This window comes from Lampetra fluviatilis, chromosome 18, assembly GCF_964198595.1.
Source record: "Lampetra fluviatilis chromosome 18, kcLamFluv1.1, whole genome shotgun sequence".
Taxonomy (NCBI): domain Eukaryota; kingdom Metazoa; phylum Chordata; class Hyperoartia; order Petromyzontiformes; family Petromyzontidae; genus Lampetra; species Lampetra fluviatilis.
Window position 1 is genome coordinate 4,043,079 of NC_136292.1, and position 72,089 is coordinate 4,115,167.

At 46.9% G+C, this 72,089-nt stretch overlaps 1 protein-coding gene across 1 annotated transcript; it reads right to left on the reverse strand.

The window, feature by feature from the left end:
• Nucleotides 1-3,951: 3,951 nt before the first annotated feature.
• On the reverse strand, nt 3,952-21,744 carry LOC144937104 (potassium channel, subfamily K, member 13-like). The gene is made up of 3 exons (XM_078864372.1): nt 21,384-21,744; nt 19,112-20,256; nt 3,952-8,283 (listed from the first exon to the last, which is right to left on the reverse strand). The coding sequence occupies exons 2-3, from the start codon at nt 19,533-19,535 to the stop codon at nt 7,298-7,300; spliced, it is 1,410 nt and encodes a 469-aa protein (XP_078720498.1). The 5' UTR covers nt 19,536-20,256; nt 21,384-21,744; the 3' UTR covers nt 3,952-7,297.
• Nucleotides 21,745-72,089: the final 50,345 nt, after the last annotated feature.

Genomic DNA, 72,089 nt, shown 5'->3' on the forward strand with positions numbered 1-72,089 from the left:
GCAATTTCATCTCGATTTTGTGCCATCGTTAAAAGTTGCCGTTTGGCCGAAGATGTCGGGGCGGGAGGTTGCGGGGGTTAGGGGGGGAGTTGGTGGCAGCTGCCCGCCGCAGTGGCACACTTCACTAATGTTGGTTAACGCATCCGCCGTCCAAACACAAGCAGCGGGTGTCCCGGACTTAATGGTCGCGGTAAAGTGGCCATCCTCAAATTGGCCAATCATGGTAAATCACGTTCAGTGTCGTCGCATTTCCCACACGGAGAGATTTAATTGCGGTCTGCCCGCCCGCCGCCCTTGCCGACAGGGGAATAGCAGAACTCTTCTTGACATCTCGGGGGGACGAAGAACTCGCGGATCATTCTCCAGCTCCCAAATAATTTCCACCGCCTCTTTTCTTACGTTGCGAATGCAATGGAGGGGTGGGGGGGGGAGCGTGGTAGGTTGAAATATTGCAATGTGAAACAGGAAGGAAGCGGCAAGGTACATTGAGGGTAAGTGAACGGATAACTAGCATACATTTAACTAATAAACTACAGTCATACCTCGGTATACGACCGCTTTGGAATACGTCGAATTTGGTATACGTCGTGTTTTGACGAGAAAAAAATGTCTTGGGATACGACGTCTTGCTTGGGATACGACGTGCTTGCTAGAACTTGTATGGGGCGGGATGAGTCACCGCGTACCCGCGTTTACCCCGTTCACGACTCCTCCCCTTTCTCACCACCATCCTCGTAGGCTATCAACTCCTCTCAGCAAGGTAAAGTGATGTTACATTTTACTTTTATTTCAATTTATTTTAATTTATTTTTGCATTTATTTTAATTTATGTATGCATTTTAGTAATAAGTAGTGTCTAAATTATTTTATACAACCCCATTAATGTATAATATGTCATATAAAATATCATTTATTATACTCTGGAACGGATTATTTCCTTTCCCTTTATTTCTTATGGGAAAAATTTGTTTGGTATACGTCATTTTCGGTTTAAGTCCTACCTTCTGGAACGAATTAACGGCGTATACCGAGGTGCCACTGTATTTTTTATTTAAAGGTAAGGTCCACTGAACTATATAGCTCTTTTTCATAAGCGAACTAGCCACAAATGATAGCCCAACGAAGTACGTTATCACGTGGAAATGCATTGCAGCCAAATACTCTAAACGCATGACGTTGATTCTAAATGTGGAGGGAAAAACCGGAGGACCCGGAGAAAAGTCCACGCGACCACGGGGAGAACACGCAAACTCCAAATGTACAGGCGTCAGGGTCGTGATCGAGCCCACGACCTCCTGTGTACCAGGCGAGGGAGTTAACATCTTGCCACCGTGGCGCCCTGTGTTGGTTTACATTGCCGAATTGGTTTTAAAACGGTTGGGAGGGTAAAAAAAAACTCGCTTTCACGCTGCTTGAGGCTCGACAACTTGTGACAGTAAGCAGGGCTGACGTTTTGAAGTGCCAGAGACAAAAACTCGTCTCGTGTTTTTGCATGGGGCCTCTCAAGCTGTTACGTTAACGAGAATGGGTGGGGGGGTATTAGCTGAAGTGATAAAACTAAAGAAGGGAGTCCTCCGTGTTTCCTTGCAGTGCGTGAAGCACTTTGTACCCTTCATGTGTCCATGCTTTATGCGCCACCGGTAGCGGTGGGGGTGGTGGTGTTACGGATTGGATGATGATTCTCTCTCATGTGGGCAATTATGTGACGATGACAAAAAATATATATTCTTTTGCCTATAGTCTGCGGGAATTTATTATGAATGTAATAACAAAGAACTATTATTTACACAATTTTTCCAGTTTTTTTTTACGCATTTGTGCTGTCGAGTTTGGAACTAAATTTGTTGCCAAGACAGACGTTCTTAATCCCGAGTCAAGCTGATTATGGGCGATGCATAGAGAACGCATTGGCCATATATTTGATGACCACGTGTCACTTTGCAGAGATGTCTCATTGCATCGCACAGGAAAATAATAAGAATAATTTCCTCCTGGATAGTCTTGGAGCTTGTGCCTGAAACGGAACTTTGAATGGGCAGTTTCATCACGGTCCGTTTTTCTATCTCAGTTCGAATAACCTTTTTTTTCTGAACACAAGGTACCCTTTTCGGTGGCATAGTAGTGTGGTTAGCATAGGCCCTGGCACAAGGCCTGAAATGGGGGCCCTTCTCTCCAATGTCCCCCACCTGGACCCTGGCCCCCTGGTCCAGTTGCACTGCCTGCACACCGCGTCACGCGCTTTCAGGTGCACTTCTGCGGCCGTCTGGAACGCTCTTGCTTCCGATATTGGGAAGCCACTGGCGCTATACACTTTGAAAACGTCTAGATTGACAAACGAATTTCTTTAGAACTGCTTTTTGTGTTTAGTTTGTTGTCCTTCTCCGGCACCTCCGATTTGCATGGTTGGCTACGTACGGTGCGAAAGAAGTTCAACGTACATACATGCAAACACTGACCCTGGTGCATAGCGAAAGTTCTAAGTTTGGGAAAATCAATGAAGAGGTGAGGAACCAGAGTGAGGCGAATCTGGGGGAGTGGCAGCAAATGCACGACTCACGAGGGCTTCTCTCCACAGGCACATGGAACCTTCCCCGCTCAGTATAATGGGCCATGGGGATGTAGCAGTGCATACATTATTCTTAGGCTTTTTCGGTAAAGTCACGTAGGTAAAATATAGAATTTTTATTTTTTATTTTACTTTTATTAATTTTAATTTTTTACCTACGTGACTTTACCGAAAAAACCTAAGAATATGAATCCTTGCAGTCACGAAAGCTTCAAATCTAGAAAGTGCATACATTCATCGATTAAAATCGATTCTTACGCGCACACACAATACGTGCATAAAATCATGACGGTAAGAATGTATTTCTCTTTCCGGTGTGTTTCCGAGTCGCGCTGCGTGCTGTTGTTTGGCGTGATGCGCGACGTCTTACTCCACGTCCTGGGAGCTTCGGCGGGAACTGGATGAATGGTTCCCGATGAAGCTCCCAGCACGTGGAGCGAAACGTCGGACATCGTGCCGAACACCGCGCGGTGCGACCCCCAAAATACAACGGAGAGTTGTAAAGCCGAACCGCAAAAAAACATCTGCAGTTGTAAGAATGTGTTATTTTATTTTCATTCATGATCCTTGCACGTTAGGTTTATCATAAAATAATTCTAATTTTCAGTTATTTTGTCAGCCGACTACATGGATGTCGGCCTCCCTTTCTAGTCAGTCATGGAGGTTGCTTGACCACACCGCACCATGCTGGCCACCGTGGGTTCACAAAGGGGCAAGAGAGAGGGCCCATGACCAGACAAACGTTGCACTAATGTTAGTCGTAGCAGGAAATCATCATCGATCTCAGGTCTCCGGGTTCACAGCGCAGCATGCTAACCACTGCGCCACCACTCGAGAGGATCGTGTTTTTGTCCGTTATCCATCCGATAGATTTTACGTGCACTACAAGGGCATGAAATAATCAACTTGAATTGTCCGTCATAGATGGGCCAATCGTAACAAGGCTAATAGGTCGGCGGATGACGATATGTTTTTTTGAAGATCAACGTTATCAAAAGACTCGCGCGTGTTGTTGGTGAATTGGCTGCCACTCTTGCGGTGGCTTCAGATAATCTGATCTTTGTGATGGCGTGAAACTCGCCAATACTTCACCAGTACCCTTTCATTCATTCGAATTGCAGGAACACATCCCCTCTGTACAATTGAAATGCTGCTATGGCTTCTTGTAACCCCAACGTAACATTCGTAGTACAAACATACCTTGCATACCATGCTGAGAGAAAAACACATCCTTATAATGGTCTATGCATTGTGGATATCGCTTATTTCAAGTAAAATATAGCTTTGTGAAGTGGTAGATTCCATTTCAACTAAAAAGGGATTAATTATAATAGTTATTATTTTTACATGCCAGTGGTGTTTTAGTATAAACATTCTGAGTATCGGGTTTAAAGACCTGAGTTTTCTGGGCAGGAAATTATCAGTGTAAATTTTAAATGGTATCCTCATTACCATGTTAATAAAGCAATATTAATTCATGCTATTTGAAGTCTTTTCGTTAAAAAAACCCCATCATTCAGCAAATATATGTATTATTAACAATTGGCACCATTGTATCAACACTTCTTACTAATTATGTGCAGCATATCAAAATAGATGAAACAGTTTGTATTTTGTAAGCTATATCATTATTTAGCAGAACTGTCCTTGCTGGTATATATTACTTTTATGGTGAAACAGTTAATTCATAGAATTTAAGAATTGACATACCACATTTTTTTTTAAAGAATGCTGTATCATAATGTTTTTGACTGCTTTTTTTATACTAAAAAAATATTCCAGACGTCATTGTCCCATGTTGAGGGACGGGATCGTCACATCATCAGACTAAGCCATATCTAAACGTCTGCGTATAATCGTACCAATTCTACCAAACACCCCAATAATGACTTAAAGCTGCCCAAAATAAGTGGAAAAAATATTCATGGCTATCTTTGGGAAGGAGGGGGAGGGAAGTGGAGGTGGGGGGGGTTGTAGGAGGTGGGGTTGGGAATAGCAAATAGCATGCAAGTCGCCACTTAATGTTGTGCAGATTGTGAAACAAATTTGCATCCTTTTGTATTTTCAAAAAAAAACCCCATCATCTTTATGGCCTCGTTTCCGTCTCTGCGAGAAAACAAATTGCACGCTTCGTAAAGTGTCAGCCAAAATGATTTTTTTTGTGCTCCCCATGGCTTCAATCCCCTTGTATTTGTCATGATCAGCGGGAGCTGACGTACAAATCCAGCAATGCGTCGTTCTGTGGACACGTCGAGCCTGTCAACTGCCACGGTCTAAATCGTCGGGCGTGCACTAAACAAAAGAAACATCCGAAGTAAAAAGCGTTCACGCAAGTGATTACAGATTAACATTAAGCGCCAATGGCGGGCGAATGGGTGAAAAAGAACGTGAGACAACATTTACGCTTTTTGCAATAACAGTCGAGTTGTATTGCCCGCCGCTCGTTAAAAAAAAAGAAACAAGGGACATGCTGGTGTCGCGATTGTACCGTGTACAACACGTGCCCACATCTTTTACCCCCTTCCTGCGGTCACGTTGTACCGCATCTACGTTTGTAACCACATTTCTGATAAAATGAGAAATTCCGCCCCCCCCCTCACCTCCGCTGTGCGTGTGCAGTTCGTCTCTTTGTGAGTTACATCCAAGAGAGAAATGTTGTTTGAAACCAATGGCGGAGCCAGGATTTTCAGGTAGGGGGGGCAACTCCTCCAGCAATGAAACATGATAGAGGAGTTGTTAGTAAGTAAGGACTTGTCCCTTGCTTTTTATTCGACGCGTGTGCGGCGATGGCGCGGCTATCGATCGAGGGTCGAATTCGAACCGCGTTGTGTGATCGGCATCGCGCTCGCTGAAGGTGAATGCCCACTAGGGAAGTCGTGTGCTGTATACACAACTGCGCACAATTCTGAGTCACTTATAACTGCTTTACCGTTACAAATTGCCAATTATGGACTCAGACTATTGTCCTATCATCTCATAGAGTCCCTGGCACGTAATAATATGCTACACAGTGGCAGTGGGGGTCGCAAAATGCCGATTTATTACTAATAAACCCCAATGATCCGATCGAAATTAGGGATTTCGATCGGATCATTGGGGGGGCACGTGCCACCCCCCCCACTGTCTCCGCCAGTGTTGGAAACGAACGTCTCTCGCTGTGTCTAACCAACGCTTAGGTTACACTTTCGTCATGCTCATCTTTCTTTGTCGCACACAATCTTACAGACCACACACACGCCGTAAGCTACCCACCAAAGAATGACAGGAGAGCCTTGACGGTACGAGAACGTTCGCATCAGACGCTGGCTGATTCATCCGGTAAAGAGAAAAAAATCTGGGTTTTGTCTTTTCAATAGCAAGCCACGGTGATGTTTCCACATGTAGATTGGTTCTAAAAATAGCATTGGCATACATTAATCTCGCTCGCTCTGAGTCATATGGCAAACGCAATGATAATTGTTTTTTGCATTAACAATATAGGCTTAAGTGCAGTTTTGCTGTGGTTATTTCGACAATATAAACCTATTTTATAAGCCAGTATTGACACGAGTGTATTGCAGACAAGACTACGCTTCTCCATTTCTTAGTTTTTCCCCAACCTTTGATAACTATTTACTTATTCAATGTTGATGTACAGCGCCTTTTGAGTACCCTTTTAGAAAAGCGCTTGATCAATGAAATGTAAGATTAGGATTTATATATATATATAAAAATGCAACTCCCTGAATCACATCCCGATCTATGTCTGATTCCGAGCACTAATAAATAAAGCCCACACTTTTAGCTTCCACCTATCCATAGACAATGGCAGCCCGGCTGTCAAAACACAGATAATAACCCGAGCTCAAAAAAGATTCTCCATGAGGCAAGCGTTAATGCAAAGCCTGTTTGTTTTTTGTGATATACGATTCTTGTGGAAATTTTATTAAATAAAACAACTTTGGTGGCGGTGATGGGGGGGGGGAGTCGGTAACATTCACAGCCAGTGGCACTTCGTTTCCCCGAATTGCCTCGGCGATGAGGTCCAACTCGGGACTTTCTGGTGTCGGCTGACAGCACGCACCAGGGAGGAGACATTGACAAGTGGCGACGTGAATGCAACGTGCGGGTGAATAACGCGACCGGTGCCGGACACCCACCAGGACGGCTCTTCTGGGGAAGCGCTTCCGATCATGAAGCCACACGACCTCCAGCGCGTTCCGCTTTCTCGACGGATCCCAGCTGCACGAGTGGCGAGAATGTTGACTACCTCGCCTGGTGTGCAGGAGGAGGGAGGCGGCTTCGATTCCGACCCTGGCGCCTGTTGTATATTTGGAGTTCGCGTCTTCTCCCCGTTTTGTCGCGGTGGATTTTTCTCTGGGGGTTCCCCCCTCAGTATTTATAATGAAGATGCGTTTAAGAGTAATTTGGCTGCTATGAATTTCCACTCCATAAGCCACTTCGTTGAGTTATCATTTCGTGGACAAGTCGCTTCTGAAGAAAACAAAAAAGCGCTAAATCGCCCAGTGGGCCTTACCTGGCACAAAATAAAATAAAAACTCGAGTAATAGTTTATCAGCAACAGGCCAGAAACAACTCGAGCCCGGGGTGGGGGGAGGTGAGGTGCCATTGCCTCTGCAAATCTCCCCACCCCGGGGCGCACAAAGCCGTCGCTCGCCCGCAAAACCAGTGGCCAACCGAGACGCCGCCGCCACCACCACCACCCCTGTCCGCCACTCGCCTCGCGGCGTCTCACCTATCCTCGCTGGTCTCCGCCAGCCGGTTGTTCATGATGGCCAGCGCCCCGACGCCCGCTGCGAATCCGTTCTCCCGCCCGAGCGAGTGCGAGTGCACGGGCGAGCAGCGGTGCGCTACGCGGTGGTGGTGCCCGTTCGCCGCCTCCGACAGCTGCTTCTGCATGAGCGCCAGCGACACCTTGTTGGACGCCAGGAAGTCCTTCATGGAGATGAGCTCGCCCGAGAGACGACGCCCGTCCGTGTCGCTGTCGTTGCCCGCGCCGCCGCCGTCGTACCGACGGGAGCCCGGCGCGGCCACGGTCTCTACGCCGCCGGCGCCACCGGCCCCGCCGGCGTTGTTGTTGCGGCGTCCCCGCGGCACGCCGGGCATGACCGCGTTGCGCCGCTGGTTGCACGCGCGTAGCCTCGGCCGGCGTCGGCACAGGCGCCTGCAGTCGGCCTTGTGCAGCATCCACGTGAGCGTCTGCTTGATGACGATGGAGAGGACGTTGAAGAGCGAGTAAATGCAGCAGACGCCGGCGAGGATGAAGACGATGTTGCCCACGCGGTACCACGTCTGGTGGTCGTAGAGGTCGCGCTGGCCGGTCACGAGGTCGCCGAAGCCGATGGTGCTGAACGCCACGAAGCAGAAGTAGAGCGAGTCGACGTAGCTCCAGCCCTCGACGGCGGCGAACATCGCCGAGGCGGAGCACGCGATGACCACGGCGGCGATGCCCAGGATCATCATGACGTGGTAGACGGACGGCTTCCAGCCGGCCAGGCACTCGATGGTGTCCGACTGATCGGACGCCTTGCGCCCCGGCTGGATGACGAGCCGATTGATTTGGCGCCGGTGGCAGGAGCGCATGACGCACGCCAGCAGCGTGATGAGCCGCTCGAGGAAGAGGTTGAAGAAGAGGATGCCAGCGGCGCAGCCGAAGAGTCCGTAGAAAATGAGGAAGATCTTGCCGCTCACCGTCGTGGGCGTCGTCATGCCGAAGCCTGTGCCGGGTGGTGGTGGTGGTGGCGGGTGGGGGGTTACAGAACGCGACGTCCGTGGGTTAACGGGGATGGTGGTGATGGTGGCGGCGGTGGTGCACCGCACCAATGCTTTGACAATCCCAACAGCAATAACAACCGCCATTCACCACTAAGTGGCGGTGACGTCGCCAAGGCGCTTGTGCCAGGCTAGGTGCACTTTAAGGTCAACGCCACAGCAGTTGCCACCCCGCAATCTGCCACAAGCCGAGCAGTTAATACTTGGATGCTTGCGTAAAAGCAAGGTTGGTTACATATCGTGCGAAAGAAGTTTAACGTTAAGCAGGCTGCTTTCTCTCGTGTAGGCCAATCAGTTTCAACGACAATGCATACATTGTCAGAGCATGTTTGTTTGCATGTGTGGCCACAAGTATGTGTGGTGACTGTAGACTTGATGCCTTGCAAAAGGTAACTATTTGGTGTTTTTCACACCTGTATTATTGCCATAATTTTGATACTGGCAAAAAAGGTCCCATAGATGCAACAATCCATATCGTAACTCCTGCACACGATTTGAATAATCCTAGTTACATGCTCATGGTGAGCTCTCCTTTTGGCAAAGCAATAATCATAATGGGCAATCAATCGTCGCAAATAACTCCGTGCAGGACTCACACGGCGTATATGTTAACTCATGCAACCCTCCCACCAACCCCTCAGGATATTTTTAAGCCCATTGCTATGCCCCCCCCCCCCCGCCTATAAAAGATGCCCCCCTTAAAAAAAAAAGGTCCAGGACAATTTATTGCGTGGCCACCCATTAGTACCCCCCCCCCACCCCCATCAAGCACTTAAGTAAATCCTACACAGGAATTAATCACAGCCTGTTGTTAAACTTCTCGGGGAGCAGCAGCATGGCGATTGGCGCACTGCACTGTGGATGCGGTGACGTGACTTCGAATCCAAACCTTGGGTATCTTTGGTGGCGAGAGATATCTGAAATGGTCATGGCGGACGAGGGGGGGGGGGCATCTTGACCAGCGTGGTGCAGTTTGGTGAAACAATTCCCGTGATCCAGCAGGGGTCTGACCAAGGACTGTAAATTATTTATTTATCAGTAACTGGCCAGATGGCACAGCCATACATTAGATGCCTTGGAAATGGAATGGTGTGAGTCCAAAAACAACTCTGTGCCTCAATCATCTGGGGTGTGGGCAATTCAGAAGCGATTTTTTTCTTTGAAAAAACTCGACCCTTCCATAGGAATGTGGAAATAAACCCACACTCACTTAAATGAGAATAAAAACACGTCTACTTTCTCACCTTTGATCATGTAGTCTCTGAATAACACGGAACAAAATCATGCATTGGTCTCATGCCACCACTGACAATATCATGACTACATGCCCTCTCCATCGTCATCAGTATTTGTTTTTCAGCTGCCACCAGCTGAGTATTTGAAATATTAAAAAAAAGTTGATTTGACTGTGTTAACGGTGACAGGCTGAGCTGAAAGCTTATGGTACTGATTGCATTTTGCTGGTTATATTTATGAATAAAATATGCTATAGAGATTCATAATGGACATGTCACGTTCACAAAGGCACCATAATGAAAAATGTAATCTTGCGTTCATAATGGCAGCGTCACAGAAACACCGAGTTAACACATTGGAGGCCGCCTTGGGTTTGAGCCCTGGATCTTGGGTGTCCGACCTTTTCAGTGTGTTTCAATGTTGTCACGTTGGATTTATAATAGCGATATCAGAACTGCTCTGCCCACACCATACTCTGTTACAGATCAATTTTAATATTTTTTCAAATTTTCCACAATCTTATCCTGATGTGCTATCGGCGTTCTGTCACCAGATGAAGCATCCGTTCGGATCTGTCATGGTGCAGTTGAACCGCTCCATGGCTACAGAAGCATACTCTACCGAGCTACATCTGAGATCCTTCAAAGTGACCTCTGACCCACCGTGCCGCCGAGAGTGATGTTCGTCAAACAACAGTAAAACTCATATTTTCAATTCTAGGAGTTGGAATTTTACCGCCAATGCTGAACCAAAATATAATGTGATGGTTTTTTTTTTGTGTGCAATCATTTGTGACCTTGCTTAGGTCATCACTCACACTTGTGAAAACCCGATCCTCTGAGCCACTCGGCTCACCTCTATTTGGGTATTTTTATTATTATTACTAAGAAAAGCATGACCAACATTTCGATTTAAAGCTTTCGTGACTGCAGGGATTCATCTTCTTGGTTCTTTCGGTAAAGTCACGTGACTTTACCGAAAGAACCAAGAAGACCATGACCAATAGTTATAACAATAACTGATGGGACCGCCTTTATAAAATGTGAAACTTAACGTGAATAAACTGGTATTTTGCTGAAGGTCAGCCCTGGGGTGAATCTCCAGGTGAACTAAATGACGCTGTTTAATATGCACAGCAGTCAAGGAATTTAAAGTTCCCAGCCCCCATGGAGCCGAGCCATATCATTACTTATTAAGAGGTATCTGCACTAATTAACATTAACATTTTTAAACAGCCCCCAATTGACTTAACATTTGTTTTGGCATCGTATGTTTTAGTCTCTGCTACCCGATTAGCACCTCCAATAAGCACGATTGGCTACGAACGGCGCAAAAGAAGTTCCACGTACGTGCATTACATACCCTTGCAATCATAATCTCTTTTTCTGCACTTGCCTTCCTGAGGCATCCTCCCAAGTCCTATCATTTTATATCGAGATCCAGTCGTATTTAGCCACAGCTTGAACACAACTGTATAATATTCTTAGGTTTTCGGTAAAGTCACGTAGGTAAAAAAATTAAATTATAATTAATAAAAGTAAAATACAAATAAAATAAAAATCATGACGTTTCGGAGGCAACACAAGCTTCCGTCTTCAGGTGGAACCGTCACAGCACGATAGCTGTACCTAAGAATTTGAATCCTTGCAGTCACGAAAGCTTCAAATTTAGAACAACTGTATTATTGTCGTCAACGTTGACTATGATCAATCCACTCCTGAATGAAAGACCCCCCCCTCCCCACCTACTCAACTCAACTGAACCCCTCCCCCCCCTACCGTCATGCCGTGATCATGCGTGGTTTCAATCGGTAGGAATTGAATTGGCATGGTGACCAAGGGCTGCTGATGAAATAGCAGCCAGAGGATGCAGCGTGCTCGAGAAAGTGTCACGGCCATGTGGAGGTCGGAGCTACGAGGTCAGTGCGTGCGCAGGATGCGAATTTTGGCATCAAGGGCCCAATGGCGGATGGAGACGGTACATGAGGGCTTCATCCATCAGTGGGTAGATCATGGCTGACGATGACGATGGTGGCGTCGAATTGCACAGAATCCTCACGGTTACGATAATGTGCCCATTTGTCTGGTGTAAAGCCGTCAAGAATTACAGCAGTTGTACTTTACAAAGAGTTCGCTAATTCTGAAAGGCACTGGATAACACATTATAGGTACCGTATTCAAGATGCGTCAGTGTTGATAACTCATGAGTAATTGAATTGTGCGTTTAATGTGTCTCTTAGGAAAGCTCGTTTAGACTCTAAGAAACTATGATAATAAAATACATTCTACCGTCTGATAGGGAATAAAGAAACTTAAAGTAATGAAACTTGATCTGAATGAAAAGTAATTAATCTTAGAAAACACAACGCCATTAAACGATGTCCGTTCGACCACAAAATCTGTCAATATTTTTTCGTCATGGTAATTTCTTTTTATTTGTGGGGCGCCGTTGTGGCGAGATGTTGATTCCCTTGCCTGTTATGCAGGAGGTCGTGGGTTTAATCCCAACCCTGACGCCCGCATATTAGGAGTTTGCATGTTCTCCCTGTGGTCGCGTGGATTTTTATCTGGGTCCTCCGATTTTTCCCTCCACATGTATAAACATGCGTTTAGAATATTTGGCTGCTATACATTTCCACTCGATAAGCCGCTTTGTTGAGCGATCATTTGTTGGCCAGATCCAATGGCGGAGCCAGGATTTTCAAGTAAGGGAGGCAACCTCTCCAGCAATGAAAATGATAGGAGTTGTTAGTAAGTAAGGACTTGTCCCTTGCTTCTTATTCGACTCGTGTGCGGTGATGGCGCAGCCATCGATCGAGGGTCGAATTCGAACCGTGTGTGATCGGCATCGCGCTCGCTGAAGATGAATGCCTCAAGGGAAGTCGTGTGCTGTATACGCAACTGCGCACTATTCTGTGAGTCACTTATAACTGCTTTGTCGTTACTTATTGCCAATTATGGACTCAGACTATTGTCCTATCATCTCATAGAGTCACTGGCACATCATAATATGCTACACAGTGGCAGTGGGGGGTCGCAAAATGCCGATTTATTACAAATAAACCCCAATGATCCGATCGAAATCCCGAATTTAGATCGGGTCATTGGGGGGGCACGTGCCACCCCACCTCCCCACTGGCTCTGCCAGTGGCCAAGTCGCTTCCTAAAAGGAGCTTAATAGCTCAATGGGTTTTACCTGGTAAAAGTAGCACAGTGGTATAGTACAGGAGGTTTGCGATTGGAAAGATCAGAGTTCAAATTCCGGTGAGGGGTTGACTCAGTTTCTTCATTTCTATCGGACTGATAAAACATTTGTAGCACTGTGGGAACATCACTCATCATGGTTTCCCTATAGAAAATAAAACTTGCTCCCACCATAAAAATGTGGAATTTCCACCGCTGCCTTTGGGATGTATATTCAGACAACGAGTCCAGCCCATTGCTGAATTGAGTGGGAAACCACTTTTGACCTTTCAACAAGATTATATTTGTATTATTATTATTAGCATAGAGAACCAAACGGTAGAAGAGAGTGAGTCAATCCAGTGTCCTGTAAGTGAGTATGGAGGGACGTGTGTAGTGCCATCTGCAAGGCATCCCGAGGCCATCGCTGATTCAGGTCCCCATGTAAGTGGAAGGCCACTCTGCTGATGACGCAGCGCGTGGCGAGAGAGGAGCGCGCGGCAGAGGTCGCAAACGGGTTTTGATTCCTTACCCGTACCCGGCCGCACCAGGGTCGCAAACGGGTACCCGTACCCATACCCGGCCGCACCAGGGTCGCAAACCCGTACCCGTACCCGGCCGCACCAGGGTCGCAAACGGGTACCCGTACCCATACCCGGCCGCACCAGGGTCGCAAATGGGTACCCGTACCCGTACCCGGCCGCACCAGGGTCGCAAACGGGTACCCGTACCCATACCCGGCCGCACCAGGGTCGCAAACCCGTACCCGTACCCGGCCGTACCTGTACCCTACCCGTACCCGGCCGGGTACGAGTAGGGTACGGGTATCGGGTACCTGATTGCGACCTCTGGGATGAAGCCATGTTGCAGGCGCGGGAGGGTTGATTCTAGGAACTTGAATTGTGAGAAGAGACAAGACGTTGGGAAATGAGTAACAAACGGTTACTCACCAGTGACTCACGGTCTACCCGTACCCGTACCCGGCCGCACCAAGGTCGCAAACGAGGAGCCGGGTATCGGGTAGGATACGGGAATCGGGTACCCGGTTGCGACCTCTGGCGCGCGGTGTCTCCATGAGGCCAGAGAGAGAGAGAGAAAGAGAGAGCGTCCTACCAACAAAGATGCAATTGTACCCCATCTCCTGAGAGCAGTCGGTTCACATCTTCCGCACAATCCTATCTCACGCGCGCAGACGACGGTCGCCGAGTGACTGACTTAAATTCTAATCGTGTCCTACGAGCGATAGACAGATTAAACGTGGCACGTTTATTGTAAAAATTATAACGAAGATCACGTTTTTTTTTTTTACAAAAATGGGGCCTGAAATGTGTCAGCCTGTAGATGTAATGGTTTTACTCAGAAGGCAGAGTTAGTCTGAAGTTTGAACGTTTCTTTAAGTCTTGTTTTGACAACTTTAAACATATTCACCATCATTCGTGATGAAAGTAAATCACCATCTCTATGGGCTGCGATAATGCAAACGCATTAAATGTGTACAGTACATTGATGCCAGGTTGCCATCTATGGAAACCTGGCGTGCATGATGCCCCCCTCCCTCCAATCCGATCGCCTTCCTGCCAACTTAGCCCCACAGCCTACACGCGCTGTTAGGCATGGTGTGGTCGCCCATCAAAGCAAACCACCACTATCCAGGCTCGACCCTGGTGGAGCTACTGAGACTCTCACGAGATCGGGTACGATCCGGGTGATTCGTTCGTCGGCAAAAGTCGAAGTGAATTTTCTGCTCCTGTTTCTTATGGCGAGGATTGGAGTCTACCCGTAGAACATCACCACTGTTGACTCCTCCCACAAAGTGGTACTCTTTCGATTTAAAGCTTTCGTGACTGCAGGGATTCATCGTCTTGGTTCTTTCGATAAAGTCACGTAAGATGGAAATAATAAAATAATAAAAATAAAACATAATACAATCATTCTTATTATGTTTCATTTTTATTATTTTATTATTTCCATTCTACGTGACTTTACCGAAAGAACCAAGAAGATGAAAGTGGTACTCATTTATCGACCCCAGAGGGATGATGGCCTGAGTCAACCCCCAACCAAGAGTTGACCTCTCACCCTTCTGATTGCGAGCCTGCTCACTCTACCGCTGAGCCCGCCGCCTGACCGATGATGTGTTGACTTATTTAAACACCTCAACATATGTATTATTGAGAGACAAAGCAAAATAAAACTGCTTTAAAAAAGGCACGCGTTAGAAGCATCTCCTGTCATCTAACAGGCGCTTAAATAAGGGATGCTGAGGTCTGACCCTTGCCTTTTTCCGTTGGTCCATAAATTATTCCCCCCACCCCCCACTGACCCTTTGACCTCGCAGCTCGTCATCCCTGAGATTTCGCTCAGAGCCGACGTTCATTTACACTGCACAGGCATGCGAAATGTTAACTACCTCGCGTGGTATACAATAGTTCGTGCCTGCGCCAAGCCACACGCGGCTCCTTTGAGAGAGACGAGAGTCGTGAGACCTCTCTGCCAGGCCTCCAGCAAAGCAGCCAGCCTTGGCACGCCGAGACGTCACATGTTCAAGCTGCAGGGCAGCTGTTTGCTCCCACCTTGGCGAATTCGCGGTAGCGAGACGTTATCTGACTCGCCTCGTATACAGGAAGTCGTGGGTTCGATCCCGACCCTTATGCCTGTTGTATATTCGGAGTTTTGCGCGTCTCCATCTCCGTGGTCGCTTGGACTTTTCTCCGGGTCTTCTTGGATTTTCCTTCCATATTTAGAAACATGCGTTTTCGATGACAGGGCTGCTATAAATGTCCACGTGATGATGAGCCACTTTGTTGTTGTTGATCAATCATTTGCGGCCGGGGTCGCCTCTGAGAAAGAACTGCGTATGGCTCAGTGGGCTTTACCTGGTTAAAATAAAAATAGTTCGAGTGAATAGTGAATAGTAATTGAAAGCGCTCGCTGGAGCCACATGTCAGCCAGTGGACATTGTTGACTGAGCCCCCGTCGCCAGGGCTAACGGCGCACTGCCCCTGCGCTCGTCGCTCGCGGCGCAACCATTCACTCGCCCACCCCTATACCCTGAACTCCCACCCGGCAATTTGACGAATTGCCAAATTGCTATGTCCACAGAATACTGTACTATATCAATGTCTTTATAAAAAATAATTGTGATGAATGCAACGGCCACTCGTGGCTGCAGGGATCACGTGAACCCATTATTACAACATTTATCCATTTGTAGGCTTTTTGTCAATCTACTCCTCGCGCAGGTCACGAAGGTCATTTGGCCAGACTGCAGTGCACGTTTGGTGAAGGTGGAACGCATTGAAGCGAGACCATAGGAGGTACAGTACAGCAAATGAATGTTTCTGCACTGCCCTCTGTTGTCCACCACGTAGCAACGAAGTCTATAACACCTTAAATTTCGATTTAAAGCTTTCGTGACTGCAGGGATTCATCTTCTTGGTTCTTTCGGTAAAGTCACGTAGAAGGGAAATAATAAAATAATTAAAATAAAACATAATAAAATAATTCTCACGACGTTTCGGCCACAATGCAAGCAGCCGTCCTCAAGTGAAGAACAGGTCTGCCATTCAGACGCTGTCTTTTCGACAGACCTGTTCTTCACCTGAGGACGGCTGCTTGCGTTGTGGCCGAAACGTCGTGAGAATTATTTTATTATGTTTTATTTTTATTATTTTATTATTTCCCTTCTACGTGACTTTACCGAAAGAACCAAGAAGAGCAATCCATACTCTTTGGTTCTTTCGGTAAAGTCACGTAGGTAGAAATAAAACAAAATAAATCAGGACGTTTCGGACGCAACACAAGCGCCCGTCATCAGGTGAAAATCGCGATATCCGCGATGCCTGCTGCCAAGCTTAAAAGCAAGATATGATGCAATCGTTAATTTGCTCCGCATGATTCCCCCGATGGTGTTGTCTGAATTGGGCACTCTGCTTAAAAAAAGCAGTTCGGCTGCTACTGAATTACAGCACAGAGAAATTTTAACACAATTATGCTCATTGTGCAGGCTAAGGTCGACTTGTTCTTTAGAATGTGGGTTTTGATTATGGATGTACTTATGTATATATAAAGACCTCGATAACCAAACTGCCCGGAATGTGAACAAACTCGCCAGAGCCCATATGACAACCGAATTTGATTGTCTCTGTCGGTTCTTCGTGGGTTATGGTAAACATATGGCACTATACCTGGGCTATCTAACCCAAATTAAACGAATTATGCATTGTCAGAGCAGGGTTGAGCCTGGGTAGTGCTGAGACAGGCACCTGTACATAAAACAGGTGTAATAGGCTCTGTGGCTACGTTGTGGGCAACAGATGGCAGTACTGTACAGTACTCTCGCACTCCCACGTCTATGCCCCTCCCCACCTTCACGCCCCCCCCCCAACTCTCACCAATCCACACTGATCGGCGTGATAAAGATGGGCCAAAAAGGAAATTGTCAAATGATTCGCATGGTGTGAAAAGGCCCTCATCCACTCGCGGATTGATGAAGGGCTGCTCATGTCCATGAAAAACACCAACAACATCGCACAACCGATGCAGAACAAATTGCATTGGAGATTAAAAAAGTGTTGCGCTGCCCATACTGGGAGACAACGGATGACATTCTCATTCAAGGTTTGTCCTGCCAGGAAGCCAGACGTTCATATTCGCACCCCATAGGTTTCAGTGTCGCTGTCGTTTCAACTCACAGCCGCCGTAAACGTCAACACCAATAGATCCTCATTGTGCAGTCGTCCCTCCGTCGGTTCGCAGAGAGAGCTCTGTCGGGCCAAATGCTGGTGGTGCGTTCGGTAAAGCACAGATGATGTGATAGTTAAAGTGTGATAATGTAAACTGCAAATGGCAAAGAAACGGTTTGGTTTTGTTTCGATTGTCCGGAATCTTATCTTGGCAAATGTTAATTTCCGTCATGTTTGTGTGTGCGTGAAAATGCACTGATTGCCTCCACTGCCATTAATGGAGGAGAATCACCAAAACAATATGTTTTGGCTGTTTCACAAATTGGTAAGTAATCTAGTTGTTATGACTGGCTGTGAAATGCCAGCGATTTCCATTTTCTTAACGAGAAAAAAAACATTCAATGGCTATAATTTTACCCAATTCCATGAATGACAATTTGTTTTATTCTTGTGGGAGGAAACCAGAATACAGAAATAAATAAAATAAAACACTCAAGAGATAACACTCAGCAGTGCCATCTCCTGGCCCACCCAGGCAGGCCCAAACAACCCTGCTGCTGTAGCTCCCCGAGCGCTGATGGCGAGACGAGGTGCACCATCGATTTGCGGTTTGCTTATAATTCGGCAGCTCTTTTCCTCAGGGGTTAAAACTCATTGCTGCACCCTGGGAACAGACATCAAGGTGCTCTCCCAGAAGGAAAACAAACACCTGTTGGCCTGTCTAATGCACAAGCAATTGTTTGGCCAAAGCAAAAATCTGCACAATGCTGAGGGCACCCTACAGTTTAAATTGCGTGGATGTATGTGTTCTTTTTTAAAGCTACAACGCCAGAAAAATTTGGCTCTGTTCCTTGTGAGGGGCACGTAGATTTTAATAGGTATACGTATCTGGTGTGAACTAACTTTGATTTTCATTGGCCTGAAATAAAATATGAACCTACTGCTGTGTGTAGTCACTGACAATGCGGTGACACAGCGTGTCTCACAACAAGCTACAAGAACACCGTCTCTTACAAGCTTGTACCCTGTTGCTCTGATGATGACGAAGCTGTGACATGTTATTATAGACCTTGATTTAGCTTATGCTGTGATGCTACTGCTGATGATGCTGCTGCTATTGATCAGAGCTGTCTCAAAACTAGGTATGGCTTTACACACATGCTCGGCGGAAGAGGACTTCTCTTGAAAAAGACAGGCATGGAGGGAATACACTGGAGGGACAGAGAGACTAAAATAGAGACGTACGCATAGAGAGACATGGGAGGGACGTAGAATAGAGAAAATAGTCGGAATGTTGGGCTTCATATAGAAACAGGGCCCCTGCGTATGCACCCATATCGCCCTTGTGTAGAGATGACACTCTTACTGCTGCTGCTGTCGCTGCCGCTAATGTTGTTGCCAGTGATGATACAGCTGCTGATGATGATGATGGTGATGCTACTGTTGCGGTAACTGATAATAATTATTAACCATCTGCGGCTGATGACGATTACGACGAAGTATCCTGCTGCCGCTTCTGATCCTGTTCCTGCCACAGACTATCGCAATGCCGCAGCAGCGGCGGCAGCAGCATGCCGCTCATCACGCCACTGCCACTGCTTCTGCCCGCGAGCTGTCGGTTCTCATCAACGATGCCACTGACACCGCTGTTAGCCGTGCGCCGAACTCACCGATCGTTGAGACCACGGTGCCCACGAAGTAAAAAGCCCCCGTGAAGTCCCAGCGGGGGCGCAGCGGTGCCGCCCGCACCCCGGCCGTGGCGCCCAGCTCAAAGTCCCGCAGAAGCGCGTCGACATCGGCGCGCGGCACTCCGAAGTGACGAGTGAAGTTCTCCAGGCGGTGCAGCCAGCGCTCCTGCGCCACCAGCTCGGAGGGTCGCTCCAGGGCGGAGAAGACCGCCGCTCCGCACAGCAGATAGCAGAGGATGAGCGCGGCGAGCAGCGCGAAGCGCGCGGTGTCTTCGCCTCCCAGGGACACTCGAGCCATGGTCGTGGGGCTCCTGCTGCTGTTGTTGTTGCTGCTGCAGCTGTCAACGTTGTAAATGTTGCTGCTGCTGTTGACGAATCTTCCGCGGGGATGCGGGCTCTGGCACATTGAGCGAGCCGCCCCGCGGCCTGCGCTCCCTCACAGAGGTGCAGCCCCGTGCCACAGTGAGCACTCGCCGCGTCGCGACGACGGCGCAGGTTTGACTCGGGGGGGTGGGGGGGGTAGGCAGGTGTGGGTGCTAGTGGAGAAGGGGATTGGGGAGTGATTTCTGCGACGTCTTTGTTAACGCACCAAGCCCCCACGGACGACGCATGCTACTGTAACGTTCGCCCACATGGGCTATTAGAATACCATTTTTTCGAACCGCAATACGCAGAGATAACTATTTCTACACGCATGGAGTTGTCAACAATGTGTTCGCTAGTTTTTCATGTCTTCCTCGGTCAAGACTTCTATCCGATTATAATTTCTAGACCAGGATTGTAATGTCGCCACCATAACACTGCTGATATGTTGAACCAGCCTGCTGTTGTGCCGTATTATCATCCTATAGCATGCTCCAAATACGAAACCCGTATTGTAGATAGTGCTCAGCGCATCAATGTCCCTGGTGCAGCAGTTCACGTCCCTCTTCCTTGGCGCTGAAGTCCATGTGGCTGTCTTTCGTGGTGAAGTCTGTGTCGCTATCCTTGGTGCTGAAGTCCGTGTCGCTGGCCTTGGTACTGAAATCCGTGTCGTTTTCCTTGGCGCTGAAGGAGGCGACTTCTCAGTGAGCGCCGTTGTGCAGTGGGCGTCCATGTGCGATCACATTCCTCATAATCACTGTGCCCTGTGTGAGCGCACAGCACAGCCGGTTGAGGAATGTGTGCATGTATGTATGTATGTGTGATAAGTGTGTGTTGTTTTGTAACCTCTCTAACGAGCATCCTTCACCACCCTCCTACTTTCCTCATAGACCCAAACTCATCATTCTATCTGTTGTGTGCATATAGATAGGCTTGTTATAGCATGCTTCATTTTTTCTACAAATTTTTTTGACTTTTTATTTCTAAACATTGCTTTTGCATGTTGTTATAGGACGAATTCCGTGTTGTTTTTTCGGCGTACATTTACAGCCGTTGTTTATTGCCGTATTTACGCTACTCACACCACTGATATGATTTTTATTGCTTCCCACGTTTCAATTGTAAAATACACAGCTGCTCTCTCAATTGGTTAATTGCCGAATTGAATTTGTTTAAAAGCACATCTGAATATATACTGTATACGTTACTCCATATACAGTCTATTTGATTTCAGATTGACATTATTGTACTTTTAAACCAATTGCTTGGCTGCATTATTATTATTATTATCATACACTAGCCTAAACCCTGCTTCTTGTGAAAGGCAATGCTATATAATCCATATAGGTTATGATTTAATCATGGTATATGATTAGTTAATATATTTATTACTAAAACAGACAAGAGCTCATTGAAGCTGAATGTATTTCCCCCCTTCTGAGGCTTGGCTACAAACGACCAAACCTATATCGGTTTACTTCAATAGAGACATCCATACAGCTTTGGTGGATGCGTTTTTAAGACATCGTTCACAACGGGCTGCTACGCACACCAACTCTCCCAGGCTCCATCCACGCTGCTGTGTGTAGTTGAGCTCCGTAATGCTCCGCTAAGGCTGGCGGTGGGCGGATACGTCGTGTAAAAAAGCACCTACCAATGTTACAGCACCACGCCAATAAATCTAGAATACATATTTACAATAGTAAATACTATATATATATCCCGCAGCTCCGATTAGTACGGGTAGCTACGTACGTTGCAAAATAAGTTTAACATACACGTGATATCCCGTACACATATGTGCACACGGCATATCGTAAATAAGGGAGTGCATAATGACCATAACCTTAATGAATGTGAATCACGAATTGAATGCGGCAGTCTTACTCACCTCCACGATCAGAACACGCGTGATCACCGTGCACGCTTCACGCGTTGTGCCGCTTGCCTTCTCGATCCCTCCTCTTTCTCTCTCTTTCCCACCTATCGCTCCTCTCCCCCTTTTGTGTGAAGTTTTTTTTTTTGTGGGGGGGGGGGGGGGACAAAGCCGAACCAATAACGAGATCCACCGTCGCCCCAGATCCCGACATGAAGCTCCTTCGTGGTCAGTCAAGCTCCAGTCTGGCGCGCCACCGAACGCGTTTCAGCAAAGGCGCACGCTGACCAAAGCCACATCATCATTATCCTCATTCTCCTACACACCGCCGCATATGGTAGCGCTCCCCAACCCCGCACGGTGATCAACAGCCGCACGCCGCCCTCTCTACCCCTGCTGCTTGCTACCCCTTTCCATCTCCCCGCCCCTCTTCCCCACAGCCCGAGGGAATCCCCCCACCCCACCCCCACCCCACCCCCATCTCGCTCCCCCCACTCCCCATGCCCTAGCCCCAGCCTCCACCTTAAATGAAAGACGTCTCCGACAAATGACACCCGCATTAAAATAAAACACGGATCGGTTGCACATATTAACGCCTTGAATTAATCGAATCCTGTCGGAGCACTGGGCCCGCGCTGGTAAAACACTGGGTTCGAATCCGGGATGTGCGGTCGGCTTATAATGAGTAAATAGGGTTCTGTGGTGCAGCGACTTCACAGTATCTGTTGAATCACCAACCGCCCCTCCACCACCCCGTTGTGTTTATTTATTAATGTATTATCTTCATGCCGAATATCCTATCTCACGATTGCCATGCAGCGAACACCTCTTATGGGCCGGGAAATGCGAGGTGCGCCGTCTATTGTGGATAAGAAGCGAGGGAGAAAACGCGACTCGCGAATATTTATTTAGATGACGATATCCTCCCCACAGATCGTGTTCGCACCCCGTAGCACGGAGTGAGATCGTCCTTGCCCTTCTAACATCTGGCAATTTACTCGCGTTGGCTCGAGCTAAGCTAAAGGCTGCTGATGAGATCCTGCGTGTCGAAACCAGTGGACAGTTTTTTTTTGCTTGTCTTGAATGCATGCTGCTAAAAAAATATTCGCTTACAGACGGCCGCGCCGCTGATGAGATGTGCAATAAATACTTGTGTTTATTGCTGCTGCTGCTGCTGCTGCTGTTGTTTTCTCGTGCAGAGACGGATTTGTGCAGGAGGCGTGTTGTCTGCGTACGTTTTGTGTTATAACAGGAGGTGGTGGGGTGCTCGCTGAGAGGATTCCAAGCGGCGCACGGCTTCGTGTCATGCGTGATGTGATGCCGGCGGGTAGCACGGTGGGGCAGGAGAAAATAAATAGATCAACAAACACAATAACCTCCCCCCACCCCCCCAGCGTTGAATCTGTCCGATGTGTTTGTTGTTCGGCGTGATGCCCCCGACGTTTCGCTTCGCGTTCTGCTGGGGGGGCTTCTTTAGAAGTGGAGCGAAACGTCGGACAAGATATTCCGTACGACACACCGGCAACTAACATCGCAGGAGCTGTACAGCGCAATTGCGAGAACCTACGCAGAAGGACGACCATTGTTATCAACTGTAACAATACCCGTGGTGCTACCTATTGTGTTATTTCGTCTCCCCCACACACACACGAAACAATGTCACCCCCGTGCGTCTCTAACACTTGGCGATGAGAGGGACAGACGAAGCCCGGGCGCTGTTTGTAAAACAGCTCGAAATTATATGGCAGTGCAATCAATGGGGACAAGGCGCACTCATTAACATATATTATTCAAAAGCGTCCCCGTGGCTCGGTCAAAGGTGCCTTCGGGATGAATGCATTACGGGCCGCGTCATAGGAGCGAAGTGTGTGTGTGTCTAAGGTAGCGGTGTGTCTGTGTCTAAGGTAGCGGTGTGTGTGTGTGTGTCGAAGAGAGTGGTGTGTGTTTGTGTCTAAGGGGGCGGTGTGTGTGTGTGTCTAAGGGAGTGGTGTGTGTGTTTAAGGTAGCGGTGTGTGTGTGTGTCTAAGGGGGAGGTGTATGTGTGTGTGTCTCAGGGAGCGGTGTGTGTTTGTGTGTCTAAGGTAGCGGTGTGTGTGTGTGTCTAAGGGGGCGGAGTGTGTGTGTCTAAGAGAGTGGTGTGTGTGTGTCTAAGTGAGCGGTGTGTGTGTGTGTCTAAGGTAGCGGTGTGTGTGTGTGTCTAAGGTAGCGGTGTGTGGGTGTCTAAGTGAGCGGTGTGTGTGTGTCCCAGGGAGCGGTGTGTGTGTTTGTCTACGGGAGCGGTGTGTGTGTGTGTCTGTCTAAGGCAGCGGTGTGTGTGTGTGTCTAAGGTAGTGGAGTGTGTGTGTCTAAGGGAGCGGTGTGTGTGTGTCTAAGGGGGCGGGGTGTGTGTTTCTAAGGGAGCGGAGTGTGTGTGTGTGTCTAAGGGAGTGGAGTGTGTGTGTGTGTCTAAGGTAGTGGAGTGTGTGTGTCTAAGGGAGCGGTGTGTGTGTGTGTGTGTCTAAGGGAGTGGTGTGTGTGTGTGTCTAAGGGAGCGGGGTGTGTGTGTGTAAGTGAACGGTGTGTGTGTGTGTCTAAGAGAGCGGTGTGTGTGTGTGTTAGGGAGCGGTCTGTGTGTGGGGTGTTTAAGGCAGTTGTTTAGCTGTCGGCGCGTTTAAGTTAATCGTGTATTTTTTACCGCGTTGATCTCTAGAGCAGGGTAAGTGTCCACCTTTGGCTCAGCGTGGCTCTCTACCCACATTGACACGTGTCGCATTGGCATCTAAAGCGTCCATACAGATAGGAAACCGCGGTGGCTAGCAGATGTTAACTACCTCGCCTGGTATACAGGAGGTCCTGATTTCGATCCCGATCCTGACGTCTTCTGTATATTTGAAATTTGCGTGTCTATCATCATCACGGTGGCTAGAAAATGTTAACTATCTCGCCTGGTATACAGGAGGTCGTGGGTTCGATCCCTACCCCGACACCTGCTGTGTATTTATAGTTTGAGGGTCTCTCTCATCATTATCACGGTGGCTAGGAGATGTTAACTACCTCGCCTGGTATACAAGAGGTCCTAGTTTCGACCCCGATCCTGACGTCTGTTGTATATTTGGAGTTTGAATGGTTTTTCTCCCCGTGGTCGCGTAGTTTTTTTCGCCGGATCTTCCGGGTTTTCCCTTCACATTTATAACCAAACATTAATTTAAGAGTATTTGACTTCTATGCATGTTCACATGATAATCCACTTATTTGCGATATAATTTGTGGCCAAGTTTTTGTTTAGTCGCAACATCATATACAAAGACAAAGATACCCCATGTTGCCTTAAGACTGTTGGGGCAAGTGTTGGTAGTGAGCACCTTTAAAGGCTGGCGCGGCACACGAGGGGGTGAGTGGCCAACACCACGTCCGGCCGCCTTTGTCTCCCCAGTGGCGATGTCTACACACCGCACCAGGTACTCATTTAAGGCTGAGTCGACCTAAGGGGAGGCCCAGGACCGGTTCAGATAATCGTCACTGATGTATTGGCGCTAACCGTTACACGACCGCTCCCTGCACACTCACACGTGTACGTCCGTTCGTCTGTTCGTGAAACACAATTAAACCAAGGCATTATCGCACGGACAATGGCACCACATCTTGCCATGGCTTACTTTCTCTCTGCTAAATCCAGCAGCTGTTTAAACAAAACACAAAAACCTGACACCTGGCTCCCCCTAGGTCAGCTCTTACAGTGTCGGGCCCTCTGGCTTTGTTTATGCAATTGACACATCCATCAAGGACCCCTCTGACAGTCTCATTACCAGCATCCGGCTTCAGATCTTCATTATGGTGCCGACATCTGAGTTACTCCTCCAATGCAGGTCCACAAACCTTGTCGATGCTTACCCTATTTTACACAAGCCCTTGCGGTTCATGCCACCGAATCATCGCTCATGCGGAATAAGTCGCTTCATCCAAGTAGTTTGCGAAACAAGCTGAATTGTGCTTAGCGCCTGAGGTCTGATGTTATATCGTGCAGGCGCTAATGCGGCGTGTAGGCGCGTTTGTTTTGGCTGTCCCTTATGTTCCGTGTTGTCGCCTTCTGTTAGCATAGTGAGCGAGGGAGGGCAGTGCTGGTTTGGCGGGGGCTGTGATGGAGGCGAGAGGGAGGGAGGAGGGTTGAAAGGACGCGAAGTTTCTGGTTGACGGTGCTCTATCGTTTCACTCACGAGGTCTTGGTATTTATTAAAACCATAACTCAGTTTACGGTGACATTGTGGATGAATAGTTATTTTGAAGAGCCTTTAGATTTATGCATTATTTGACTCATTTTATAATGATAACATACAGACGTTTGGCAGTCAAGTTCCGAATAAAAGCCTTCCAAAAAAAACAGTATCAGAATCTTTATCTTTTTTAATCAGAATCTTTATTTATCCTGGATAAATCCCACGTGCTATGAAGCTATTTCTCACAGATGTCCGGTCAAAGAGGCTGTTTAACCTTACTTCACCATGCTGGACAGTGTGACTTGTTGAAGGGGGGGAGGGTGCAGGATGAGTTCCGACATCACCCACCACTGATGGGGCATCGAACTCAGGTAGCCGGGAATTGAACTCCGGGGTTCAGAGTGCAGTGGTGACCTTAACCACTACCCAATGTTCCATCAAGCCACTCGCGAATAAAACCCACGTCTAATCGCAAACAACCTCACAGAACCGTCCGCACGTGTTCACTCACCCGCAGACAACGGAGTGCAATATGACCCAGCCACCACTCTCCCCTCCTTCAGAAATTAGTGTACGTGGAGCGTCGTACACGAACAAAACATTTGGATGCGGTCGATCGATATTGATTCTGAGCCTAATCAGCTGAGAACCCGCGCGGTAAACCTTCAAGGCATCAACGTTTACTCCGTGAAATGTATTGGCGCGTGGTCGTGAATGATGACTCCAACGGGGGTGGTCGTCTCGACCAGTACTGTTGACGCCACGGAATCATCGCTTCCTTTGTATCTAAAACCACCCCTCCCCCCCCCGAGTATATCCTACCTTGAGCGTCACACCAAGGGCAACAATAATTCTATTCTCGCGTGCTGTGGTCAGCATTCCCCCCGTCATGCCATCCAAGTGCGATGCAGTCGTGTAATGAGCCTTTAAACCACGCTGGGTGCTACACGCTGAGTCTGGTGCAGTAATATGGTGATTCAAAATCATGTGAACACTTACATGGGACTATCGTTTTCAGTGGAAAAAGAACGGATAATGCACTGTAACATGATAACAAATGTATGTTCGTAGCTTCATAAACTCAAGGAGTCTCCACTTGTTCGCCATCACTGTCAACGCGTGCCTGGAATCTTCTCCAGGTGGTCTCCAGAACATGGGAGGTACATTTCTTGTGGTTTTGTTGCAAATTCTCGGAAGTGTTAACATTTTTTTGAAGCACCCTGTGTAAGTACGACGCTTCCATCGGCCGCTTCTCATCCGCTCCCTTTCGTATTCCCCCCCCCGACCCTGTCCGCTTAAGGGTTTAAGTATGTGAACATTTCGGTTTATGAGTGTCCGTTTATGCTCGCTTATGATTGCATTCGTCAATCTGCATGTGGCTTCGGTTCATCGCTGAATCGTGTTGCCATTCACGTCTTACGGGTTCACGCGGGAGGTGAATGGCACATACTTCACCGCGCCGGTCAAGGCAGGGAGCCTCGACGAGGGAGCATACAGGGTACAGCACAACAATACAATGCTCTGCACTTGCCCCTCCACGGTCACAACGTAGCTCTGCAGCAGCCTATGGTATCTATTATGCATGATGGCGGTCACCCACCCAAGCACTATATTTAGGCTCAATACGCCAGGGATTCCGAGATCTGACAAGATATTGGGTGCCTTCCATGAGATGTTATCAAAGGCCAACAATAAAACGTTGCTCGAACAGATACCAGATATCTGCTCCATTACCCCCGGCGCGCACTGAATTGCCCCGAGATTTCCAAACGGGCGCTCCATTGCACGACACTACGCCAAGAACGCAATTGGCATAAATTGAGAAAATAAAATAAGACAATATAAAAAAAGAGCTTTTACCCGGTCATATAAATGCAATTTACTCGGCAACGTGTATTCCCCAATCTATGGGCAACGTAACAGTTCACACTCATCAGATTCCTTGGGACGCCAGGACGGAACGCTATCGCGATTCTTTAGACCAGAGGTGGGGGACGGAGTGAGTGGGAGGGAAAGGCTGCGATGACTTCCCTGTTGCTGTCACGACATTCGTCGTTTGTCAAAATAAGTGGGCCCCGGTGCTCCCCTGCCTACAGCTGTCCGTGGCGAGCGCTCCCCACTCGGCTTCCCCGGTCCGACGAGATCATCAAAGCGACGCTCGCTCATTCTAGATTTGAAGCTTTCGTGACTGCAAGGATTCATATTCGTAGGTTTTTTCGGTAAAGTCACGTAGGTAAAAAATTAAAATTAATAAAAGTAAAATAAAATAAAAATCACGACGTTTCGAAGGCAACACAAGCTTCCGTCTTCAGGTGGAACCGTCACAGCACGCTTTCTGTATCAAGATGAATTGATACAGCAAGCGTGCTGTGACGGTTCTACCTGAAGACGGAAGCTTGTGTTGCCTCCGAAACGTAATGATTTTCATTTTATTTTACTTTTATTAATTTTAATTTTTTTACCTACGTGACTTTACCGAAAAAACCTACGAAAGCGACGCTCGCTCCTCGAGAAGCCAACGACAGCCCCCAGCAGCTCCCAGCGAGTCACGAAGCCCCGTGTCCCGCCGTGTCTTCTTCTGGGGCCGCAAGATTGGCAGGGATATCTATCGCTGCCTCGCCTTGCCCACTTATCTGCTGACCTATATTAAATCCCACCCCCCCGCCCGCCTTCACAGCAGCCGCCGTGTACGCCATCAATGTTCACCGTGTCATTAAGTAAATGTTCTACACGAGCCGTTTGCGCGTCCAAGGATGGGTGTGTTGCAGTGAATCTGAAACTTGCAGACGACGACGTGATATTCTTTACATTAATGCGTGTGCAATTTGTAAGGGCGCGGTGACACAGACCTATTTCATTTAAAAGGTTATAATCCCTTGTTCATCACGACGTCCTTTTTTACTTTGATGTCTCAACAGCGCTACGGAGATCGCGTGACGTGAGGGTTCTGCCTGTGTAGTGAGGGTTGTGAGTTGACGCCGAGGAGGGGGGAGGAGGCGCCTCGCCCCCCCCCATGTGGAGTGACGTCACCCGCTAATTATTATGAATGGGGGGGGAGGGTGCTCCATGTTGAAGTGACGTCACCTGTTCATGATTATTAATGAGGGGGGCTGTTCGATGTGGAGTGACGTCACCTGCTCATAATTATTCATGAGGGGGGAGGGTGCTCCATGTGAAGTGACGTCACCTGCTCATGATTATTAATGAGGGGGGCTGGTCGACGTGGAGTGACGTCACGAGCGTTGCACACAGACATTCTTGGCTCATTATAGTAGGTAATAATAATGGGGAGGGGGGTCCATTTGGAGGACGTCACCTGCTCATGATTATTAATGAGGGGGGGTTGGTCGATGTTGAGTGACGTCACGAGCGTTAAGGACGTTCCTGGGTGATTATAGCAGGCATCGTGTCGCCGTCATCACATTTTGTTGGACCCCCAAATCCTTTCCTAACCAGCCCCCATCACACACCACCCTCCCTCGGCTATCAACCCCTGAACTCATCTCGACGCCCCCCACCACCCCCCTCCCTCCCTCCACCCCCTACCCCACGAAAAAATGGAAACGAGAAGCGTCATTATCTTCACTGCACGTCGTGCTATTCATCATTTCGGGTCAAATCAATAGCTGCTTTGTCTTCCGAAGGCGTAGAAGGTTAATCGTTTGTAATGTTGCTTTAAGCCATCGTCGACGGTGTCCCTCGAGAATATTCTCGCTGTTTCCTACAAAATGTACCCGGTTTTACATACGTGCATACATACACATCCACGTGCGCGTGTGTGGTCGTGGGTATGGGGTGAGGGAGCGGTGGCGCAGCGGTTAGCGCTACGCTGCAGCCACGAACCTGGCGACCCGGGTCCGATTCGCGCTCACGGCCAACACCCAGTGACGATCATCTGAACCGGTCCTGGGCCTCCGCTAGGTCGACTCGGCCTCAAATTAATACCCGGTGCGGTGTTGTAAACATCGCTACAGGGGAGACAAAGACGGCCGAGCGTGGAGCTGGCCACCCACCCCCTCGTGTGCCGTGCCGGCCTTCATAGGTGCTCGCTAACAGCACTTGCCCCAGCAGTCTGTCAAGGTTATAGAGTACAGGGGATCTTTGTCTTTGTTGTGTGTGTTGGGGGGGGGGGGTCAGTGACACAGTGATTAGCCTGATGCAGATTGAATCCAGCGACCCGAGTTTGATTCCCAGCTATGGTCGACATCAGCGGTGAATGATATCTGGTTGGCAGCACTTGTCACACTAGTTAGTCTGAATGGCTACAATGGGCCGCTTTGCCGTTGTGCGTGTTCTTGTGTGCGTCAATGTGTAGTGGAACACAGTCCTTGGGAAGATATTGCCTCCTGTATAAGGGAATTGAGGGGCTGTATGGTAGAGGAAGCCACCGAAGCTATGCACTTTAACATCTAGATTTAAAACTCGTTTCCTTAGAACTGCTTTTTGTCTTTAGTTTGCTGTCCTTTCCCCGTACCTCCCGATTAGCACGGTTGGCTACGTACGGTGCGAGAGAAGTTCAACATACATGCATACAGAGGATTACAACGGTGAACTTCAGGGATGAGACTTCCCACTCACGGTGCTGAATGTGAATACCAACAGCACCACTGACAGGACAGAGCCACTCGGCCCTGCAGCTCGTGGTTGTGACGTGGTGAGAGTGATCGGATAAACGCCACGAGGTTGTCAGTTGAGGTAGTTAAACTGCAGTTCAGGGAGTTGAAAAGGAGATCCAATGGGTGGAATGGCAGTTAAGAGTCAGTTAAGCCCGGAGAAGTAGAAATAGCGGCTCGACTGTGAAAGCTCTACATAAAGTTGTATTATAATATAAGCGTCGGAGTGATAGTAGACATGGCACAGATTGTTCCAAGTGTGGAACAGTGTGTTTTATTGATTTTTTTTCAAGTCGTTTTACCCATTTGGGTTCAAAAGTGCAATATTATTTGAGTCTTCTCTAACTTTTTATAAATGGTAAAAAAAACTAAATAGGCGACATTACACGCGCACGTTAATCTTAACGGGCGCAAGTTTGTCCTACTTATCCGTCACGCGTGTTGTTCGGCCATACTTCACCGAACCAGTCAGTGCAGCTCAGCGAAGAGATTGGGTGCCCAGAACCGGTCCGGATATCACTCGCCGCTCGTCACGAATCAGGCTCTGGTCACTGAGTTCACAGCACAGTGCGCTCACCACTGTTCCACGCGCTCGTCGCTTATCTTAATAGGCGCTCTCTCGTAGCGCATACTCCAACATTTGCAACGGTTCAATGGACACCTTTGACTCGATATGTCTACAAGAACCACTTGAATGCGTGCAATTCCAAACACCTGCTGTCTCTTCACACTCAGCAAAATCACGACACGCATGTCACGCGGGCCACACTGAGAGGTCCTGACCAGAACTCACTAGACAATCCACGCACAAAAAAATCTCGAAAAACAATCCATTTCCAAAATTACGTTTTTCTTTTCAGAGGCCGTACGATGACCTGGAAAGGAGGCAAAAGCCAACAACCCAACAAAGGATGTGTCCGATATGCGTTTGGTATAAGGCAGAGTGAGAGAGAGAGAGGGAGAGTAAGGATTTCAATCCATTCATCAATCCATCCATTGGGGCAAATGGAGAACAACTGCAGACGACGCAGCCGCGATAGCGAGACGCCACCAAAAGTGCTGCCCAAAGCTGTCAACGCAAAGGATGCAGGTACGAGGACTCCAGCGGGCGTGCTGCCGATCAGCACCACAAGGCGAGTCGGTTCCATCCGACCCCTCCGCGCCTTGCAGTTGAAACAATGGAGCAAGTTTTTGTTGTTCAAAGTGTGAGCGAGCGCACCGCAGTTGGTCAGTCGGCAGATCGTGCGAGGCGGACACGACTCCCGAAGACGTTTCCGTATGTGTGTAGGGATGCACGTACGTAGCCAGTCGTGCTAATCGGAGGTGCGGGCGAAGGACAAGAGATTACGCACGAAAGAAAGCGGCTGTATAGAAATTCGTTTTCAATGGAGCTTCGAAGAGGAGGCCAATTATTCCCACGGGAGGGGTTCTACAGAGCTCCTTCTAGTGGAGGCTCCCCACTAGCAGCAGCAGCGGCCTGAGCGAGACATCACAGGGCTACACCGTGACATCTTAAAAAAAAAGTGTGCGTGTTATAATTACATTTATTTATTTATTGTAACCGCGGCTCAAGGTCGAACTTTACGCACGACCCTGAGCTGCGGAGGGTGCAGCGAGATCGCGGTCGACCCGCTCTCTCTCTCTCGAGCGCACGCGGCACGAGTCACGAGTCACCCGGCAGCTTCATCGTCGCCGTGATGCCCCCCCGCCCCCCGCCCCCCCCCCCCCAGAAACCGGCGTCGCCACAACGGCGGTGGCGAGTCACGGCCGAGCGGACCGCTCCTCCTGGTGTTTGACAACAACAACAACGACGACGTCGCGACGACGACGACGCTCAAGTGAGTCCCGCGTAATTGGCGAGGGCCACGATGCGCCGAGGCCGCCGAGGCCGCCGCGATGGATGGAGGCGATTTAAAAATAAATAAATATATACAACCGGCTATGGTGATACTTTTTTATATTTTATTTCGGTGTTTTGTATTTGCCTTGGCAATCGATGAATGGACCCCGAGTAGGCTTAGCAAACGCTGTGTAAATTTGCACGCGCGTGGCCTTTCGCTACTGGTGACGGCTTGTAATTTATCTCCACTCCATTGTCCCCGAATTGTCCGGTCCAAAGAGGGGGGGCTAAGTCGGACGATTGGCCGATACGGGGATTGCAAGATGTTGGGAACCTAGAGCCTCCCACCCCAACACTCTCACTCCCCCCCTTCACGGGGTCTGGAAGTCGCTCACCGACTGACCCTGGCAGTTTTTTGTTCTTTCTAAAGCGGCTCCAGATAATGTGGCACAAAACTTTCTTCCGGGCGAATCAAATAAATGTCAATAGGGGGGGACGGGGTGGGGGGCTTGCTAATTAACGGATTTTTTTTATCAGTGGCAGGACAAAAAGAGATAATCAAAAGGCACGTTTAATCCATCTGATATTGTTTAACGGTGCTATTTAAACAACGTTAAATGATCGTCACGTGGTATCGCGCAGTATTCTTGTTGGTATCTCTGTAACCGTTTGTTGATTTGTAGCGGGCAGCTTAGCAGAGAGTCTGTATCGACAGGGCAGCCTGTTGAATGCAGACCGAGATGACATCGAAGAAAGAGGTGAGTGGGAGCAGGATGGAAATCTTAAAAAAAAAAACACGCCACTGAATTTGATAACGACAAGCAACTCACCAATTTGCTGATAGAAGACAGATTTAAGTGAATGCATATAACCCGTCGGGAGGTGTATTGGAGACTTTGAACTCTGAACGTGACAACGGAACAAAGGCTAAACACGTACAAAATGAAGCGTGACGAAGAAATCGCACTGACGGACAGAACCAGCAATGCGTTCATCGCAGCAGAAATGTATATTTAGAGACATCGCATTGATCGTTAAGGAAAGCAAAGTGGCCTTTCGCAGAAACACATCGGTCAAAGGGGCGGTGGCGAGTGGATGAGAATGGTGATGGAGTGACGCATGTACGTGTAGTTTAAGTACAATTTCATGTAAACCTGGATTCAGCATTAAGCAGAAATGCTCTTTCCATGTCAGCATGTACCAAATGTACTCCTGACTTATTTTATGATGCAATAACTGTGTCATGTTCAAGAGCAATAACGTCAGTTTAAATGCGATTAAAAAAAGTTTAACCCGACAAAGGGACGCGACACATCTGTGTGCTTCAAAGGGGAAGAAAAAAAAACATCATCGGCGACATTACGGGAAATGGCCCCTCGTGTTGTTCAGATGCGTGTTGGACTTCTTTCACGCCGTACGCAGCCAACCGCGCTAATCGGAGGTGACAGCCGGAGGAAGTGAACGCCCACCGTGGAGTTGGAGTGATGAGATCGGCAGATGTGCAGAAGCGATATGGATTGTGGTGTGTAGCAGGGCCACGAAGCATGTAATCCCCGTGGGGTAGTCCTTCATCCAGTAGTGGATAGATCATGGTTGCTAATGATTCATCATCATCATCAGCAGCAGCAGCAGCTAATATCTTACACACACAGGCCTCAATAAAACATATATTTTGAGATAAAGACCATAAAAACGCAAGGCCAGATTATAAATGCATGAAGGGAAATGAGACAAGGTGACATCCCTTTCCAAAAGTTAACTATAGTTACGTTAATTAATTGAACGTTTTTGTTCTAAGCATTTATGGGCAGAGAATGAAGGCAACTGGGTGGGAGGGGTAGCCACATTTAATCCCACCACGAGGATGTGTCTCTGCAGCAGCAGCAGCTGCAGCAGCTGCAGCAGCAGCAGCAGCCGTTACAGAGGCAGTCACGAATTCGTAATTTTGCTTGTGTTTCACAACCCTTTGTGGTTTCCATTTTGCTTCGTGTATCGGTGCGAAATAAGTTCAAGGTACACACATACAACCTCGACCAACTGCTGATTAACAAGAAAAAATCTAGTGCTGTTGGTGATAAACATTGGGCCCACCATTGTACAGTAGAACATTTATAAACCGAAATTGGCGATTACACGATGTTCACAAATACGAGCCTATAATTGTGTAACTGCAATTATATTGACGGAATAAACCGGCCAAAAACCACAAATCTCTCATCGTGGAGCCACACACCTGGGCCGTGTGCGGCAGGACTGTCCAACACGAACTCGAGGCCACACTAATGAGACGACGTTGAAGTTATGGTGAAGCTAACCATTATTGTACTCCAGTTGTGTCCTTTTTTATTCCCAATGTTATGCAGATTAGTTGCTCTCGTTTTCAAGAGATGAAGAATCCATTGGGATGTTTCACGGATCGATGCTATGGTCCACGGAAGTAGATATTACAGAGCTACCTTTGAGATCCCTTCAAGTGATCTCTAGTCCACTCAGCACTTTCCCACCCATCTTGCTACAGAGCGTAAGGTTTGTGACGTGACAGTAACCCCGATTTTTCTTTTTTAATTCTCAGAGCTATAATTAATTCAGCCAAATTAATGCAAGAACAATATTCAATGTGACGTGGCTCCTCCTCCTCTTCTTCTTGCGAGTAGTCATTCTTGACTAAGCTGAGACCGTGAACTCTCTTCCACAAGAGGACTTGAATTAATCACAAGCGGCTTCTTGAATTCGAACCCAGGATCTCAGCGTTGCTGGCCCAAGTTCAAGTTCAAGTTCATTTATTAGGTATAGCCCTGTGAGCCATTCGGCTCCTGAATCGGGTGCAACCGCAACACACAAAAAAAAAAACATGAACAAAAAACATCTTAAAGTGAATATGTGACTGAGCGCAAACAGAAAATCCAAGAAAAGACAGTAAAATATTGCAGAAAAAGCACCGTACACAAAAATGTGCAAAAAAATCCCTGTGGGATGCAAGTCAAACAACAACAACAACCACAAGACAACTTAGATTAAGGCCATCAGTCTAACTCTGTACTACAATAAACGAACATGGGCAAACCAAAAATCTGATCGAAAATCACCAAAATAAAGCCATAAAAGCAATGAAACAGTGGTCATAGGAACTGTGGCCGAATTTTCACAATAAACGCCGTGAACAACATGTACTACCACCAAACCCTGCAGCCATAGCTGGCTCAGCACTCTGATCTCTGAGCCTCCCGGCTGGATCCGTGCCATGCAGTTGAATGCATCATCAATCCAGTTATGTCACGAGGGCACATTGACGGGCACACCTTACTGACTTCAAAGATTGATTTTCGCCTTGACCAAAGCTTAAAGCTCATCTAAAGCAGCTTGGAACACAGTCTAATTGCATGTCTATAAGAAAAGAGCTGTTCGTATCGAGTTGCGTCTGCATTTAATATATCACCTTGCAGTATCTATATTGATTAACAACAACAGATTGTGTGTCTCTTACAATCGTAACGATAATATCGCCTTGAATTTTTGTGAGCATTGTAGGCGCAGATGACCCGTTACAGTAATTTTGCTTCAATATGTGTACTTTAAACAAGAGGAGAACATTGGTGTGATGTAGCGAGCACACTACGATGCACCCGACTACCTGAGTTCGATTCCTGCCTAGATCCGGCAATGGATTAGTAAAAAGGGCTGCGAATTATTTTTACTGTTATAATATTATTCGTTATTGTTATTATTTTTGCATTGATCAAACTTTCAGCACGTGCCTTGGAGGCATCGCTGCACGCCGCGTCTTGCAACAAACGCACTCCGAATTTTTCCGGTATGTCTCCGATTGCTCCCGCTGTTCCGGACAGCCCAGTGGCTCAAGTCAGAAACGTTTCCTTGACAACATTGATGGAGACAAACGCATTTGATGCACTTGAATAAATCTCTTTTTTGAGACGTATATATATATATTTTTTTTTTTAAAGAACAACGGATGTGCTTTCCTGAGACATCTGCACCCGAGAGAAAAGCTTACGCGTGGCGACCTTATCATTTAGCGCCCAGCCTCAGCCAATCCCACACACGCCGAGATTGATGGAGTCGCAAAGGTCTACGCAAGGGATGGATTCATACACTAAGGGAAGCCAGTGGGGGGAGGGGGGGTGGCACGTGCCCACCCCAACGATCCGATCGAAATCCCTAATTTCGATCGGATCGTCCGATCGAAATCCCTAATTTCGATCGGATCATTAGGGTTTATTAGTAATAAATCGGCATTTTGCGACCCCCACTGCCACTGTGTAGCATATTATGATGTGCCAGGGACTCTATGAGATGATAGGACAATAGTCTGAGTCCATAATTGGCAATTTATGTAACGGCAAAGCGGTTATTAGTGACTCACAGAATTGTGTGCAGTTGCGTATACAGTACACGACTTCCCTGAAGGCATTCACCTTCAGCGAGCGCGATGCCGATCACACAACGCGGTTCGAATTCGGCCCTCGATCGATGGCTGCGCCATCGCCGCACACGCGTCGAATAAAAATCAAGGGACAAGTCCTTACTTACTAACAACTCCTATCATTTTTCATTGCTGGAGGGGTTGCCCCCCCTACCTGAAAATCCTGGCTCTGCCAGTGAATTCATCAATGATAAAAAAAATGACTATTGGGAGTTATGCCAATTTTTTTCTCTTGTGAGCACTAAACTTAAAACTAAACAATTTAAATTTTACCAGGTGAGGCCCACTGAGCTATATAGCTCTTTTTTTAGCAGCCACCTGGCCATCAATGATAGTTCAACGAAGTGGCTTATCACGTGGACATTTATCGCAGCCAAATACTCTAAACGCGTGACGTTGATTCTAAATGTGGAGTCAAAAACCGGAGTCGCCTGTAAAATAAAAATCCACGCGACCACGGGGAGAGAGACACACCACAAACTCCAAATATACAGGCGTCAGCCAGGGTCGGGATCGAACCCACGAACCTCCTTGCATACCAGGCGAGCGAGTTCGAGCGAGTTATCATTGTGACTCATGCAGCCAGCGAAGGCTGCAGAGTTTGGTAGTACATGTTGTTTACGTCGTTTATTGTGAAAATTCGGTCACAGTTCCTATGATCACTGTTTCATTGCTTTTATGGCTTTATTTTGGTGATTTTTTAAAAGTTTTTCGGTTTGGCCATGTTTGTTTGTTGTAGTACAGCGTTAGACTGATGACCTTAATCTAAGTTGTCTTGTGGTTGTTGTTGTTTGACTTGCATCCCACTGGGATTTTTGCACACAGTTTTGGTGTACGGTACTTTTTCTGAAATATTTTGCTGTATTTTCTTGGATTTTCTGTTTGCACATAGTCACTTTAAGATGTTTTCTTGTTCATGTTTTTGTTTTTTTTGTTTGTTGCGGTTGCACCCGATTCAATAGCCGAATGGCTCACAGGGCTATACCTAATAAATGAAACTTGAAACTTGAATCTCGCCACCGCGGGGCAAGACCCACATCAGACGACGGTGGTTAAACTGTGAACTGAAGGCCTCGGTTGCCTCGTGTTGACCACGCAACGTCCGCGGGATTTCACGAAAGCGAAGGAATGAAGGTGAATTAGCATCGACAGCATTGGCCATGGCGCGCGCCCCTTTCCCACCTCGCTCGTAATCAATACAGGTACAGTGATGCCTGTTATGGATGAGCTGTCAAAAGGCATTCCCATCGAGCAAATCTCCATCGCAGCGTGTGCCACCGGTGGTCACGTGGGCGGGGTCGGGGGTAGGAGGGGATGGGGGGGGGGCTTCTGTAATTCGCGCTCCTGTTATCTCGTTGCGCAACACTTTCACGCCCGTTGTTCAGATAAGAGAAGTTACTTTCATGAATTAACACGGACAATGTGATCCGCTAAGCACACCCCCCAGTATGCTGCATAGTCGATGAGATGTTGCTTTACAGCTCTGCATCTGCGAGTCGAGATGTGCCCAACCCACGAGCCAAATCCATGGACGCTTCGCGCTGCTTATCGCAGGACGCCGCCGACGCCTTGGCTGATGTTGCAGGTAGATCGGAGCACACGGCGGAGACGTTTCTCTTGGAAAATTCCATTTAGCCTCTCCACCTACACATATTTGTTTTTTTTTAATCCAAATTGGTGCAAAAACGGCGTTGCGCGGCGTCGTGTGCGCCTTGCGGTGCGTTCGGAAGCTCCAGTGGAGCGGCTCACCGGCCTCCCGCTAGAAAACGGTCCGCGGAAGGAGATAGCGCAGCACCGCGTCTGAAATGTCTCCAAGTGACCTCTTACGTCCGCGTTAGGGGGGGGAGGGGAGGGGGGCAGAACTGTCCTGGCTGTTCTCCTACGGAGAGTAATGTTTGTCATACGACTGTCAACGTTTATACTGTATATATAGATAAAAATCGCTTCCCAAGCGCCGTTGAAATGTCAAGTACGACGTACAAGAGCGTGTATATATACACTCTTGTGTGTGCGTGTGTACATGTACGCACACAGCGCAATATATACACGTTTGACATCCCACGTCCCACCGTGATGGACGCGCGATGATATTCCCACGGTCTTCGTAGCGATGAAAGCAGCAGTACGGCGGCTCTGCGGGGTTGACACACGCCAGTCAGCCAGTCAGCCAGCCAGTCAGTCAGGCAGGCAGCAAGGGCGCTTTTTTGTCATCTGTGGTTTTGTCCAATTTGACGGCGCGCTCCTACCTCGACAGTCGCGTCCCCGCGTGGCCTCAACGCTGATGGACACTGAGCTCGGTCTCAAATCACAGAGGTATAATAATAAATAAATAAATCGAGGGTGAAGGCGCAGCTCTGCAAGTGCTTGTCTACGCCATCGTTGGCAGACGGGCCTCTGCTTTGAGGGATCTTTGGAGAGTCCTCCAAGAGCGTATTGGGTTTGCCTACTCTTCCGCGCCCGACAGATTATATATTGCCACGTGTGGCAGTACCCACTGTTTACCCTGGCACGTGTAACCTGCCGATTGACTCACGGTGGTGCGCCTCATTTGCACTCCTGGGTGGACAGAGACGGTGGTTGGGCGAGGGGATTACAGCTGCCGCGCTGAGAGGTCGAACTGGTGTTTTGTGGATTGCGCTAACCATTACACCAGGGTGGCGTGCCCGTTTCGAATCATGCAATGTAAATACCGGTTAGGCTGTGGCTTCGATCGGTTGACTGAGACTAATTGAGACCACATGCGTTGTCTCTGCCTCTGACCACACATCAGCCGGAGTGCGCCTGGCCTTGTCAGATGTTGCAAGCTAAGCAGGGATTATCCTGGACAGCGCTCTGATGTTAGACCATCGCGCATACAACGGGCGTGGCAGGCTCCTGCGGGGTTACCCTGTGGACACAATCCATTGTTGTACCGTGCTATGCTCCGTGGCCGTTCATGCTCCCCGTTTTACCAACCCCCGCAATGACCGCAGTGGTGAAGTGTGGTCGATAAGCAACAGACGCATTGCGTGGCGCGGCTCTCGTCCGGCAGTCAATCGGCAAGAGGGTCCGTACGCGAGTATTCTCGCACGCGCCATCACTGCAATCGGGGGTGGTGGTGGCACAGCCATAGACAGGGTTGACGGATCTCATGAAAACTTCCCAGCCTTCTGGGCTTCCCAGGCGGGCCGAGTAGACGTGAAGAGAGTTCGGCAAGTAGGTTACGTTGTCCCCTTCTTGGTTCTTTCGGTAAAGTCACGTAGAATGGAAATAATAAAATAATAAAAATAAAACATAATACAATAATTCTCACGACGTTTCGGCCACAACGCAAGCAGCCGTCCTCAGGTGAAGAACAGGTCTGTCAGAAAGACAGCGTCTGAATGAACACCACCAGGCTTGGCAGCGTATATTTAAGCTGGGTTGGAGGGGGAAGAGCGCCTTGACAAAGGAATTTGCATATCAAGAGGAATTTAGCATATTTATGGGAAATGCAGGTATGTGATTAGTACTACTTATGCCCGTGCATTATGCAGGATTAGCAGCATCAAAGGGAGGGGATATGGGAAATGCAGGTATGTGATTAGTACTACTTATGCCCGTGCATTATGCAGGATTAGCAGCATCAAAGGGAGGGGATATGGGAAATGCAGGTATGTGATTAGTACTACTTATGCCCGTGCATTATGCAAGATTAGCAGCATCAAAGGGAGGGGATATGGGAAATGCAGGTATGTGATTAGTACTACTTATGCCCATGCATTATGCAGGATTAGCGTTGTCCCCCTTATGCGCGTGGATATTCCCCTGGAACGGGGTGGGGGGGAGGGGGTACCATTGGATCTCACGGTGGACGGTGACCCCAATGCAGGGTCAAGCAATGAGATGCGTTGAGAAAATGTTGTCAGGAATTCACGTGTGGAAGGCCTCCTTGATGAGTCAATACGTTCTGGAAAAAGAAGAAAGGAAATTAATTTTAAAAGGTCACCGTCAATTCACCTGGGGCTACTTTATGTCGGCAGGGACCCCCTCCCCCCGGCGGCGTGATGTTGCCCAGAGAGGCACGGCCTCCCGTGGATTTGACAGCAGTCCTGATCACGCTACCTAACGAGGGTTTGAATAAATCAGGCAGGGGTGGGGGGGGGAGGGTGTGGGAAACGTAACAATACGCGTCCCATGGCTCAAATATCTACTGCTCTGTAACCAGATAAAAACAACAAGCAATTTCGGCCGCCGCGTCCACGAAATGAAAACATTGAGAAGGGCGTGCATTTCAACATTATCCGTTCATCCTTGATAATGCTTGCAATTGGTTTTCTAACCTGCTGAAATATCACTTCCTGAAAGCAATATTTGCTGGAAATAAATCCCCCTCCTGCCTCCCCCACCCAACAAACCCCATTATTAAATTCATAAACAACGAAACCGAAAAATTCTGGATCTGATTGCGCGGCCCGTATTTACAATTATCGCATCATACAACTCAATTAGTGTGGGAAAACGTTGTATAATTAATTTAGCGACGTGTTTCAATGAATTACATTATTTAGTAATGACGGGTCTTTATCTGCGTACGTGGCAGAATTTTTAAATCTTGGCAGGTTTGTGTGTGTTGCGAACAAGTAAACAATAGGGGGATGCGATTGCGTGCTGATAAATGGGTGGGGGGGGGGCATTTTCAGTGGGTGGTGGGAAATTTCCACTAAAAATCCTTAAGAGCTCTCGAAAGAAAGAAAAAATGCACGAATAAAATAAAAACAGTTGATACATTTTTATGAGAACATTATAAACGATGCTAACTTGATACATTGCTACGTTTATAGGGTCGCTTTCATTTGGAGTATCACGCTTTTCTATGTACGGCGCGAAAGAAGTTCAACAGACATACCTACATTTCACCCCCCCCACCCCCTCACCTTTCTGCGCGTGACATAAGTGAACCCTCCGGTATTTGCATTGGATGGAATGCGTTCAGGCAGCGAGAGTTGGAGGAGGGAGTAATTGGAGGGGATGGGTCTATTCTGCTGTTGGCGTCCCAGGGATAAAGATGCTTAAATCCGCCCTTGCTGATGCAGTGTCGCGCACAGCCGGGCGCCTTCTGACCCGCTGTGCGGTGCGGCACCGAGTAAACCACGGCGACACTTCTCCGCAGAAATACCCTCTCGTCCGCATCTCCCCTTTGCTGAGCCACGCGCGAACGCGCTGGGTTTCTCAATGTCATTCTCCCGTTGTCCTGTTTCCAGCAACGACAGCTGGATGGCTCAGCAGTCAGCTCGCTTTCCGCTCAGATGCTGTGTGTGTGTGTGTGCGGTCACGGCGGGAACCAATCTCTCTGCCCCCCCCCCCACACACTCCACAATAACGGTGGTACTTGGCAAAGAAAAGTCTGTTGTGAAGTGAATATTGAGGAGCTTGCAGCATCATTCGCAGGACTTGTCACTCCGGGTGAGCGTCATGCCGAGAATTTTAAGTTATTCGCAAGAGAAGTGCCTAGCGTGTGCATGTTGGGTGTATTTCACGGCATAGCACACTGTATTTCGCGATATTAAACTTTGCGTAAATTACGTTGTGATTTAAAAGGTTACATTTTCTCTGAATATTTGTTTTAAATCAATGGTGCAATCACATTGTTATTTTTAAAGGTATACAATCAATATTTTTACAAAGACGGCAAACACATTTACACATACACGTACACACACAAATGGTAACATGCTTATATCATTGTATCTATGTTCAGATATGAATGGTGACAAGTACATATATACATACGGAGGACTGACAGTGATAGATTGCTGCTCAAGGTGAATGAGTGGTGTTAATTAGAGGTTTGGATTTCTATTAAAGATAACATCAGGGTCGAGGTGACCAGGTCGCTCGGAGGTCAGAGCACTGAGCTACATCCTGAGTTCAAATCCAGTTGCTGTCCGTGGTGCTGACGTTAAGAAAAACCCGCCACTTTTTTCAAATTTTCTTGCTGTGGGTTTCACACCTGATGGTGATTGCTTGTGTTGCAATCGAAACGTCGTGAGAATTTTATTGTTGAATTTTTATTATTTTATTATTTCCCTTCTACATAACTTTACCGAGAGAACCAAGAATATAAAAATGTAAGTCCCAGTTTTTAAGAATAAAAAAACATATATTGCTCCAAATGTCATGCGTGGCAGGGTAGAAGGGGAGCTGTTACCTCTTAGTTATGTGGATCAGAGATGGCTTCAATAGAGTTAAGAATGATTTCTGAAGTAGTTCTATGATATCCGCTTTGTTCTTTAGACAAGAGGCTTGCGGTGCCCTGTGAGAGTTTAGATCAGATGTTTCATCTCGTGGCATTGGCACCGATAGCAAACATTTGAATAAAATTGTGAAAATTACCAAAAAATGGCAATAAAGTATCATGGTTCAATAGGTGATATGAAGGCATTTACTTTTAGAATTTTCAATTACTGTATGCAATTTCAGGAAAATGTGTTTCTTCACAGTTGTGTTTTGTAAGGATCCAGAGGATTATAGAGCAGCTATAATAGCCACTTAGCAACGGGGAAACCTTAGTTTTTTAAATAAGTAACATTGAGATCCACATTTACCTGCAGAAACTCTTACTCGTGACCCGAGTAGCTTAGAATATCATTATATCCCGCGATGCCAGTAGACTTGATGCAAACTACAGCGTCTGAATATATTCCAACGAACACAGCTTATATAACCTTTATGACATTCAAACCCAACACGCATGCATTTCATGTACAATAAAGTCCCCCAAATACTTTTTTTAAAATGTGAGTTATGGAATTTAAATGAGGCAGGAATGAAATAAATAAATATTTTTTATTTTATTTTAGCTGGTGTGCGAGAGAGAGGGGGGTGGAAAACGAGGAGACGTAAAATATTACGACGCAGCAATTCTCCATCAATCTTTATCACTTAGGGCTTTCCGTGGGCAGCATGTCAGACTCTCGTGTTCCAGGGTGACCTAAGTGATTGACTCTGCGAGCCTGAGCGCCACACGCAGAGCATCAATCAACCCGCGGCTGATTGTCAAGGAAGCCGTCCTGTCAGCTGCCCTCCACGAGTGATTGATTCGGCGGGAAAAAAAGAAAAGAGAAAGCCACTTGGCCGGCAGCGTATCCGAAAGGCACCATGAGCCTCCTCCTCCTGCTACGCAGTCGTTTACGCCTGCCTCTCTCCCAGATCGAGATCGATAAAGGGCACAGGTGCAGCCCTGAAATCGCTTGCTCAAGGCACTGCTGGCAGAAGGGCTTCTACTACGCAGAGCTCGAGGGACCCCTCTCCCACCCCCGCTCCACCCCTCCCACCCCGCCACTGGAGGATATCTTGGTCGACTCTTCCACGATTGACGAGAGAGACATGGAAGAGGCATGAGCACCCACACTTTATACCAACACACCAGACGTGACCTACCATTAATGCTGCTGGGTGTACTGCGGGAGGCGTCAGGTGGGGGGGGGGGGGTTGAGAAATTTTAGATCGCTTCAACTTCCTCGCCAGGAGATGGAATCGGACCGTCGGCGTCCAGTGTGCCAACCGTCACGCCAGGGCAGCGCTTTCGATTCTCGATTGAACAGATAATTTCTTCAGAACTGCTTTTTGTGTTTAGTTTGTTGTCCTTTACGCGCACCTACGATTATGTACGGTTGGCTACGTATGGTACGAAATATTTTAAACATACATGTACAGACATACATCGCATAACAACAATTAACCGTGTGTGTGTATATATATACGATATTCCCTCCTTTTTCGTGAACTTGTTATCCGTGATTTTGGCTATCCACGAATCGAATCTGGAATTCTACACGACTGCATCGAGAGAGAGAGAGAACGCGATGAGCTACACGTGATGAGAGATAATGTGATGAGATAAAAAAAGCTGTCATTTTGGTAATTGTATGTATTTAATATTTACGTTTATATTTAAAGTAATTCATAAAAAAATATAGGTTTTCTTTTACAGGCTATTATAATCTTCCGCGAAATTTGCCGTTCACGAGCATTTCCAGAACGTTTCCCTCTCAAATAACGAGAGAAATACTATGCACGTATCAGGAGTATTATCAGGCAAGCCTTACAGCGAAAAATATGTTTCACTCAGATAATCATTCTGCACGTAACGATGAGATCCATCGTGTTGACAGCTCAGCCCACGAAACCACCGTTGTCAGTGACGTTACTATTCTGCCTTTTACAATGAACATGTCAAGATATACTTAACCCCACGGAGGGTGACGCAGAGAGTCTGTGTCATCGCCGTGCATATGTAAACCATTTACACTTGACTCGCCTGATTTCATAATTATCAGCAATTACGGGGCAATTTAATTTGTTTCTTTGCCAAATGTGGCTCGTGATCACGGTGGCAGCGGTGTAAAGTTAAGCGCGCCTCGCCGGCGCGTCTACGGCTCTCATTTGCGACCCGTCTCTGCTCGCGCTCGCGCTGGCGATGTGGGAATTCTCGCAGAATTCTCATGGCAGCCATCAACCCTGAACTCTGGAGCAACTCGAGCCGGCTGCTCATTTCTTTCCTGCGAGACTCTGCGGCTCTGCGCAGCCATCGCGTGAACTGCGGACCGTTGAGCGTCGCGGCGTTTTCCGGCGCGAGGGATTCCTAAACGATCCACGTGGATTCGTTCTGCTCCATGATGTGGCATTTAAATTACACTTATCATTTAACTATATATATAGATCTCGATTTAAAGCTTTCGTGACTGCAGGGATTCATCTTCTTGGTTCTTTCGGTAAAGTCACGTAGAAGGGAAATAATACAATAATAAAAATAAAACATAATAAAATAATTCTCACGACGTTTCGGCCACAACGCAAGCAGCTGTCCTCCGGTGGAGAACAGGTCTGTCGAGAAGACAGAGTCTGAATGACAAGCCCCAGGCTTGGAGCGACTATTTAAGCTTGTAGTAGCTAAGTTCAAGGCAGCTTAAATAGTCGCTCCAAGCCTGGGGCTTGTCATTCAGACTCTGTCTTTCCGACAGCTCTGTTTTTCACCTGAGGACGGCTGCTTGCGTTGTGGCCGAAACGTCGTGAGAATTATTTTATTATGTTTTATTTTTATTTTATTTTTTCCATTCTACGTGACTTTACCGAAAGAACCAAGAAGATATATATAGATCTATCTATTTTTTCCAGGTAAGGCCCGCTGAGCTCTCTCGCTTTTTTTCAGAAGCGACCCGGCCTCACATCATAGTCCCAACGAAGTGACTTATCAACGTGGAAATTTAAAGCGGCCAAATGCTCGACACGCAAGTTGATTCTCAACGTGGAGGGAAACAAACGGAGGACCCGGAGAAAAAAAAAAAACACGCGACCACGTGGAGAACATGCCAACTCCAAATATACAGCAGCAGGCGTCAGGGTTGGGGTGGAACCCGCGACCTCCTGTATACCAGGCGAGGCAGTTAACATCCCGCCACCGTGGCGCCCCATTGAACCCTCCACGAGTAAGATGCCAGATGTACGCTGCGTCACTTCTGGTTTGCGAACGTGGTTCCTTCCGCCCAATCTCGGGTCAGTGCGGCCCCCGCTCCTCTGCAGAGCCTCCCACCACACAAAGACAAATTTCCCCGTCTTGCTGTACAGATGGTTAGTTTGGGAATGATGATGTTTGCGAGCGCCTGTTAAGGCTGTCGACATGGTGCACGATGGGATGGTGTTATGTGCCCTCCCTCCCGCCCCCAAGTGCTGATGTCATACAGTGCACGCAGTACTCATTTCAGGCTCAATTGACCCAGGGTAAGTTCAAGGCAGGCTTTGATGACCACGTGTCACTTGCCAAATTTCCAGAGGATATATTTCCCACAGAATATTTGTTTCCGCAAGAAATGAATGTTTTTCAGGAATATTGGTTCCCATTCTAAATATTTGTACGTTCATATTTTTTTTGGGGGGGAATGACATAACAACCTCTTACCCTTAACTCTAACTGGAACAAATGTTCTCTGATGGGATCAAATATCCATTTCCCCTGTGGGCCCACATGCTCACTGAATATATATAATTGGCAAACACGTTGTGTCCGGCGTTTGCTTCTCATGGTGTGCCTCGCATATTGGAAGGTTTGCGAGTTCAAATCCTGTTTGGGGGGTTCAACCGGCCCATCAGCCCCTCAGGGGTCGATAAAATAACTACTACAATGGTAATGTGTACTACAATGGTGGTTGTCCTATGGATAGACTCGCCCCTGTAGGAATGCAGAATTCCCACGACTGGCTCAGGGATATCAATAAGACACGAGCGCAGCCTCAATGCTCAACTGAATAGGAAAGCACGATAATAGAACATGGCCAATTCATCACTGGTACAGCACTAGTGTGTAGTGTATAGTGGTGTGTATAGTAGTGTAGTGTATAATGCAAGTAATCATCGAACTATGAAGTTCCACAAAACGAGAGAGAGAGAGAGCGAGAGCTGTCCGTCACCGACCGCCCGCGAGATGGCATTTACACTGACGCACAACCAAACAAGAACGCCGTCGCCACTTGTAGCAACGTGCACATGCATCGCTCGCCGGAGCGCCAATGTCTCTTTCGACTTAACAACTTAAGAGTGAGCTGCCCGTAGCTCGTACGAGTTGAACCGATCAGTATTTGTGTTGTTGTTTTTGTTGTTGTTGTTGTTGTTGCGCTTAACCTAAAACAATTCAAACGAGGACGTGTTCCGCTTGTTGGCATCGCGAATAACGACAATTGATTGTGCTCATTCGTGTCCGCCGCTAAGGCCACGTGGGTTATGTAACAGCGAGGAAAACGTGTTTTTTCATAATAAAAGTTTTTTTATTGGGGGGGGGGGGGGGGTTAGATCACGTAAGGATAAATGTGTCGTTAAACCCGCCACCACCCGACACAGCCATTTCGTCAAGTTTGTCACGTAAACAAGACGTGTCAATTCGTTACGAGTTCAGCACGCCGGTGTGTTAGAGAGCAAGCCCACAACATTTACAATGTTTGTACTTTAACACGTAGGCTTTCGTGACCATCATTATCCATAATAGGCATGTTTTGGCTTCGATCAATGTTTCTTCTTCTTCTAAAAACTGTGACCGTGGGCGGGAAGTGGATGCAGCGATGACTGCTTGTTTATTCTTGTCTGTTGCGTTGAGTTTATTTTGTTGTCAGTGAAAGGGTAACACGCTGGAGATCGCGTGTGAAATGGGGTGTTTAACGTACGTAGCCCTGCGCGAGGCGTGGGTTCGTGTGATGTCGGGATAAGCGACATAGAACCCTGGATAGCTGCTGTCCCCCCCCCCCCCATTCTCCGCACCTCCGATTAGCGCGGTTGGATACATACGGTGCGATGAAAGTTCAACATACATACATCTCTACGTTTAATCGTGAACGCTTCACTGAGCCTCAACACACTTTGTTTTTCCAGGAAAAAATCAGGGATTTCTCCGTGAGCATCAATGGAGCAAACATTATCAAAACAACATAATTTTGGTCATTTTGTCAAGATGGAAATCCGGCTTTGTTGCCGCCTGGCTGTGCAATGCCAATCATTGTCAATTGTCTACGAAGGAATGTCTCGATACATACATTTCAGAAGCGTCCTGACATTGTAACGTATGGCCAAAATCCATTGATGAGTGTTTGGCTTTGTGAAAAGGCATCAGAGGACCCAGAAAAAACCCCCCATGAAAGTGAGGGGACACCGCTGAAAGCTCTGTAGAGATTCTAGATTTGAAGCTTTCGTGACTGCAAGGATTCATATTTTTAGGTTTTTTCGGTAAAGTCACGTAGGTAAAATTTTTTAATTAATAAAAGTAAAATAAAATAAAAATCACGACGTTTCGGAGGCAACACAAGCTTCCGTCTTCAGGTGGAACCGTCACAGCCACGACAGCTGTATCAAGTAAATGAGAGATTACAAGAGCTACCACTCCGTATATATAATGGTTGAAGAGGGGAAGGGCCAAGTACGGCACACTTTGATGGCCTCAAGTCGCAACTGTGCTTTGGGATCCTAGAATGGAATGCACATTATGGCCAAAACACCAACATCCAACCAATAATTTTTGCCACTGTTCATACCTTTTTTTGATTACGAGGATGGCTTTCCCCATTGTAAGAAATTGAATGTGATTCTGTTTTTGGCAGCTCGGTCAAAAATTCTAAAACGCATGCCCCTTATGTCCCCGCAGCCTGACCCCTGACCCAGCCTACGACCCCGCAATCCTCCCACTCCTCATCTCCTGTCTCCCTCCCGCTCCCACCAAGGTCGACACTTTGACTCTTCTCTCGCTTATCACCGGCGGCGGCCACACCACTTAGCCACCTCCGTAATATCATTGTACCGCGCCTGTGCATGTCGGACTTAACGATGCATTTGGGCGCCTTGTGAGATCATCACTGTGCACTGATTGGCATCTCCTCGCATGGGGGGTCGCCAACCTGCGACTCCAGGGCCACGTGTGGCTCTTCGACGGGCTGCTTCGTCACGTGATGTACGTATTCACGTTGCATTGCGGCTCTTGAAATATTGAGTTTTGCGCCAAATTCGAAGACAACAAAAATGGCCCTTCTTGTTATTTTGGTTGCAGACCCCTGGCCCTGTACGAGGCGTGGGTTCGTGTTGTGTCGTGACTTGGGCTGGTGGTTCGCGTGCTTTCATGATGCATTCGAAACGGATGCGGAATAAGATAATTTGGAAATTTGTGATATTAAATCTGTGACCAGCCTCAACCACGGCTCCAGAGAGCCCCCTTCCCACCCCAACCTAGAGGGAATGTTGGCCTACTCTTCCATGCTGGACAGATGTCTTGTAAGAGGTGGCAGTACTGTACCTACAATAAACCCCCTATCACACGCCGCCACCTGCCTATCGACTAATTGAGGTGTATCCATTTACACTGCTGCGTGGCCAGCAGGCAATGAAGCTGAAGAAACTGTGCACCACTGTTTTCACTGCCGCTTCAGGAGATCGAATCTAACCGGCGACCACCCGATTGCAATTCCAGTGTGCCTATCCACGACACCACGTCAGCCTCCACACACACAGACACACACGCGCGCGCACGCACCCTTCCACAGAGCGCATAGACGAGGCCAATACAATGTGCACGATAATGCAGTTCACTCACCCTGCTGATGCTTCGTGTTCAAGGCAGTCCATGCTTCTATTCATTGTGTATTTAATTGTTGTGTGTGTGTGTGCGCGCGCGCGTGGGGGAGAGGTAGTGCAGCGGTTAGCGCGCTCCCCTACGAACCTGGCGACCTGAGTTAAATTCTCGCTCGCGGCCAACATCGATGACGCTTATCTGAACCGGTCCTGCGCTTCCCCTAGGTCGACTCAGCCTCAAATGAGTACCTGGTACGGTGTGTAAAAACATCGCCACTCGGGAGACAAAGGCGGCCGGGCGTATTGCTGGCCACCCACCCACCCCCTCGTGTGCCGTGCCGGCCTTTATAAGTGCTCGCTAACAGCACTTGTCCCAACAGTCGGTTGAGGCTACACGGGGGACCTTTGTCTGTCTGTATGTGGGTGCGTGTGTTGACCACGGACTCGCGTGCGGGGTGATTTATGAAACGAGGAGGCACCGAGGACCTCACTCGGGAGGTTGTCGCCGAGGGTGGACGTGCAACAGATGGTGTTTGCTGCTGGACAGCTTGGCAGCCGGCAGTCAAGTCGGGGTCATTCACCTCATCCTCGTGTGTGTGTGTCTGTGCTTGCGGTGCTCGATTTTTTGCATGTTTATTTAACTGATTCCCCCCCCCCCCATTCTCATTACCCCCTCCCCCCCCAGCCTCCAGCCACTTTACCGGGCGACGGTTGACGAATGTGGTCGATGACGTGTTGCTGTTCTAGGGGGGGGGGCCGTCTATAAATGACGTCACGCGATTTTGGACGATTTTTGACCCCCCCCCACTTCCCTTCGTCACACGGCGTCACAAAAAGTCAGACCCCCCCCTCAAATATGACGTCACAAAGCTCTGCCCCCCCCACCCCAAACAAATTCTTCAAATCGCTTTCAACTATTGTCATTGTAGTGCGTATTTAATGTAGCGCTGCACTCTGATGTTGTAGGAGAAAACATTTATAAAAAAGTCTATTTAATTGAGTAGAACGTGTTGTCTATATTTATTCAAAGTTGCGCATTTTGTTGTGACGTCACATTTCTCAAACCCCCCCCCCCGCCCTCGTCACACATCGTCACAAATGTCTGACCCCCCCCCCCCCGCCCAGGTGCGTGACGTCATTTATGGGCGGCCCCTAGATTGCTCCAGGCAGACTGGAACTTACGGAGGGGGGGGGGGTGACGACTCGTCGATGTTTGCGTTGCGCGAGGATAGGTAGGATTCAGAAGCTCGCGCGATTCGTGGCACGTGAATCGATGTGTATCTGTTTGTGTGCGTCGTGTAAATGGGTTATGTGCAATTGCACAGCCCCCATTACATGCAGTATTACACCGCTAGTCAATGGATAGGTTCGGCCCTGCAAGCAATTGCTTACTGTGAACGACGGTCAATGGAGGCAGCTATTGTACGTACGTTGAACTTCTTTCGCACCGTACGTGGCCAAGCGTGCAAATCGGAGGTGCTCAAGAGGAATATTTTTGTTTACCTACTCTTCCACCGCCGCCAGATGCATTGGAAGAGGCGGCAGTACCCACATGTTACACCAAACCACCGATAGGTGGTTTGAATTCAAATAAAATGGCTTTTCGATTTAAAGCTTTCGTGACTGCAGGGATTCATCGTCTTGGTTCTTTCGGTAAAGTCACGTAGAAGGAAAATAATAAAATAATAAAAATAAAACATAATAAAATTATTCTCACGACGTTTCGGCCACAACGCAAGCAGCCGTCCATTCAGACTCTGTCTTCTTGACAGACCTGTTCTCCACCTGAAGACGGCTGCTTGCGTTGTGGCTGAAACGTCGTGAGAATAATTTTATTATGTTTTATTTTTATTATTTTATTATTTTCCTTCTACGTGACTTTACCGAAAGAACCAAGACGAAAAATGGCTTTTATTGGAATCGTACTTGCTGACCCCTGCAGTCGACTAACCCAGCGGGCGAGTGCAGGAGCACATGAGCGGCTGTGTGGCGTAGACGTCGTCGTAGTCGTCGTTAGCGCGCTGCAACGTGGCCCCCTTTAAACTCACATTCAAATTTTGGCCACGCACGACACCATACAGGCAACTGCTACGTGAACTTGGACGCAACCCCATCCGAGGAGGTGGACTCGGCCTAAAATGATTCGTAAGCACGGCGTGAGGCCGACACCAGCGACCGGGAGTCAGAGGCAGCAGGGCATGCGACGTCGCTGCCGGACGTAACAATAGGTGCTCTCTCATCTTAGCTGCTAAACCAGGGGTCGGCAACCTGCATGCGGCTCTTTAAGGACCGATTCCGCGACATTATGTATTAAGGGACCACCACGGTGAATTGCGGGCTCTTGAAATATTGATTATTTTTTACCGAATTCGAAAAAAAAATACTCGTCTTGTTATTTTGGTTACCGACCCTTGGACTAAACAAAGGATGACGTTTTGTTGTTGTTGTTGTTGTCTTTGTGTCCTGTGGTCGTTGTCACGCCACTGAAAATTGGCGGCTCTTGCGCTCAGGATGTGCGCTGTCCGTTTGGGCCCTCTGCAAGCGGCGAGTGCGCGCACCATCTACAGCGGCACAGCGCTGCTGCTGCTGCTGCAAGCCTCGGCTGTCGCGTCAAGCCGAGCACTGTGTGGGGGTGTCGTCCTCCCTGCAGCCCAGAGCGAATGTTTAAAGGTTGTCCCGGTACTATAAAAAACTACAAATGTAACCAAACTATTTATTTTTATTTCACCAGGTAAGGCCCCGCTGAGCTGCTGTGATTTGTAGAACACCTGACATTGCATGCAATACTTTCTTAGTTACAATGTGAATGTCCTGATACGACGCGTGCAATATTTGAGCCAGAACTGACACACATTTCCAGTTGACGTGTGTCAACTTCGGGGAACTGTGGTGTAAATGACAAAACCGTGATTTTATAGAGCGTCTAACCGTGACTCTTATCTTAAGATAACGTTTAAACCGGAAAATGCGTATCACATGGATTGAAATGTCCGTGCTATATATATTTGCAATATGCTATTTAAATCATGAATGTATGTTGAACTTCTTTCGCACCGTACATTGTCAACCGTGCTAATCATATTATGGACGGGAGACAGTCTGTCATGGGCAGGCAGAAATGAAAGTATTGCGCCGGGAATTGAAGACGGGCAGAGAGCGAGAGAGTATCGTATTAGCACTGTGACAGGGTTTGGTCTGCAAGTGGGGAGTGTGGAGATGGTGGATGGTGTGCAAGAGGAGGTGAGAGATGGGGAGACAGAGAGAGAGAGAGAGATACGGCCGTACATTAGCAATCATGAATCTGATCATGGTAAGATGCCACACTCATATATGGAACTGCGTTAGTCACGGCTAATATATTTCCTTTAAATGTAATTAATATAACAATTTACTCTTCTTGGTTCTTTCGGTAAAGTCACGTAAAAGGGAAGTAATAAAATAATAAAAATAAAACATGATAAAATAATTCTCACGACGTTTCGGCTACAACGCAAGCAGCCGTCCTCAGGTGAAACCAGGTCTGTCGAGGCGACAGCGTCTGAATGAAACAGCACACGTGCTTGGAGCATATATATAAGCTGGGTTGGAAGGGGAGGGGGAAGGGCGCCTTGACAAAAGAGGAGATGCAAATTCTTTTGTCAAGGCGCCCTTCCCCCTCCCCTTCCAACCCAGCTTATATATATGCTCCAAGCACGTGTGCTGTTTCATTCAGACGCTGTCGCCTCGACAGACCTGGTTTCACCTGAGGACGGCTGCTTGCGTTGTAGCCGAAACGTCGTGAGAATTATTTTATCATGTTTTATTTTTATTATTTTATTACTTCCCTTTTACGTGACTTTACCGAAAGAACCAAGAAGATAAATCCCTGCAGTCACGAAAGCTTTAAATCGAAAAATAACAATTTACTATTAGATATTATAATAGATATATCTTTGTCTGCAGTGAATGTTTTGATTCATGCTTTCGGATATATATCATCTTGTATCGGTTAATGGATTAATAGGCAATGTTCTTTTGATTCATATATGTTATAAGTAATAGGTTTATATGATCCCTGCAGGCACGCAGGCTGCTACAAATACCACAACATAAAGATAATAATTCGCATTGCATTGACCATACGTCTGTACAAGCCACATATAAATTGCTGTCTCAATTCAGTCGGCAAAAAACCAGCATTTCCTCTTTCGTAACGACTTGGCTTCCAATACAGCTATTAGCTTTGCATTACATAATTTGAAAGGGTCACCCATAATTTACAATCGTAAGCAAACACTGTGTACATATAATGCACACGTGGGCAATCAAATAAAAAAACACAGTGACAATTAACTCGTAGCGAAAAACGCTGATTTACGACCACCAATTAAATCCAATAATCAATTTCTCATTGATGAGAGTGGCTGCCGTCAATCCGAGGAGACTCTTGTAGGACACTGCTCTCCCCAGTGAGATCCTCCACTCGGTTACAAACGCAATTTCCCTTTCTCGGAATCTCTGAAGGTGAGACAAAAGATTGCCCTGAAATTAGATCGCAGACCCTCTCGAAGCTTTGGCAAAAGTGGAGTTTCCAGAAGAGAATGTTTTGTTTTTGCCCCTCGCGCTGCCTAATAAAATAATCGATGTGATTGTGAGCAAATTGAAAATCAATTTCATGCCACACACAGCAGTACTGTCAAATTGAATGTTGTGCCTCCCAGCTGTGCTTTACAAGTGACGCTGAGGGCACCTTCAGGAATGATAATGGCGGAAGCGTCCTTCCAAAGTTATTCTCATCACGGCATCATCATCATCATAGTAGTCGTAGTAGGTAGTAGTAGGTGGCCACCATCACCACCAAATTCACACTGCCGTTTGCCATCATTAAAACAGAGACCATGGATATATCTGTTCGACAGTGGATTGGTGGAGCCCCAAATCCTTAGAAACTGTTTTGTTTTCCGGACTGATGACATTTATTTTGATCGTGGCATGCCTTGTTTCCACAATATCTGTATGGTGAAGACCAAACTCAGAAAGTGTCTGATCTTTATATGGTTGGGGCCTCCCAAACTCACCCCTGAAGTCTACCTAATTATTTAAACACGTAATTCAAATGATTCCCTTAATTGAGCGAATGAAACAAAGGGTTATCTCACTTTTTCACATACCCGAAACCTTAATTACTCATTGCTTCTCTTTGGTTCTTTCGGTAAAGTCACGTAGAAAGAAAATAAATTTAATAATAGAATACGACGTTTCGATTGCAACACAAGCAGTCGTCATCAAGTAGAACTGAATTTGAGAGAAAGACAAAACACGGACACGGAGACACACAGACAGACACACAAGCAGAGAGAGACAACACAGAGACACAGAGAGAGACACACAACATAGACACACACAGAGAGACACACAACATAGACACACACAGAGAGAGACACACAACATAGACACACACAGAGAGAGACACACACAGAGAGAGACACACAGAGAGACACAACACAGAGACACACAGAGAGAGACACACAACATAGACACAGAGAGAGAGAGAGACACACAACACAGAGACACACATAGAGAGATACACAACACAGACACGCAGAGAGACACACAACACAGACACGCAGAGAGACACACAACATAGACACACACAGAAAGAAACACACAACACAGAGACACAAAGAGAGACAAAACAGAGACACACACAGAGAGACACACAACATGGGCACACACAGAGAGAGACACAACACAGAGACACACAGAGAGAGACACACAACATAGACACACAGAGTTACTCATTGTTCGTTTAATTCATACATAATTTTGTTTCAAAATACATGGAATCGATTAATATAACCCCATTTGGATATTTAGGAAAAGACCGGTTTTGATTCAGGAAGGCTATCATGGTGAAACTATGGGATTTCCATAATTGTCATTGGGGTTCACAAACGTTTTCTCGGCACGGTATTTGGAGTTTGCATGTTCTCCCGGTGTGGTTGCGCGGTTTTTAAAATCTGGATCCTCTGGTTTTCCCCTCCGCATTTATAATCAACATGCGTTTGAAAGTATTTGGCTGCTATAAATGTCCACACGATAAGCAATTTCGTTGAGCTATCATTTGTGGTCAGGTCATTTCTGAAAAACGAGCATTATAGTTCAGTGGGCCTTACCTAGTAAAAGAAAAAAGTAAAACAAATATTATTATCGTCGTCGTCATCATCGTCGTCGTCATCAACATCCTTAAATGCCAGAATCGTTTTCTATGGCCGTCAATCGCGCGTCACCATTGCCGCCCATCATCAAACGTTGACATCATCTGGTTTGAAATCATCGTTGGTGACGGTGCCTGCGGCTGCTTGGAGTGAAGTCACGTGCCGTGGGGGTGCGGCGGCGGGCGGAGGGGATGGATGCCTGTTGCCATGTGTTGCTCTTGTGCTTGGCAACTGTTGCCGTGGGCGCTGTGGGGTAGAATGTGGAGGTCCGTTCATTCATCCACCCACCCACCCACCCCCACCCGCCTCCAGCGAGGTGACACGAACCCACCGGGCTCCATCCATCCTGCCGAGTACATCTCTTCATGACATCATCAACACAACAAAGAAATGAGTGTTTGCAGAAACGAACTCTTCAATTGTAACTAGGCAACCCGCTTGAGGTAGGGAAATTGTCAACAGAAAAATAACAGATCGTGCAATGAGAATAAATGCTTGAGATAAAAAAGACGTGACATTTGACTGGAAAACTATTATTTTTCGTGGAATATGTAAATTGATGTCTTTGCTAACAATGCGTGGATTTCTAATTGTTAGTTTAGGAATCGATGTATTTGCGTATTGAAAGTCGTGGGGTCACGCGACCCTTGCAGCCACTAATAAGAAGTGGCACAAATTGAATATTAAACACTCTTCAGTGTGCGACTGTGGTCATCCAGAACAGACCAACATTTCACGACGCATTGCCCGGTCCACAAACACCAAGGAGGAGAGACATCACAGCGATGCACTCGGCTCCTCCTGACGCGGTTGTCTGGACTTGACTACGTGAATGTTAAATTGCTCTGCATCGACTTCATCAGCTGTCCCAAAGACGAAGACGAAGAAGAAGAAACGGCGCCGTTCACGGGACGTGTTACGACGTCAAAAAAATCCACTCCGGAATCGAATCGCTCCCAACGACGCATCACCACAATTACATTGTGCTCACCTAGGTGTAGGAGGTGGGAAGCGACACGTAAATAATTACACCGCCACACACACACACACACAAACAAATACGCATTTACATGTAAATAGGCAATGCTCATACAATTTAAATTATATCATTATAAAGGATTTGTTTCGGATGATTGTAATAGCCAGTGTGCCTGAAGGGGATGCTTTCGCAACACAGCATAGGAGCTGGGGGCGGGGGGGGGTGCACAGCGTGGCGCTAATGAACCGAGTGGCTGAGGATGGGGCATCCCGTGTGGAAGTAGCAGCGGAAATTGAAATTAACCATTTTTGTTTGTCCAACAGGTCATCATTGCCTTGGGCTTGACGTCCGAGCAGCCCAAATTCACCAACACAGCTGCTGTTCGCTGTCCGCTACGAACACGCAACGGCACACCGGGGATTGTTCTGTAGCCGCAGGCGTCGGATTCGATACATTTCTGTGAGATACGTATTTATTTGTTCTGCACAGGTTCGTCATTCGCTGATTTATTCCACAACAACGCGGGTGCTCGTTATTATCCCCCGAGGTCACACCCGTGGGGGGGGGGGGGGGACATCGCAACGTCTCCAGATCCGCGCATACATTTGAGCTTAAACGCAACGCTCTTTGCGGAAGAGCACTGCGCGCTACGAATCTTGCATCCAGATTTTGAGTCTCAGCTCACGGCCGGCATCAAATCATTCAAAAGAGTCATTGATCAGCTCAAGTCGAATCCCTAACTTGCAGTGCGCACCTTGTCCTCACATGCGAATGTGACCTCAGGGAACACCGTGAAACGGTTGCATAAGGTGTTACCGCACGCCGACAAATCGGCTAATTGGGTACATTTTTCTCCTCCTCCGCTTGGCTTTGCTTGTGTGACACCTTGCGCGTTCGTTGTGATGGTGGTAGGGAGGGTTAGTGTAGCGGTTACCGCGCTGGGCCACGCTACCCGGTGGCTCGAGTTCGATTCCCGCTCACGGTCAGCACCAGTAATGATTACACGATGTAACACAATTTTTGTTCCTGGGCACTAAGTGTTATTTCGTAATTGCTTATGCCTAAAAAATATAGAAAATTGCGATTATTCCCCACAAACTTTGCTTTTGTGACCAGGATAGTGATTTTTATTTAAATATCTATTTTCAATGAGAAAACGGGCGAATTTGTGTCTTTTCCTTCACATAAAGTCAGAAAACAACAACATATGAATCAAAATTAACATGTATTTAGACTAAAGTAATATAACAATTACTACAAAATATTTAGAAGTGAGTAGTTTTTCGAGATTTACGATAATACTTTAAATCACTTTCACGAATCAGCCCCCACATGTAGTCTCCCATCGTGTTCTTGTTATACTTTCCTTGGTAGCGGCGTTCAAAGTCCAGCATATCCTGGTGAAAGCGCTCGCTCGCCTTGCTCCTCCGAGTACGCTCCCATTTTCTTCTTGAATTGATCAAGATGAGCATCAAGGATATGGACTTTAAGGGACATCCTACAGCCCATTGTGCCGTAGTTCCTCACCAGTCTCAACCAGCTCCACATAGTTTTTGACCTTGTCTCGCCTGATGTAGTCCACCTTGGTGTCCCTGCTGTCCCAAAGCCAAAGATAGCAGGGACACTTGGTAAACCCGCCTTGGAGACCTATCAGGAATGCCACCATTTTAAAGTCTCCGATGACCTCCCAGCCATACTCATCCTACTTCAAGGCGTCCAGCAATGTCTTGATGTTGTTGTAATGCTCTTTGAGGTGCACCGAGTGAGCCAGGGGAAGAGACGGGTACTTGTTACCATTGTGGAGCAGCACGGCTTTGAGGCTCCTGGATGAGCTGTCAATGAAGAGGCGCCACTTATTCTGGTTACAGGCGATTCCGATTGCCTCGAACAGACTGGTCACATTGTGGCAGAAGCCACAATGGGTGCAAAAAGGTTGGTGACGCTTCCTCTGATCTGCGACTTGCACACTTTCATACAACAAGTTCCACTGCTTGAGCCTAGATGTCAAAAGCTCAGCATTGGACTTGATGAGACCAAGATCTCTGATCAAGCCGTTGAGGTCTTTTTGGTTGGGGTAGTATGGGTTTCTCTTCTCAGCTCCACCTCTGAAATTGTCATCTGGATCTACAAAGTCTTCCTCGCTCTCTGACTTGCTGCTCTCTTCTAAAGACGGATGCTCTCTCTCCGGAGGAGTGGGAAGGGGGAGCTCATGGCAGTGTGGCACCAGGGCGATGGATGAAGGAAGGTCCGGATACGTTATAGCAGGTGCATTCTTGCCAGTCCGAAGTTTGGAAGGGTCCACCATACAGAAGTAGCAGTTGCTTGAATGGTCAGTGGGTTCCCGCCAAATTCTTGGGATAGCGAACTTTATGGCTCTTTTTTCCCCTCTGTACCATCCTACAAAAATACATAAATTTCACCCATGACTAATGTGCAAGAGATTCTCTCAAAAAAATTCATATATGATATCTTTTTTCAAAAACATTGAAAATTGTAAAACATTTAAAAATTATAAACTTTTACAATTTTATAAATTTTAGAACATAAAATTCCGAGCAACAATTGTCTATCTTCCCTTCCAGAGTTTTTTTGCATTGCTCGCAGGTGAAATGAGGTGCCCAGGGTTTGTCTTGATCCCTGACAGGCATGCTGAAATATGCCTTTTAGGCCTCACACATCTTAGCAGATGCTTCCACAGAGTACTTTTTCACTCTTGTCTTAATAAATTGGCCGCAGACATTGCAAAATGTGTCTGCCAATTGCTTGCAGCCTCTTGATACCATCTCGTAAAAATGCAGATATGTATCCACTTGGGCAGCTAGAACTAAGCTGAACTGGTGGGCTTAGGGCCCCTGCATTTTTGTTCGAAAAGTTACTTCAAGTTTACTCAGCACTGAATCTATCTGGAATGTTCTGGAAAATAGGTACATTCCAAAATATCAATGTTCTGGTCACAAAAGCAAAGTTTGTGGGGAATAATAAACATTTTCTGTACTTTTGAGGCATAAGCAATTAGGAAATAACATTTACTTCCCAGGACCAAAAACAATTGTTACACAGTATTATCTGAACCGGTCCTGGGCCTCTCCTAGGTCGACTCAGCCTCAAATGAGTACCTGGTGCGGTGTGTAAACATCGCCACGAGGGAGACAAAGGCGGCCGGGCGTTGTGTCGGCCACCCATCCCAACAGTCTGTTCAGGCTATACGGGGGATCTTTGTCTTTGTAGTGATGGTATGTGGTATCGACCTGGGGATAGCGGTTAACAGGAACGCATGATGCAGTATTGGTCGCTGTAAATACTGAACACTGCAAATCATGAAAGTCATTGTCATTATCGTCATCATTGTCATCCATACAAAATCATCGTTGTGATTTATCATCAATTCATCATCATCATTGCGATCATTGTGATCCATCATATACTGTGTCGTATTCATCATTATCATCATCATCCTCAGCATCGTCATCATCCATGCATCATTATCGTGGTGATCAATCAACATGATCAGTCCACTGCAGGATAAAGCCTTGCTCATGCTCAGCCATGAAGCACTATCCAGTGCATCCACAATCCATCTCTCCCTACACATGCCCTCATTTCACCATGATCAATTATCATCAAGTCCACTGCATGACAAAGGGCGTCTCACGTTGCTCCGCCACACATTGTCATGGGCAGCGGCTAATGCACCTGAAGGCGCACGCGCCCCGATGCCTTTTTAAAATCCTTTATATTAAGTTCGCTTGCGTGCTTGCGTGCTTGCTTGCTTACGACCGTGCAAATCTTTCGGTCGTTTTTTAACCCACTTTCCGTGATCCAATCGAGCTGACATTTTGCACACAGACTCGTTGTGCGTGACAATTAATTTTCGTGAAAAAATTTTCCAAAATTTTTACACTTTTTAGGAATTTTTTTTTATATTTAATTACCAATTGCTTAATGGTGGCAGGCAATCATCTGACCCATAGGTGGCAGCCATCTCAAGCCAGAGGACGAGAGTACTCTAGCCGCCACGCATATAAAGGATTTATAGTGAAAAACTTTGTTTTTACGGGTTAATTTTTTTACGAAATCTGTCAGCCCGTCGCTCGATGTATCCCTCGTTTGCCGTCCGTTTCAAACGTTCCAGCGACTCGGTTGCAATCGTCGAGCCCAACGACGTGATGAAAAAAAAACGCTTCATGTAATAACAACGACGTTCATTTTAAATGTGAAATCACAGGATTCAGTTAAAACGAGCCTCAACACACATGTATGAATAGACCTATATAAAGCACTTTTTTGCCGAAAGTTTTTGCTCAGAATAAATGTATTCTGAAAAAAAGAAATAGAAGAAAATATTACTTTGACGAGGCTGCTGGCACGAAAGAGGAAAGGATGGGGGTGGAATGCAGTCCCACCTGCTATAGGGCCCGCCACGCGATTGATCCCGTGGTCTATAAGCCTCACCGGGGGGTGGGGGGGGGGCTTTGAAGACATGAAAAGGGGGCCGACATTCAGGGCCCAAAAGGAAGCATTGGCTGACACCTACTCTGGTGCGCACGCTCCACGTTTGATCGAGCAAACCTTTCCGCTGGCTTTGCGATTCGAAAACTTTGGCTCATCCGAGTTGTTTTGTTAGTTCCGTGTATCCGTCATGGCTACGTGAATGTGATACTCATGTCGTGGTCAGTAAAGATTTTTTTGGTGGAGTTTAGAGAGAGAAAATACAACCACAACTATGCCAATTCACGGGTGTGCAGCAACGCTGGTGCAATTGTGACCCGAGTTCAATTCTCAGTCGTGGCTAACATCGGCGGTGCACCACATCCACATGCCTGAAATGACCAGCATGATAGATTATGGTCGACCAAATCCACGTGACCGATATGTGGTTGGAAGGCTTTCATCCAGCAGTGGATTGACAGAGGTATGACATATTCTTGGATCTTTCGGTAAAGTCACGTAGAAGGGAAATAATAAAATAATAAAAATAAAACATAATACAATTCTCGCGACGTTTCGGCCACAACACAAGCAGCCGTCCTCAGGTGAAGAACAGAGCTGTCGGAAAGACAGCGTTCTAATGAACACTGCTAAGCTTGGCAGCGTATTTTAAGCTGGGTGGGAAGAGTAGAGCGCCTTGACAAAGGAGTTTACACATCAACAGAAGAATTTAGCATATTGACGCTAAAGAACTGCTTCTACCCTACTACCATACAATAAACCGATGTAAAAAAACTAGGTATAAACTACATCAATATAATCAATGCACTCAATATACTCTCCGATAAGTTGAGCTATTAACATTAAGCAACTGGGTATACACTACACTATATAAGGTATGAGAGTTCAGAGTTTCATGGAGCTTTGCTGGTTTGTTGTTAAAGGAGCTGCACCGCTGTTGACGTTGACATCAGGCGAACCAGCGGGCATTCATTGGCGAGGACACGCCAGCCATGATGATGGCACTCAGAAAATTTAAACCGGTCCAAGGGTTTGACTGCTTGAACGTATGTTGCTGGAAAACATTGGCTGAAGGGCATAAATATTACTGCGTTTGATTATTTTTCGTGATGAAACAGACCCGTGTGAGTGTTATTAGTCTTTACGTTGTCACCCACAATTCAACGAGACGGCGCATGACATTTTGTCTTACAATGTTGAATACGACTGTGGATTTACACCATCTCTGTTGGAAGAGAGGCAATGTACGACATTTCGAGTTATTTGTTTTTATTGATTCTATACAGGACACTGTGTGGGATTGTGCATGATATGAAAGAGAGGAATGTAGAAGGTTTTTTTTTTCCTGTTTGCCATTGAGGTTTTAGCCAACCATCACCGTCCTCGTTTATTTAATGATGCATTGCCCAATAATTCAAATGTGCTTTTAAGCCACACTTATTAAAAGCCTCCAACACTGCTTCCTTATGACGGTGATGGAGAAGCACATTAAATGATATTCATTGTATCATGTTGTGCTGGGTCATTTACAGACACCGTAATGTACCCGACCCCATTCCCAACGCATCCTTGTATCCAGTGTCGATCCCCGAGTCTATTTGCCTATTACCGAGGGTTGCTGATTTGGCCATAACATTGCAATGCATCGTCCCTCCCTTGCAGATGCGCGCACTGTGCTATGATTGCCATCGTTCACGAGCTAGCGCATCTGTAGTCCCCCTAATAACACCGCATGTGACATCCGCATCGTTTCACTGCAGACGTCTATAAAGCTAAGCGGCGTTGAGTCTGGTTAGTACGCGCACGGCTGACCATCGGAGCCTGCCAGGCATCGCAGGCACGGGGCCTGCGAGGTGTTCCAGCGATTCGCAGTGCTGAGTGTCACCCCCGCCCACTCGTTTGCGCGGTGGTCTTTCTCTCGCTTCGCCGGTTTTTTCTTCGGCCGCGTTCTTGAAATTCCGGTTTCCTGGTCTCTCGAACTCTTTGCGCTTCATTGACGCGCGTTGATCTGGCCGTGACACGGGAGCACAGCGGGGCCCCCCACTCTCTTGCGCCGTTACGATCCTCAGCGTTCACGGAGGTCAGCAGAAGCGCATCGCCTCCTTCTCGACGCAGGCGTCGACAGTTTAAGTTCAAGTTCAAGGTCATTTATTTGGTATAGCCCTGTGAGCCATTCGGCTTTTGAATCGGGTGCAACCGCAACAAACAAAAACATGAACAAAAAAACATCTTAAAGTGAATATGTGACTAAGTGCAAACAGAAAAGACAGCAAAATATTGCAGAAAAAAAATCACCGTACACCAACGCTGTGTGCAAAAATCCCAGTGGGATGCAAGTCAAACAACCAACAACAACCACAAGACAACTTACATTAAGGCCATCAATCTAACTCTGTACTACAACAAACAAACATGGCTAAACCAATACACTTTTCGAAATTACCAAAATAACGCCATGAAAGCAATGAAACAGTGGAGGGGCTGGGACGGGGCTTGAACCGGTCCGGCCCGCGATGGTGCCAGGGAGGGCCCGGATCCATCAGGGCGCTGCTTCACATTTGACATCCCCGGCCTTGCCTCTCACGGTCATTACCGAGAGCATTAGTGCACAAATACAACCCCCTTAATGATACGGGTCCGCGGGTTAAAACGAACCCTCCACGACGATAGGATCACAATCGTCGTATTTCCGCGACGTGGCTGACAGGCGCGCAGCCTGTAATGACCTAATGTTACAAGTTAAGAGCCTTTATGCACGTAAATTAACATTTGACGCACGTATAATGTTCGACTCTGCCAAAAAGCAAAGTTAATCTGCGTGGGCGCAGCACGGAGAATCGCTGGGTCTCACAGAGAGTGCTGCTTAACCAATGCTCATTCGCGTGTCCCCGACTCGTAAAATTACCTGTAATCATTTCAAGGTAGCGTTTATCTTGTTTTAGATGCGTCACTGTGAGAGGAATGCATTTGCTACTTCGCGTATGTGTGTGTGCATGTGTTGCTTTATAACACAGCACTCAGGACGATGCATTTTACATGTGGTGCTCTCTCTCCTGATATTGTGAGATATTGTGCTTCCCGTTGATATGCGCTGGTTGTTTGTAACTCAGGGGATGATCCTGAGCGCAGCAACAACAAAAAACACGGAAGAGGCGCACACTCGCACACGTTTCGGGACAAGAAGGATGCCAAACGACGAAGCGGTCACTCGAGAACGTAAAAGCATACTCTTAGGTTTCTTCGGTAAAGTCACGTAGGTAAAAAATAAAATTACAATTAATAAAAGAAATAATAGAAATAAAAAATATACAGTAAATCTAGCTGTGACGGTCGCACCTGATGAACGGAGACTTGTGTTGCCTCCGAAAAACGTCGTGATTTATTACTTGATTTCTATTATTACTTTAATTAATTTTATTTTTATTTTTTTACCTACGTGACTTTACCGAAGAAACCTAAGAGTGTGAATCCTTGCAGTCACGAAAGCTTCAAATCTAGAACGTAAAATCACCCAGTCGAGACGAATGTCGTGGGCGTCGGCACGCAGCCGGTGGTGAACGTGGCGGGCGGTCGCTTTCCCTTTGAAGACTAAGACGGCCGCGTTTGCTGAGCTCCTCGTGCTGATGACCAAGATCCCACTCGCGGGTTGGTGTGGCGTAATGGTCACTTGCGTGCCCTGGATTCTTGTGCTGCTGCTGCTGCAGCTGCAGCATACGAAGCGAGATATGACATTGCTGACGACATTTTGCTTTGGGATACATATATAAGCTCTACACGTGTCACTTAGAATTAGTTAATGCACAGGTGCAAGGAAGAGGGACACTTTCTAGATTTGAAGTTTTCGTGACTGCAAGGATCCACATACTCTTTGGTTCTTTCGGTAAAGTCATGTAGGTGAAAAAATAAAAAATAAGAATAAAAAATTAAAAAATATAAATAATCAAATAAAATCACGACGTTTCGGAAGCAACACAAGCTTCCGTCATCAGTTGGGAAAACCACAGCAAGAAACAAAAAATTACTGTAGTGGGTAAAGAGAGCTGTTTGTGACAAGCGATTATATCAGGCAAAAGGGGGGGAGGAGCCAGGGACGAGAGATGCAGGGGGGCGGGGCGTGTGGAGTAGGGGGTGGGGGGTCCTGTTGAGACACGGCTGGTGAGACACAATGCCCGAGCTGGGCAATGAGAGGTATACTGGATGTGGGGTCCCGGGGTGTGGAAATATTTTTTGGGCCACAGACCCAGACACACACCCGGATGAAATTAAGCCCTCTCTATATACAGTATTGTACCGTCACACCATAATGCCACCCGCACGGTATTGTGTGAAAGAAAAAAAAAATCTTCCTGCCATTACGAGAACACGTGGCAGGCAATTTCTGAGTTAGTGGGATATATATGAGCGATAACATATATGTATTTCTCACCACAATATATGCTGTCGTTTTTGTTGTGTTATTACATTGCGTACATTCGTACCAAATTGGCAGCGTGTACAGCAATGCGCTCCCTCGAAGCAATCTTTCTTTCATTTACAGGAACACTCCGCATCACGCGACGAAGCAATTTAAGCGGCACTGAAAACCGCACAAAGTGTTATTAAACAGACACGGAAAACAAAAACCATCGACCATTAACGCTCGCAATTAAACCGTGCCTTCATATAATTATGCCCCATTATCAATGATGAACGATAGGAGATGGTCCAAGAGGTGTTTGCGTCAGAAGAGCAGCAGCATGCGCTCCCTCTGTTCGTCTCGTGTCAGGGCAATGTGTCTGCCCAGACTTCATCGTGAGCAATTTGCTCGAGGGGTTATACCGTCGACTGCGACAGTGCTGAGTTTCGCTCTGTCAAATAAACCTTCGTTATTTTTTTGCCTTTGCATATTTTTCAATGGCCACCGACTTAAATATGGCATGGCGTGCACGTTATACCTGCTTAGAAATAACAGCCGTGTGATGCCAACGGATAGAAATCGAGGGAGGCTATTAACGCCCGCCAGATGAAATCATGAACACAAATGCATGAGGTCAATGAGGGATTGTGGGATTCCAAAGCCTGTCGTGCTGTTTTCGTGCAAGGAAAAATATACTGCGCATGCATTATTCCGGTTGGGGGAAGGACATTTGAGCATGCAAAGTCACTCGCTGACACAACTCATGGCTTCGGAATCTCACATACGACTGTGCACCTTTTTAAATCCTTTATATTAAGTTCACTTGCTTGCGCGCTTACGACCGTGCAAATCTTTCGGTCGTTGTTTTACCCACTTCCCGTGATCCAATCGAGCTGACATTTTGCACACAGACTCGTTGTGCGTGACAATGTATTTTAGTGAAAAATGTTTTCCAAAATTTTCCACTTTTTATGAAAAAAAAAATTATTATATGTAATTACCAATTGCTTAATGGTGGCAGGCAATCATCTGACCCATAGGTGGCAGCCATCTCAAGCCAGAGGACGAGAGGACTCTAGCCGCCACGCATATAAAGGATTTATAGTGAAAAACTTTGTTTTTACGGGTTAATTTTTTTGTTGTACGTGGTTAACATGCGACGTTCGCATTGCTACGCCGCACTTGGAAGCTCAGCGGAGTTACGCTGGCGTGGCTGCCATTGCTTGCCAGGTGCTGTAGTCAAGGGGCTGTGAGGTAGCCACGTGGTGGCGGTGCTGAGTTTCGCCCTGTCCAATGATGCTGGGTTTTCTCGGTGCCCTACAGTTTTATCGCACATTAAGCTACCCGCTCGTGGAATTGGCCAAACATCCCAACAATGCAGGACTCTCCTGAAAATGAGCCTTTTTCGGCGCAAAAAAAACGCGCATCGCTGTTTTGTCATTTGTTATTATTACTGCTACATTTAAAATGTGTACAAAAAAGTAATATTTGCTCGAGGTACTTTATTGGGGTTTCATATTGCATGCTCCAAATGATTAATTAGACACTTCTGTCGGTGGTAGTGTTTGTGTTCACAGTGACAAGAGTGGACTTGCCATGTGCAAATATCTCTGTCGCTTCGAGAATTTAATTGTGGACATGCGTCCTTGATGACTTTGGGCGTGATAATTGGATGTGGCGCGTGAAGGAAATAACACGCAGTTTATAGAAATAACGAGTGAATTGTTATTTATTTAATTGAGAATTGCTATTGAACTATTTTATTTATTTTCCACTTAATTTTTGCGAAAGCTCTTTGTAAAATTTAATTGGAATTATACTTTGTTTCCTCATTACCATAAATATGTTTCCTTTTTACCTTAATTATCTACCAATTGTGCTATTGGTCTCATGAAACAAATTTTTCTTCATATTACGGAACGGCCTTGGAAGATGAATGCACCACAACTACTGCCGAAGTCAGTCCAATAGAAATCTATAACCACACAAGAGTCCACATTTTAAACGTTCTGACAATTATCAGTCCTGAAATTATATTTCAATAAAACTATTTCAATGACTTTCTCAGCACTAGAATGAAGTAAAATTAGGTATTTTTTGGTTTTAATTTTTCTTTGTTCTGTCCAGGCATTGCTAACTGAGTGGGGACAATCAACTTACTACGATTGAGTATCTGTTTTAATAATGTCTGGATTCAAACGCAGGGCCTCAGCAGTGCTCGCTTAGTGCTCTGACCCCTATCGTACCCACCCACCTCTCGGGTGCAGCTCTTAAAGGTACAACGAGCATTGCACCTTTAAGAATCATTATCCAATGTTCGTACCGCCTCTTGCCACGTGGCTGCACTCCTGTCTCCGTGTTGATGCTTGCTTTCTCACACCTCGTTTGTTGCACACATTCGTTTAATTTAATTCGGTGGCGCTCTCAAAAGCGCACCGGGACATTTAGCGGCCATGCAGGAAATGTATTTTTTTTAAATTGTAGAACAACAAATAAACTTACAAGTGTTTGCGTTACCTTGTAAATCAAATAGCATTCGGTCCTTCGCAGTGTCTCGGCCTTTGGAACCCACAATGTTTGTTTAGGCAGGACAATTCTGAGCCCCGTGTTGGTTTTTATGGCAGCGCATCATGAATGTTGTACAACTCGGCTGTAACGCCCAGTTGCTAAGCTATCGAGCGAGTACGCAGGCAGTGCAACTGCACCAGGATCCATTCCCAGCTCGCTACGCTGCTGGTGATGTTTGCACACAACGGCCAACCGACACGAGAATAGTTGTGGCAGTGTTCACAAGTTGACTGAGCTGTGCGTCTGTTACTTCTGAAACAAAGCCCCATTCATTTGTGGTAGTAGCAGTAAAACTTTGCACTCAGGTGAGAGCCCATTAAAGATAAAAGTCTCTATTTCAAGGGAAACCTGGGCTACAGAAAACAAACACGACAATTTGAAACGAATTACGTATACCATATCAGAATAAACGTTATCTACTGATGACAATTCACCATAACAGGCAATAGAAAAAAAACCTTATAGTACACCTAACATTAAGCAATAATGCAATTCACTTGTGTGAAATGAATAAAAATATCAGCAAAAATGTCAATTAAAATTAGGCAGGAGGAAGACAGCCTGTGACCACATCACCCAGAATGCACCTGATCTCATCACATCTCAGAAGCCACCATGCATACCATATTGTATAGGCTGCAGGGCTACGTTATGGGGATCGCAGGTCAGTGTATAACAACCAATCGTTTTCATGTAGTTAGTTCTATGCTCGCCGTGTCTATGCACCCCGCCTTCACAAACCCACACTGGTCAAATAACCGCCAAGGACCCACACGACGTGGAGCAGCCCTCATCCAGCAGTGGACTGACAAAGGAGTGGTCCATGTAGAGGAGGAAAAAACTTCAGGTACAGCATTAATCTTATCATCGTGTCCTTGCAAAATATAAAAACTGTAAGCAAAGGTAAACTTCAGCTGTTGGCACAAATGTCGGGTGGGTCACCGTGTTGTACGAACAGTTGAAGGTTTATTACGTAACATTGCAAAAAAGGACAAGGTTGTAATTGACAAATGCCTAAGAAAAGAATAACAATGCTTGCATTTTGTCATTTTTAACCGACCATAACATTACATGATATAATGCATCCATATCAGAGGACACGAAAATCCTTGGGTAAAAAAAGATTTCAAAATTTCCTGCCATAGAAAATAACTGATTGTACAGTGGGGGGGGGGGGGGGTGGGGGACTGGTGATGGTTACATTTGTGAAGACATAAGGTGAACCACTTCACGGTTCACCTTATAGATCCAATGAATGTTGTTGGAAAAAAAAGTAGGCCATTGTGTGGTGGGTATCACAGTACAAACTGATCAAATTAGAAAAATGACCTGCAAACGACTAAATTGGGTAAAATAACATCGCAAAATTGTCCTCTATTGACAGACTCTACCCATTTGTGAAACAACCTTCGCCATAGCCTTAGACTTTTTGTAAACAATTCGAGGATGAATCTTGATTAAAAGCTTTCGTGACTGCAGGAATTCATACTCTTTGGCTCTTTCGGTAAAGTCACGTAAATATAAATAATAGATCACGACTTAAATTTGGATTTAAAGCTTTCGTGACTGCAGGGATTCATCTTCTTGGTTCTTTCGGTAAAGTCACGTAGAAGGGAAGTAATAAAATAATAAAAATAAACATAATAAAATGAAATAATTCTCACGACGTTTCGGTTACAACGCAAGCAGCCGTCTTCAGGTGAAGAATGAGACACTACCAAGCTAGGAGCTTATATATAAACTGGGTTGGAGGTGGAAGAGCGCCTTAACAAAAAAGAATGTGCATATGAAGAGGAATTTAGCATATTCATGGAAAATGCGTAGGAGGTGGGCGGGGGGGGGGTTTCAAAGGCATATTATGCCCATGCATTATGCAGGATCAACAGCACCAAGGGGGGGTGCAGGGAGTAGCATTAACAAAAGAAAGGAATGTTATTGATATGTAGCTGAAGTTACTAAACAACCACGTAGAAAACTAAAGTATAAACTACATTAAAAAAAACTACGCATTTTCCATGAATATGCTAAATTCCTCTTCATATGCACATTCTTTTTTGTTAAGGCGCTCTTCCACCTCCAACCCAGTTTATATATAAGCTCCTAGCTTGGTAGTGTCTCATTCTTCACCTGAAGACGGCTGCTTGCGTTGTAGCCGAAACGTCGTGGGAATTATTTCATTTTATTATGTTTTATTTTTATTATTTTATTACTTCCCTTCTACGTGACTTTACCGAAAGAACCAAGAGGAATAGATCACGACGTTTCTATCGCAACGCCGGCAATCGTCTTCAGTTGATTTATTATTTATATTTACGTGCCTTGACCGAAAGACCCAAAGAGTATGAATTCGAGGATGGTAACTGCCTGCCCTGTGCTGCAGGCAGAACCGGTCCTAGACCTTTGGGGGCCCTAAGCAAAATTTGGTTGGAGGCCCCTTTGATGTATGATTTTTTTCACCCACTAGCTAGCAGTGACTCTAGGGGGCCCTCTGCTGGCCACGGGGCCCTTTGCAATTGCAAGGGTCGCTTAGTGGCTGGGCCGGCTCTGGCTGCAGGCTACGCGTTCCCTGGCCCGCTACACCCGCTGCCCCAGCTGTGCCCGCGTCCTGCCCCGTACCTCGATAGCTTACTGTTCAGGACATCTGGCAAAGGCTGATGATTCTGATCCATGAAGTGAAATGGGTGACATGGTCACACGAGGCTTAACATTTCTGGGATACAAACAATCCCAGGGCATACCATGGGAAGAAGAATATCTCAGAACACCGGGAAGTGGGGGGAGCTACATGCAAATGCATCGTCTTGCGTGGTGTGTTAAGCAACTGGCAAAAAAAACTGGGACTTTAGTGTTTCAGGAATACGTGCAGATTTACCAGGACAGCTAACATCAAAACAAAATGACGATTCTGTAAGAAAAAAAAACCTCACTAAGGATAGGTGGCAACCCTGGGTCACAGGCACCATGAAAAGATGATGAAAAGAAAGTGATTACAACCAGCACCTCTCCATGATCTCTTGCAATTCCTCTCTTCGGACCGAAGCCAATTACTGTCGTGAGTGCAACAGAGGGAGATGTGAAAGCCACGAGGCAGACGATTCCGAGCAAGGTGAGAGAGCCCGCACAGCTCGGGCCTGGGGTAGAATTGAAGAATTGAGATTTTGGAGCGGTAGTGCTTCCTCTCAATCAGCATTGCCCCTATTTCCATGCTATAAGTGCCAAGAAACTAGAGCACCCTGAGATAAAATAAAAAACCCCCACGAGGGACAGAACACTCCAATTCCACATGGACAGGGTCAGCAACGGACTTGATGACATGACAGAGGCATGCACTTCGGGACCGCTGCAGGTGATCCAGCATACCACGATTCATCTTCGCGTGTCAAACTATGCCAACATACAATATATATATGCAGTTCCACGCTTGAAAAAAGACGGTTGGTGATTTTCAGGCAGCAATCGGGTACTCTGGAAAACTGCACTTTAATATTTGCCAAGTTACCCAGCCATCCAATGACAATACAACGTTGCATCACCGACACGCCAAGGTAGAGAGATGGTTCGGTGAAATGGTCGCGTGTGTGACCATGAATAGAAAATGAAAATTACACGTTCACATACTGCCCCGGGTGCGGCCGGTCAATTGGTCAGGGCAGATATGTGACGGTGGTCTATGCGACGCTGGACTTGATAGTCGGCTCTATGGTGACCAGTCGCTGGGAAATGAGCAGTGGTGTTCCAATGGAGAGAACGGTCCTGCAACAACAACAACAACAAAAACCCAACAGGGAGGGTGAAATTTCCACGCCGCCCCCACCACAGTCGTTTGAGCAGCAGCGCTGACTCCTTTTACGAATGCCGTGAACACCCAGAGCGCAACGACTCAGGTAGTTGAGCGCGGTTCAAAGTTCAAAGTTAATTTATTAGGTATAGCCCTGTGAGCCATTCGGCTCTTGAATCGGGTGCAACCGCAACAAACAAAAAAC

What these genes read in the sequence shown, in the direction of transcription:
- LOC144937104 (XM_078864372.1), bottom strand. Translation starts at nt 19,535, where the DNA reads ATGTGCCAGAGCCCGCATCCCCGCGGAAGATTCGTCAACAGCAGCAGC. An exon ending in CACCGTGGTCTCAACGATCG is followed by an intron (nt 8,284 to 19,111) that starts GTGAGTTCGGCG and finishes CACCCGGCACAG; the next exon opens with GCTTCGGCATGACGACGCCC.